The 72,089-nt window shown below is 43.6% G+C and overlaps 2 protein-coding genes across 2 annotated transcripts in view; both read right to left on the bottom strand.

Annotated features, from left to right (window-relative positions):
• Positions 1-5,797, bottom strand: part of LOC308333142 (carbohydrate sulfotransferase 15-like) — a gene marked incomplete at both ends in the record, with an annotated part of 15,516 nt that extends 9,719 nt beyond the window's left edge. Inside the window, 2 exons of the mRNA XM_080789337.1 lie at positions 3,882-4,218; positions 5,495-5,797. Of these exons, the coding sequence (XP_080645463.1) occupies positions 3,882-4,218; positions 5,495-5,797 (640 nt within the window). The remainder of the gene's footprint in view (positions 1-3,881; positions 4,219-5,494) is intronic.
• Positions 5,798-12,144: 6,347 nt separating this feature from the next.
• On the bottom strand, positions 12,145-61,559 carry LOC308332917 (carbohydrate sulfotransferase 15-like). The gene is made up of 8 exons (XM_080789058.1): positions 61,220-61,559; positions 29,779-30,455; positions 27,773-28,112; positions 23,288-23,431; positions 21,013-21,169; positions 16,958-17,114; positions 15,252-15,399; positions 12,145-12,955 (listed from the first exon to the last, which is right to left on the bottom strand). Exons 2-8 carry the CDS (start codon positions 30,250-30,252, stop codon positions 12,753-12,755), a joined length of 1,623 nt encoding a protein of 540 aa, XP_080645184.1. The 5' UTR covers positions 30,253-30,455; positions 61,220-61,559; the 3' UTR covers positions 12,145-12,752.
• Between the last annotated feature and the right edge of the window lie 10,530 nt (positions 61,560-72,089).

Below are 72,089 nucleotides of genomic sequence, written 5' to 3'. Positions count from 1 at the left end.
GGGTGAAAACAAAAGCTGTGCCTGTAGTTATTGGGAATGGTGTTGAGGCGTTGCACTGCTGCGGAAGGCTGTCAGTGAACCAACAAAAAGCGAAGAGAATGTTTGCCTGCTTTGCAGCCTGAACCCTCTGGGTGCGTCTAATAATGAACTGAACTCTATAATCCAATCCAAATAAGCGCGTCTCTGGGAAAGCGGCCTAGGCCAGCACTGCAGCGTCAGAGCATGCGTGCCAAGGTGAGGTTTGGGTGGGTTATTTCTTTCTTTTGTCTCGGGGCTAATTTATTGCATTAGGATTTTACGGCGTACTGTTGCTCTGCAAGAGTCTAGCGGACTTCTATAACAGTGTCTGTGTGTCTGGGGATAATCTCGCAAACCACCGGACCGATCCGCGCCACATTTCTTCTGCAAACTGCCACACAAGTATCTCCACTAATATTTTTCATAATCGATGCTAATGGGGCTCCGATGAGGCTGAAACCTAATCCTAAACTTTGTCTTTGGAGTCATACGTCATTAACCTGACGCTGCCAGATCCAAAAAGCTTGCTACACAAATAGCTGTTTCACAGCTTATTTGGATCTGGGATCGCGGAAGCAAATTCGATGACGGGGCTGTTCCTTTTTTTCAAGATACATGGTAGATGATTGGATGGGAGCGTCTGTCTATCACCGTGTGGGCGTGCAAACACAACCAATCATATCGACGTGTCTATATACCGTCACATCCGCATCCCGCCTTTAGCTCACGCTGATTGGTTCGGTACGAAGCAGATCTGACTCAGGGCTCAACTCCGTCAGAGATCCCAGATGAGTGTTGTGTTGGGGAATATGTTTCCGCAATACCGCCCTCATCTGGCAGCGGCAGGTTAATACGTCATGTGTATAACTATAAATGTATAAGCACGTGACATAGACAACTGATGTAATAGATGACTGACAAGGTGTTAAGTTAACTATGGAGTAGTCCCCTCGTAAAGCAATGCGATTTGCTATCAAGTCGAGTAATCACTCTGTTGCTCTCTAAACAGTCATTATTAAGTAAGTTATTTTTTATGCATGTTTTCGTTGCAGAGGATCGAGTCGAGGGTCTGTTATAGTGAAATATATATTTAAAGAAAGATGATCAGATTGAATGATTGAATGATTGATCTATTCTGAAGAGAATGATTATCTATTGGGTCTAAAAAGTAAAAGCTCATTAGCAAAATATCTTGACACTATATCAAATCAAATCAAATCAAACTTTATTTATAGAGCACATTTTAAAACAACCAAGGTTGACCAAATGAATTGCTGTACATCAGTGGCAAAAACAGAGAACAGGCAGGAGAACACAGAATATAAACGAGAAACACACTAATAAAAATGACAAAAATGTAAGCATGAAAGCATAAAATGGACTCAGGAGGGATTAAAAGCCAGGGAGAAAAGATGAGTTTTAAGGTGAGACTTAAAAACACCAATCCTCGTAAAGCAAAGCTCTTCCAGAGTCTGGGAGCTGCAGCCGCAAAAGAGCGTGCGCCCCTAGTGCTTTTGTTAGTTGTTCGGCCCTCTAGCAGTACCTGATCCGCAGAGCGCAGAGCTCTAGCCGGGGTGTAGGGGTGTAGGGTTCTATAGAGCAAGACGCTTAACCCCTAAGTGCTCCCGATGAGCAGGTTGGTGCCTCGCATGATTTCCTTTGCTCTCCGTGTATGAATACTGTATGTGTGCGAAGGGTGAATGTAATGCACAATCTATGTAAAAGGCCATGGATAAAGGCACTATATACACGCACCATTTAGATTGCAGAATTGTGCGGCAGAAAAGTGAAAACAGGAAATGTGCACTGATTGAATGTGTGCATGAATGAAGAGGCTTGGGAAGACGTGAGGCCTCATTCATGTGTTTCAAGTGGTGTTCACCACAGCATCAACACAGTGTGTCACAAACAATAGTGAAATATGTGCTGCACATGTGCAATAGACACACGCTTAATGAGCCGCACTCACTATGTGCACAACTCTGTGTATCTACGAGATAGGGACCTACGTAGCTTGCACAAAAGGCAGCTAATGATGACGGAAAAAATCATGCAGAGGCGGAAACAAAACCAAGACGATTAGCATTCAAAGTGGGAAATACCCACAGCATTGAACCTTGTTAACACCCAATTAAAGCTGTAAAAGTGAAGCTAAACAACTCTTAGGTAGAACATAATTAGCATTTTTAAGTTGATTCTTCGCCTGCACAGTGCGAGGCAGCAGGCAGTGGCAGTTTAAAACCTTTGGTTTAAAGGGGAATACCAACTCATTTTCAACATTGCACTATTTCATTAATATTAATAATATTAATACATAAAATCATCAAGAGTACACAGACATGATGTCACTGATCTATAGGCGCTAAACAGAAGGGGGGACTTTTTATTATTTCCACACAACTCTAAGGTACGTATATTAATGAAATTGTTCAATGTTGAAAATGAGTAGTATTCGCCTTTAACTGCAGTGGAGTACTACAACACTGCATGCTTATTCTAATCTTACTTCTGTTGCAAACTCATTCAAATCACATTCGCAATCTCACCTCGAAGTAGCAACCGCTCATCCCCATTTCCTATGTCAAAACCCAAATTACTTTTTCGTCCAACCTTTGTTACTAAGTGGCCGTGAGACGTGAGCAAAATCAATGATTTGAAGTCGCTCTTTAGTAGCTGGCTGAGAGAAATCGCAGTTTGACTGAGTGTGAGGTCATTAATCAACCCCTATCCACACACAGCATCTCGGTGCTATAGAAATGTAAATTAGCCAACCATTCACACATAGTGGATATAAGCATCTGTTGGAAGGACGCTAACAAAGGAAGACCATAACTATTCAAGTCAATGATGTTGACAAACAACCTTGCACTTGGCGCTTCGAGGGCTTTTTCAAATTGGCCACAAGCTGCATTGTCGCTGAAACTGTACTTCTCAGACTTTGCTGACTCTATTTTCAACTGCCGTGCACGATTCTGATATTAAATTATCACATATTAATCACATATACAGGGCCCTGGCCTTAACACAGCTTTGCAGATTATGACAAATAGCGCCATATTTATTTTATACGTGCTCATGCCCAGACTGTCTTGTGACACCCGTGTGAACCGAGTGGTGCAACTCCCCTCTCTCTCTCTCCCCCCTCCTCTCTCTCTCTCTCTCTCATTAGCAGGCAACAGTCTGTCAGCACTGTCTCTCTGTTTCTGCATGGCACAACAGCGCCCCTACTGGTACTCATTATATGATGCTCATAGTCACATGAACACATAGGTGAACACATATAGGCCCCCTGGTGGCACCGTGGGTGGCCATAGCCCCCCCACTTGTTATCGGGGAGCCCTCCCATAATTGCTCCTGACGAGCATGGTTTCCTCTGCCAACGATATATGAGTGTGTGTGTGTGTGTGTGTGTGTGTGTGTGTGTGTGTGTGTGAATTCTGTAATGCACAACCACAACACAATCATTGTAAAACGCCTTGAATAAAGGTGCCATATCATCATCATATCATCATCATCATCATCATACTATAATTCAGTCAATGTCTGAGTGTGTGTGTGTGTGTGTGTGTGTGTGTGTGTGTGTGTCTGTGTGTCACTGTGACTGCCGTAGCTCCTCACTGCCTGCACCAATCACTCCCATTCACACAGGCATTGACCATAATAATATGGAGGTCTTAACGAAGCCCTTTTTTCGATTTGACCCCCGCGGCCACAAGGGGATACTGTGTCCGTCTCACAACGGGTAAGGGCTAGTACTGTAAATGCAGCATTTACCATTTATTTACCATTGTGTATATACTATCCCGTATGCCATGGGAGAATGAGCAGAGTCTACAGTGGAAGGAGGAGTGTTCCAAACTCACCAAACCTCTTGCGGGTCCACCAGTTTGGCTCTTTGAAAGTGGACATGACATCCGGGTGCAGCCTCAGCCGGTCGTATAGGTCCGTCGTGCCGCACTTTGGCTGGCCGATGATATAGAAATATGGCAGGCACCGCATGCGGTAGTATTTCCCGCCGCGGTGAAACAAGTGTTCCCGGAAAGTGTTCCTCAGGTATTCGAATACGGTGCGGAATTGCCGCAAGTAGCGCGCGTAGAGGTTTGTCCTGTAAGGGTCCGAAGTGATATTCCCAGTGCACTCCTCGTACCAGCATGGGTTCTTCACGCCAGGCAGGAATTCGCGGGGGATGACAGAAAATAGCTGTAAAAAACAAAACAAAACTGCTCGTTTAAAGATCCTAAAGGCAAGTGACACACGTTCCCAGATAAAGAGAGCTAGAGTATAACAACAACAACAACCTTGAGCTGATCAGTGCTTATGCCAGCTTCAGATACTGTAGGTGATGGAGGATTCCACCAGTTGACCGGACAAAGCGTGCGCGTGCATGCGTGATATCACAGTTAGACAGTAGGCTAACACCATCTGTGTGGGAGTTCAGTGTTATGATTACTGCGGGCAGGAGGACATTGTCTCTGGAGCAACAGACTAATGAACCTGACACATACAATGACTCACACACACAACCTTCATTTCTCTCCCTTCACCGCTCTTATAGCGCGTCTGTCACTCTCCTCTATACATCTCGTTTACGCTGGTGTTATTCTTCCTACAGTAGCTTGGCTCCCACCAGCCCGGAGGTGTGAGACTGAGTCATACACAGGTCTAGAGGTGGCCCTGTTTCCTGACAGCAGGATGTTATGAATTGTGAACATCCCCACATCTCAAAACTCCTGTCTCTATCATGTGAAATGGTGAAAGGTCTGATGTTATGCAACGACTCTCTCGTCACTGATTAGACGCCATCTGCGGGGAGATTTGATATTGATCGCCCCCGAGCCATGTTCCCTTGTTCATTAGCTCACTCAATAAGAAATTAGGTGTGTTGTCAAATAGAGGTGGCAAAAGCACATTATCATTAGGTTTAAGAATTAATTTAAGCAGGCGGTGCAAAGAAGACGAGGCCAAACTGGGGGATGATGACAGTGCGATGACTTTGAGCTCCAAATCCCTTGAGGGATTTGGAGGCCTCCCAAATCGGGTGCTAAGCACACATGCCATCCGGAGTGTTAACACAAGGTTTTTGGAGCCACTTTATCGGCGCAAATTGAAATGGCAACGTGTGAGAGGAGTCTAGATGGAAGATGGTGCGGCCAACCTGTAGGCGAGAATACTGATCTCTCTCGGGCATCTCTGACAATTCCGCTCTGAAGACGTCTTGAGTCTGTTAATTAAAACCCGGGTTGATGTCGTGCCCGGCCACATTTTGCATTCTAATTACATTTTAATGAAATCACGCGAAAACGCCTGCTGAAAAGCCTGGTGTAGCTCGGCCGTGAGATGTAGTGGAGTGGAAGTAAAAGTACTGGAAGTTGGAAATACCCAAGTAAAGTACAAATACCTCACAACTGTGCTTAAGTAAGTAAATGTACATTAGTTACTTTCCACCACTGCTCCTTTGTGGTGCGACTGAACTCACATGGGGTTCGCTGTTGATCAGCGCCTTGAGGTCCGGGAGCTGCCTGCTGCTGCTGAACTCCACCTTGGAGGTGATGGTGTGGACCACCAGCTTGATGCCGGCGTAGTCCTTGGCCGCGGAGAGGTTGAAGGCGGCGGGTCCGTCCAGGCCGCCGAAGTGGAAGGGCGACGGGGTGAGGAGGAGGCCCTTCTTGTCGCCCGTCAGGATGTACGAGGCCATGATGAGGAACGTGACGGCCAGGCCGAACAGGAAGCCGTACAGCTTGAGCTTGCGGAAGCAGCCCAGCGTGCTCCACAGGCTCATGGGCGCCGCGTCGAGCTGGGCCAAAGCCACCTGTCAGCAGGGGCATTGAACTATATTTGTATCAGGTGTGATTGTCAAAATCCAAGACCAACCAGTAAGGGTTGGTCTTTTTTCAGTGTGACATGGTGTTTTATATATGTCCAATAATTAATTAAACCGGATGTGGGAGGGTGAAAATAATTTGCATACTTATTTGCATTAAACCGGGGGCGCAATTGAGGACATGGTGGTACTGCAACTAAAACAGCGATATCAGCGTGGTGATTGAGGCTCAAACCATTAGAAATAAGCTTGAGGGACATATACAATATGATATTAAGTATTATAAACAAATTTTAAATGCATGTAACTTGCGCTTTACGTGTGTCGATTGTTGAATACTAGGTGTATATGGCACAAGGTGAGCTTGGTACTACACAACAAGATGCACATGTGGGGGACACGAAACATATTGTATATCCCTGGCCTATGGTGAAGTGATATCCCAGACTGTGTGCTGGTGAATGTCTGGTGAATACCTCACATTCACAAACACACATCCACTGCCCAGAAGAAGGCTTATGCTACATTGCCCGTGTGCATTAAGGCTATGGGACTGTTGTCTTCCTGCCCTCGCATGAAATGCAGACCAGCCTCTCCTCTGTTGTGAAAATATAAAGAGGCGGCTTGTATTATTAGAAAGCCTACTTTCCTTAGTGGACGCACAAAGATTTTTTTCCACCGGATTTTTTTTAACTTCTGTCCGTCCTTCTTTGTCTGTAAACGTTTCTGCAAGCGACGTGGGAACTGATCTGTAATTACAGTACCACACCTTAATTGACTCTATTTATAGCTACGTTGACAAATGCAAAACTAGTTTAGCTTGTAGAACTTCGTGTCTCCTCATGTCTCCAAGTAACACTGTCCTGAAAGGCCATCTGCAATAACCTAATATGACGTACACTGCACACCCATTCACCTTTGTAGCCAAGTGTCCCTTTCTCGGACTGCAACTGTACTTACTGTATAAGACCCATTTATTGAAATCCCAAACATGGAATATACTTGCATTATGCCACATACAGTATAATGCCATGTCTCAGGACGGCCACCTGCCAGTATACAGTGGATAACTTCCCAGTCTTGCTGGGTAAGTTGGGTAACTATATAGCTACTGTAACTATACGTTTTGATAAATGACTTAAAATGTGTAGCGCAGTGGAATAGAGTAGACACTATGACACGTCAAGAGTCAATTAGTACTGTAGGCTATACATTTGTGTTCTGGTAATATCATTGATCAATTGTTTTGCATGTTGCATAGTGATGTCCCTGGGTGCAGATACGTAGCTGCTGTACTATCATGGTTATTGGTGGTAGCGGCAATACTAATACTTTTAGTCTGGATATATTAAATCCTGTATTGAGGATCACACAAGAATAGCATGCACTTTATTCCTCAAAATCCACAAAATAACACCCAAACCAGACAATTAATTAAAAGGTTTCATAATTTCAGTCTGCTTGAGCAGCTTTAAACAAAATAGCAGACAGTGGCACTGGGACATATCTGAACTCATCTTCTACAGTGCGTGTCAACCACATTCCCCATAGCCGACACTGGCATGGCCCTTCTCAGCTTCAATGATGTTTTTCATACCAATTGTTGCATAGAAGCATCATGGTTTTGTTATGCGTACACACGCAGTCAAGTTGTCTACCGATGTTAACCATCTCAAACCCTCACCCTAACTTAACCTCCCACAGGGGGCAGCACACCTAAACCTAACCTAAGAGTCTGTTTAATTATTTAATTATTTCGTTTTATGAAGGTTTACATTTTATGCCTTACCGTCTATTGTAATTTTCGGTTCCAGCACATTTCTGTCAAACCATGAACATTTCCTTTTATCCATGTACACACACTTGTCACACAAAGAAATGTGATTAACAATTGAATTGTGTTTTTTTACATTGATCAAAAAACAAATAAATATCAGATTTTAGTCTTTGTAATCGTAAAGAGGCTATACAAATCTAAAAATAGTCAGATGCTGTGACACTTTGTGGTACTTGAATAAATGTTTCATACCTATGTTGTAATAATTCTGGCCTTTATTAGATGCATATTCCCACTAGGCTTTGGAAGAAATGCCACTTGACAGTTTTCAAATCAGCCTCATGGTGGCGCTACAACAGGCCAAGCCGCGTCACACACACACACACACACACACACACACGCACACACGCACACACGCGCACACGCGCACACGCGCACGCACCCACACACACACGTTTATATTGCTCCTAAACATTTTGCCAAACATCACACACACACTCCTATCCTCCTGGTGGAGACTTGTGCCCAGAAGGGCACTTTTTCTAGTTTGTCTTATTTTTTAACCTATTCTAATCTAAAAGGTCATGTTATCAGCCAACCATCTTTTTCGACGTACAGTGCAGGATTTAGAAAGAACAACTTAGTCATTAACTCATTAAGTATTTCACACATCTATAGTCATTATACAGCCATTATACAGCCACTAGAAGATAAGAGACATTTTACCTTCATCTGCAGAAGAGATGCTGAAAGAAAATAAGCTGCTTCTTCACACACACACACACACACACACACACACACACACACACACACACACACACACACACACTGAGAACAACTAAATCCAGACTTTCATAAACACCTGCCTGAGAAGAATCCTCCGAATCCACTGGCACAATCAGTACCTGGAACTGTGGCAACAATTAGGCACACACACACACACACACACACACACACACACACACACACACACACAGCTCGTTGACAGGCAGCTTCATATCAGTGACTTAATTATAACGCACATGATTTAGTGTGTCTGTAGCATTCTTGCGATATGACTTCATTCTAGCCTATAGCGATATGCACAGAATGTGTGTTCCACGTCCCTCCCTATACACTGTGCAAACAATATGGCTTCTTAGACTGTACATATTACTCATTTATTAGACTGTATCAGCTTCTCAGTGTTGTTGTGTTGTTGTTTGGTGTGTTTATTGTCGTTAGTTTGGTAGTCAAACTTAATTAGCATGTATTAGCTTTTGTGTTTTAATTTAATTTCAACACTTATTTCTTCCAGCTCAATCGGATGGAGCAGACTCGTCTGTCCTACCAGGTGGAGCAGCCTCATCTATCCTACCAGGTGAGTGCTTGAAACTAGACTCTAAGTACAATATTTGCCTTTGAGTAGTGGAGTAGAAGTATAAAGTATAAACTTGAGAGTGCATGTACTTCTACTAATCTTTACATCACTGATTTCAGTGTGTGTACTCTTCTCATCTGTGAGAGATAGCATTCTAGTACCCCATAATAGTCTAGCCTAGTGTCTTGTGCATGACATTTTTATATTGCCAATAAGCACATCCACCAGTAGATGGCGGTGTTGGTATACAAAACACTGCTACCCATCAGGTATGCTTCAGTGATGTGTAGACTGTTTTGTTGTTTTCACACTTTGTATTAGGCTTATATAGTTATACATTCACTTGTACTTTTATTGGGAGCGCGTAAAAAAAAAAAAAAATTAAAAAAAAAAAAAACCTCAATAAGCAGAACATAGAATAGAATCATTACATGATACTGTAGTGTCCTTCATTTCTATCTTATTTTTGATACCATTGCTGCTAAATGATATAAAACTGGAAACAATTTGAAGAGACAGACAGACAGACAGACGCGCGCACACACACACACACGCACACGCACACACACAGAGAGAGAGTAATAAGAGAGAGATTAAATGAGGTACAACTGTGCAGTCCTTGAGCCAGACTTTTTAGTTTTTAATGAATGTGAGATTGAAGAACAATAGAAGAGGGAAACTAGAAATAGTGCCCCTCGGGGCACAGGTCTCCACCAGGCCAGGTCAGGTTGTAGCCTCCTGATGGCGCTATAATAGGCCAATGTGAAAAGGGTGCCATTTGTTCCTTTGATGGCAATAGAGCGCCTCATCCCCTGGTTCTGCCTGGTTCACGGAAGTAATTTCTCTATGGAGAATAACATGGTATCTTAAAATCGTTTGATATAAGCATTGTGGTCCAAAAATAAGCAAGCTGTCCTTATTGTCAGGGAGGTGTCTCTGTATCGCTTGCGACAGTCAGTCACTCAAGTCATGATACAGTCTGTTTCTAGCGAAAAATGTACTAATTCAGTAGCAGTAACAATAGCGTTTTCTCTCAGTCAGTTGATTCTTCATATCCATATGAGTGTAATGGCCGGAATGACATATGAGTGAAAAGGCCAGGGTGATCGGTTTATTTTTCAAACACAGTTCTTATGAGGCGATCTAAAATCCCCTTATGGGGATTACAATGCAAATAAAAAGTACATGTATGAACCCGTACCGATATTGACGTCAGACTTCGGTGCTCTATTGAATGATTTGAGGCCTTTTTTTCCAAAAATGTGTTTGCAAAAATCCACCTGTTGGTGGTGCTATAACAGGCCAATTTGAGGCATTTTTTTCCCAAAACGGCCAATCCTGCAAACTTTGAAAGCCAATGTTAGCCAATTCGGATGGAATCTGAAATATCAGACAGATCCGTCTTGAGCACATGACTATAGAGATACAGTGTAAGAATTTGCAAGATCTTTGGACAAAATCTGGAGGAGTAATATAAAAGACCGCCTACTGGTGGCGCTATAACAGGCCGTTCTGGAAAATGTCATTGTTGGCATCCAGGGAGTGTTTGTGCAAAGTTTGGCATTGACCGGGTTAACGGTGCTGGAGATTAGCTGGTAACGGACGGACGGACAGACACACACACATGGACGGCCACACACACGGACAGAGTGCAAAACATACTCTCTCCCCATGCCTTCGGCCTGGTGGAGACAACAAAACATACTCTCTCCCCATGCCTTCGGCCTGGTGGAGACAACAAAACATACTCTCTCCCCATGCCTTCGGCCTGGTGGAGACAACAAAACATACTCTCTCCCCATGCCTTCGGCCTGGTGGAGACAACAAAACATACTCTCTCCCCATGCCTTCGGCCTGGTGGAGACAACAAAACATACTCTCTCCCCATGCCTTCGGCCTGGTGGAGACAACAAAACATACTCTCTCCCCATGCCTTCGTCCTGGTGGAGACAACAAAACATACTCTCTCCCCATGCCTTCGTCCTGGTGGAGACAACAAAACATACTCTCTCCCCATGCCTTCGGCCTGGTGGAGACAACAAAACATACTCTCTCCCCATGCCTTCGGCCTGGTGGAGACAACAAAACATACTCTCTCCCCATGCCTTCGGCCTGGTGGAGACAACAAAACATACTCTCTCCCCATGCCTTCGGCCTGGTGGAGACAACAAAACATACTCTCTCCCCATGCCTTCGGCCTGGTGGAGACAACAAAACATACTCTCTCCCCATGCCTTTGGCCTGGTTGAGACAACAAAACATACTCACTCCCCATGCCTTCGGCCTGGTGGAGACAACAAAACATACTCTCTCCCCATGCCTTCGTCCTGGTGGAGACAACAAAACATACTCTCTCCCCATGCCTTCGGCCTGGTGGAGACAACAAAACATACTCTCTCCCCATGCCTTCGGCCTGGTGGAGACAACAAAACATACTCTCTCCCCATGCCTTCGTCCTGGTGGAGACAACAAAACATACTCTCTCCCCATGCCTTCGGCCTGGTGGAGACAACAAAACATACTCTCTCCCCATGCCTTCGGCCTGGTGGAGACAACAAAACATACTCTCTCCCCATGCCTTCGGCCTGGTGGAGACAACAAAACATACTCTCTCCCCATGCCTTCGGCCTGGTGGAGACAACAAAACATACTCTCTCCCCATGCCTTCGTCCTGGTGGAGACAACAAAACATACTCTCTCCCCATGCCTTCGGCCTGGTGGAGACAACAAAACATACTCTCTCCCCATGCCTTCGTCCTGGTGGAGACAACAAAACATACTCTCTCCCCATGCCTTCGTCCTGGTGGAGACAACAAAACATACTCTCTCCCCATGCCTTCGGCCTGGTGGAGACAACAAAACATACTCTCTCCCCATGCCTTCGGCCTGGTGGAGACAACAAAACATACTCTCTCCCCATGCCTTCGGCCTGGTGGAGACAACAAAACATACTCTCTCCCCATGCCTTCGTCCTGGTGGAGACAACAAAACATACTCTCTCCCCATGCCTTCGTCCTGGTGGAGACAACAAAACATACTCTCTCCCCATGCCTTCGTCCTGGTGGAGACAATTATCCACCAAGTGAAGTGGATCACAGTATGACCTCCTCCTTACACATGTTTGAACTGAAACACATCAAACCAAGCCAGACAACACAGGAGTCTTAACGCTTTGAACCCACTGTTTTATTTTATACATCTGGTCACAGAAAAGGATCAATTTCTCACACACACACACACACACTCACGCACGCTCGCGCACACACACTCACACACAAAGAAAATCATTGGAACAAACCCAGTTGTGCTATTTTGTCCGTTGTTCTAGATTCGATTCATCTCCACTTTTTTAATATAACTTAAAAAAATAATTTAAATAACATCGATTTTCATGGGCACTTTATAGAGATGAAACAAAAACAATAAAATAATAATAATGGCCGATTGATGCGTCAGTGGTTTCTTTCCCCCCGACCCCCCTTTCTTCATCGTCTCCTTCATCTTCCTCCTCGTTCTGAGCACAAGACAGTCGTTTATGATTCATACTTAGAGTTGCTGTCAAAGTGTCCTTGAGCAAGACACTGAACCCCTAATTGTTCCTGATGTGCAGGTTGGTGCCTTGCATGGTTTCCTCCGCCATCGGTGTGTGAATGGGTGAATGTAATGCACAATCTATGTGAAGTGCTTTGGATAAAAGCGCTATGCACCATTTACCATTTACCATTTACTTAGTTGTGTGACATGGTGCACATAACCACGTGTATAAACCGTGGCATTTAAATGTGCTTTGAATGGTTCTCCCAGCGGAAGGAGTCGTTGCGCAGGACTTTAGCCAGCTTCTGGTTGAAGGGCGCGTAGAAGTCCCTCAGGATCTCCTTGGTGATGGGCAGCATGGGGCCCAGGTTCTTGTCGGCCAGTCGCCTGGTGTTGGAGGCCGGGCTGTGAGTGATCTCTGCCTCCTTCTGCTCCGTCACTGGCCCTGTAGAACACAAACAAACAAACACAAACAATCAATTATTCCACCTGCTTTGAATGTTATCAACCCATAATAGATTATACTCCTCAAGACCATGCAATGGATCAAGTAGGCTGTACTGGAGCCTACTTTCCTAATCCTGCGACTGGGAAACAAAGAGGTGAATTTACTGCCACCGAAGCGAAAACATCGCGAAACTGCCGCTACACAACAACTTCGCTTTATGTTTACTTCCTTGGCCGGTTAAGACTGAGGTTAGGGTTAGGGATAGAGTTAGGGTTAGATTTAGGGCTAGGGTTAGTAATAGTCGGACAGCCTTGATAAGGAACCTACTGGTTGTTATGGGTTGATGACATTTGAACAAGCTAATTATTCTGCTCCGTCACTGGCCCTGGAGTGTAGAACAACAGACAAACAATTTCATATTCGTTGCTGTCGAACGGAAACATATGTCCAACAACGGTTACTTTTCAGGAAATGGAAAGAATGTATCCAATGTAGTTATTGTTTAGTAACGCTCTTAATACTTTTCATTGGTTCAATACTTATAACATTTTAAAAAGAGGCTGTAAAACAACCAAAAGACACTAGGTTGGTTGCTAAAAAGGACAAAAGGTGCCAACAATGTAAAATAAAAAAGAGTCCAAAGTGATGCTCCCAAATGTAAACTCACAGACACACTTTCACTTAGAAAAAGTGATATTGGCTGTTTTCGCTACTTCTGCGTGACACTCATCTAAATCTGGGTACATTTTGGTGCATAATGACATGGCCGGTAATTGGGACTCCCATGTAGAAAGGTTGTTAAAGCGGCCATCTGGAACCTTTTTTTTAAATGAATAAAACATTAACCAATCTGTTAGTTAGGTAAAGTTAGCTTAAGTTGTGGCAAATCTGCAAAATCACAGAAAGATTTGTTCCAACCCAACTCCCTTGGGAAACTTTGTGACAGCTGCTGAAAATTTGGGTACCATTATCAACCAATATAAGGCAAAACATATTCATTATACTTGAAGTAGCATGTGACAACTAGGGGGTTTTCAAGATTCTGAATCCATTGCAAGCATTAGTTTGGCACATTTGGGTAAGTGGCTATGGCCGAATTTAGCCCAAGGAGTATTTTCGTGCAAAACTCATGCTTTGTGTACTCTCTCAAAGCATTCTTTTGAACACATTAAGTACTTGATTTATATTTGTATTTATTTATATATTTCGTCATACAAAGGTGGGCTATAGCGTGGTGGGAAATAGACCACATAGCCTACTACAAATAATATTAATAATCATTTTCTTTTCTTTTTTACATTTTCACCCATAACGATCATTCCAGAGCTGGTCCATGGATATATAGATCAGAATAAGTGCAACAGCCTGTTCAATAATACACTGCATCAGCATCTGTTCACTTCCAATTCATTTCAGATGATCACACCACTGCTCTGAACACTGAGCTTTAGGGCACTTCAACTACGGAGTGAACGGCTGTCACAGCAGGCAGAGGGCACTGCCAACATACACACACACGCGCGCGTGCACACAAACCCGTGCGCGATCGACCAAAAAGCCCCTTGGGATCAGCCGATCGATTGTAAAGACATGGCTGCCCACCCCTGATGTAATCTCTCTCTCTCTCTCTCTCTCTCTCTCTCTAGACTCTAACTAAAAGCTATTTCCTTCACCAGTTTAGGAGGAACCTTTTCTGCTGAGACAGGCCAAAGTGTGCAGAGGAGGTTAGGGAGAGTGGCTTTTGAGTGCAGACTAAGCGACTTTGCTAAGGTTCACAGGATGGCACATGGGTTAAACACTAAAGACAGCTTAATGGTTTGCCAATAATTGATCTGCTTTGGGAGCTGAAAGATTCAGATCATGCTCCTTGATAGCCTAAGGGGACAGCAGCGAAACAAATCATTACAACTCATTTATTGTATTCCTCTGCTATTGGAGCAGTCGTATATACATAGACAGACTAGGGGCATTATTGCCTACGCCTGTTACTACCTGCCTGGCCTCATATTGATCGGTGCGCCTACAGAATGACTGCTAGTGTAACTGGACTCTTAACCACAGTCTCCTGCATAGGAAGCAAAACTTATACGGCACATACAAAGTAGAATCATTCGTCAAAGGAGATTCATTCGTTCATTCATTAAATTAAGATTATGCAGAATTGAGTTCAGCCATTTGTTTGAGCCCTTGGGAAAAATAGTGTGCAGTTTGTGAAAATGTCCATGTTGCCTTCATTGCATGGTCCAGATAATAACATACTGGTGATTATCGGTTGAATGTTTTGCACACTCACCCAGGTTAAGGAAATTGAAGACTTTGTGCATTGTGTATTTCCTGTTGGAGGCGTGGTCTTCCAGGCGCAGCACCAGAATCTGATCCCTGCTAAAGACCGTCAGCCAGTCCATTATGTACACAATGTACAGGCCAACCTGCAGTCTGACCTGCAGACACAGAATGAGAGAATCAATATGACATACTACATTTATGTCCAGGAAATGTTCTCCCTAGCGCAAAGAAAGACACAAGTACAAATTCAATAGTTCAAAGTTCAAACACCATTTTAACCACTTAAACCCAATAATCGTTGTTGTATGACATTGTGAGCTTGTATATCTGCTATTTTCTCTATTTTTGAAAAATGTGAACATTGTTGCAAACCTATATTGTTCATGTTCACCTATTATGATTTGCACAAAATAGGGACACCAGGTTGGGGGAGAGAGCAGTTTCAATAGCCGTATCATTCATCTCCACACAGTGCAATCGGGAGTGTCAATCTTAATCATAAAGTGTAAAGAGTGGATCTTTCGAGGTCCCGATCCTGGCTGTAAGAAAGCTGAAATAGATCTCAGGCTTTGAGCATGGTGCCCCTGAGCAAGGCAACCCCCGCGTTGGCAGACTTGATTCTAAATTTTCCAATTTCATTCTAAATTAACCATTGATCTCCTGATTGTCTATAAGACTGAGGTATTATGAGAATCTGGGCAGTTGGAATGGCTTTTATAGATTTCTCTATAAGCTGCGTATAGCACATGAGCACCGAGACGCCCGCAGCCTCTGCAGAGAGACTGGAGTGTAATTGACTGTAATTAGGATGAAACACAGCGTGTTGGGCCTTTTCTTTGTAGCCTCTCTCTGCTGTTTTGGCTTAAACTAAAAGCGTTATTCAGAATAATATGATGACCAGAGAGCTAAACGAGCTCTCCCTTTTTGCCGTATAACAATATGGCACAACACTATAAAGGCCAATCATGCATCTCTTTCCCCGCTGTCTATTTGTCTTTGTTCGACCTCGCCTCTCATCTTCCTATTAAAACCTCCACGGAGCGTGCGCGGGCATTAGACGCAGCTCCGCAGACGGGCTGTAATGCATCTCATATGGTCTAATAAGTCAGGGAAGATATTAGTGAATGGACAATTAAGTCAGGAAGGGAGAATGAGCAGCATACTCCCGGAGGGACAATAAACATCCTCGCTGGCAGGCGGAGAGGGCCAGCAGAGAGGAGGACTGACTGGAAGAGGAGGAGGAGGAGGAGATGGTTGTGTGTGTGTGTGTGGGGGGGGGGGGTTGGCACCTTCCTCCCTTCTTCCCTCGCTCAGCCACTTTGCCTAAGGACAACTGTGGAAAGCGTTGGCCTAAGGCCCAGATACTGACTGGTACTGAGTGTGGGACTGTGTCTGCGTGCGACTGAGTGAGAATGACCATGAGAAGCAAGTCTCCATGCCGCTCATGCTTGCATGAGCTTTCTTGCTTTCTTGTGCAAAGAGTGGCTCTGGGGTACTAGTGTGACTGTGATTTTAACAGAGCGGCCAACTCTTTTCATAGAGTACAAGCTTTAGCGTGCGGCCGTGCGCTAACAAAGACAGGGGTTTTCACTCTGTCCTCCTCTTCCATCTGACTCTCTCTCTCTCTCTCTGTCTGTGTGCTTAAGCACTACTTGATGAACGGTGGGCCTATGCAGCTTTGTGAGACAAAAGCAAGAGGGTGGGTGCACTCACTGGCATGGCATTGTTGAGAGTAGTGTTGTACACACAGGAGCGCATGGTGTACTCCGTGAGGCATCCCTCGAACAGCTGCAGAGATTCCGACACCTTCTCGTGGAAATCCTCTGCAGACTTGTTGGCAATGCCGAAGTATAGGTAATCAGAGTAGAGCCTGCAAGACAGCAAAGGGTTCTGTGTTGTTAAAAGCCCACAGTATTAGTTGTTGCACAACGCCATCTAGTCGCAACTGAACTGTGTCAAATCCTACTTAGAGTATCATTCTTTGTGCTTGTTTTCATTTGTGTGGATACGAGGTGGGCGAGGCTTGCCATGTGGTGTAACAGCACGCCAGATAAACTAATTTAAATTACATTTTTGTGTGTGATCTGTGACTGGATTCCAACATCGGAAAATGCTCTGATGTTGTTAAACCTGTCAAGTGTTTCAAGGAGGAGAAAATAAACACTCAGATTAAATCTCAGATGTTATTTCAGATATCACTAATCCTCTCTCAGATCAATATCCTAGTTGGATGTCACTGAGCCAAATCACTAGGATTTTCATGACATTAAGTGGAATTCTTCAGCATCTTCTTCATGTCCCGAATACATTCATTATTTTTTTAAGATTTCTAATTGGACTTTCATTCATTCTTTTTTAAAGATTTCTATTGGGGCTTTCATGCCTTTATTGATAAGACAGTAGACTAACAGGAAATGGGGAGAGAGATGGGGAGTGGCCATAGAAGTTGCTCAGTGGCGTTTCGAAGCACCCGGAAGACTGCCGGAAGTACCATTATAACTCAATGGCGAGCGGAAGAGCAGCCCGGACCTCAAAATTGAGGTCCGGGATGACGCACGTTACGCACATGTCACTGAACGTCAGTCCACCTCCATGAACGTGCTGCAGTTCCACTTTTCGCCAGTAGGTAGTGGCAGGTTCAACGTTGGCTAGCCTTACTGGGGGCTTGGGAGTGACATGTGACATTGGGAGTGACATCACGATTTACAAGCTTGTAAAACAAGCGATGTGAGTTTGTAGATCGACTATTTTCACCATTAAAGTATATTGGGATTATGTGGTTAATTTTTTAGATTATTTAACTTTCTGGTCACAATCGAGGTCAAGGTAAAAAGTAATAATAATAATTGGTCATATTTAAGGGGTAAATGGCATATCTCGACTGTATGATTGTTGACTGTATATTGGTGTAGAATAGATATGCGCTATGATCAGTGCAAACCTTTTAGTTCAGTCAACATAGTATTTGATTCAGAACTGATTGTATGAAATAGATATTGTTGAAATACAAAGAGATTGTAAAAAAAGTGCCTCAGCTGTAAACAAGTCTCAAGTAATAAACACTGCACAGTTAAACTAATTGAGCATACAATTCATTCCTCGTCTAGAATTCTTCTGTTGGGCTTGCTTGCACAGATTGCCATTTGACAAAGGCAATTAAGGAGCGCATGTTCAGACATTCACCGTTGTAACGAATCAAGATTGGGCTGCAAATGAATGCCCGTTTAAGGGAATCCCTTGCTGGCTTTCGGCCACGAACAGAGACGAATGCACACGCACACATGCACTCACAGAGTCTATTGAGGCTTTACTATGGTTCTGAGAATGGCTAATAACAGTTTCAATTGCCTTTCCATCTGCTCACAGGTTGGCACGAAACCATTTATTAAATTGTGCCCATTCTTGTATTTTTGGCAGTTTCCTAACCCTGTTCAACGTGGCCGAAGTGTGCCCGTGGAAGGGCTTAATGATGCTATTCATAGAAAACTATTCATAGAAATAAAAACATCAGCTTCTCAGTGTCACCATATACATTATTTTGTGTAAAGTGTCTATCTGTTTATTTAATTCAAAAGAAAATGTTGTGCACATACAAAAAGTCTGCACAGCAGAAATGTATTCACATTTTCACGAACAAGGCCCAGTTCACCAACGCTGAATTGGGCCTCATTGTCTGATCTTTTGACCAAACTCTAATCAAATGTTGCAGTTAATATTGCCAATGATTGGCAAAGCTGGCCCCAATCCACAACGGAAATAAGTCTTAGGGGCTTTCTTGTATTTGTATCCTCCATCCATGTGATATCTTTGTGTAGGCTACTGTATGTTTGTGGAAGTGCTATTGTGCTCAATCAATCAATCGGGCGCCCCTGGCCTAGTGGTCCAGGTGCATGCCACCTAATATGTGGCATGCACCTGTCAGACGTGCTGTCAGGCTAGACTAGAGCCTATATTGTAGGCTCTAGTCTAGCCTGACAGCGTGCACGTTGTGTGTACGAGTCTAGTTCATGACGTCGACGGCCTTTGCTGCATGTCTCCCCTTCTCTCTCTCGATCTTCACTTGTATCTATCAATATAGGCAGAGTAGCAAAAAAGAATAATAAAAAAAGAATCAATCAATCAAAATTGTATGGGAGAGGTGCCAAGTGAGCATGCTAGATTTGGAAATAACTCGGTTTTGGGTGATTTGGTCAGGAAGACATGATACATACTTAATTTAACGTTATGTGCCCCAATCATGTTTGCTTCAAGCAGAGCAAAGAAAAACAGAAACTGAAAAAAGTCAAGAGAGGCATCAAAACCTTTCAGCCGATTGCTGATTGCTTTTTGCCACATCTCATCGGGATTGTCACACACGCACAGGTCTCTTACCTGGGGCTAATTTTGTTATTCAGAAAACCCAGGTTTAAGAAAAAAGGAAAACTGGCATGGTCTGCCGCCTTTCAGATACACAGGTTGCTTGTGTAGCTGTGTGTAATCCCACTTGTCATTACCTTTCAGTTTTATGCACAATTGAATGTCAACTTGTGTAGCTAATGACCTATAATACACTTTTGTTTTGTTTATTCCTTTCGGCATTTGCTTTAGTTCAGATCAGGTCAGAGAGATAGAGAAAATAAAATGGTCTCAAACACACTCAAGAGATACCTTGCCAATCTGTGATTTGTGTATTTGTTTACTGCGAGATTTGTATTCTTTTTTTTTGTGTTATTGTTCTTGTTTCTTTATTTTAATTTGTATTCTTAGTTTGTATTTGCTTTATTCAGGACCCCAGGAAGACTAGAGGCTTCCTGCATGTGCTCTAACGGGGATCCTTTAATAAACATAAACATAAACGATAGGAAGATAAGAAAGCAACAGTCCAGACTAGATGTGGCCTGGAGTCTATAATAACTCTGGCCCTGCTGCACTCACAGGGAGCATAATGGGTTGTTGTTGTTGTACTAACTGGCTGAGCTACCAGTCCCTGTAGCTTTTTGAAGGGCTGTTCTATTACTGCTGATTCAAGGTCCACTGTCGTGGAAAGCCCCAATAATAACCCTTCACACAACTCCCCACAGTGGAGTCAGTCTCTAATGGCCTCAGATTGTGGTTGTTAGGCCTCAGATTAAGTGGACTATGACCATACAGTAGTCTTAAGGTCCGTTCAGACCGGAGAAGCTGCTCTGCATAGAGATAACATGGGACCACGAAGCTAAAGCAGAAGCTAGCTTCTTTGGTGTGAATGAAGCTTTATGGTCATAGTCTGCAGGTCATCTGGGTGTGGACATGCAGTGAAAGAGATGCAGACTTTTACTTCTATTAGTATTTCTACTTTGAAGTATTGATACTTTTACCCATTAAATACAGGAAACCCTTTTGGTGTTTTTACCCTTCAGGACGGGAACCCCTTTTGGGGTTTTTGTTTTTCAGAAAATAGTTTTTCAGAAAATATTTTTTAGAATCGGCCTCAGTCCTAAAAAGTAAAACATTTCAGTAATTGTACACCACTGGAGAGATGGCATAATTATATAGCCTGGCATGGCCAGGCAATATCACTGCGTACATATTAGTCTGGAACTTCGGTGTGGAAGATACATTTTCGATGGGCGGTTACAAACAGATTCCAATGTCACAGCGAAAAAGTATTGCTTTTGAATAGTTGTCACCCACAACTCTGGGGGTGAGCGAAATGTAATTCAAACTGAGTGCCAGACCTTTTTTTTTTTCCTGTGGCAGATTTGTCTGGTTTCCAAGACATTCTAAGGGATAAGAGCTTTTCCTCTAACCTCTCCACCGGGTCCCTGAGCATGACGATGAACCTGGCGTCAGGCTGCAGGGCGTGCACAAAGTCCTGGATGAGGAACGGGGGCTCCCCCTCGGTCGTGTTGTCATAGAAATAGACCCAGGCGTTGTTGTCCCACATGGTGGAGGCACTGGCTTCTCCTGGGAATGCACATGTGTCGTACACACACACACACACACACACACACACACACACGCACACACACGTGTCAAGGTCTGTGCAGGCAGGGCACATACGTTGGTCCGACGTACTAACAGTCCGACATGCAACAGTCCAACAACATGCGTTGTGTGGCTGGTTAAGACTCACCCGTGGCTCCTGACATGTGTTGCCGGTTAAGTCTTACCCGTGGCTCCTCGCATGCATTGTCGGATAAAACTCACCCGTGGCTTCCATGTGATATTAGGGTTTAGGTTCGGGCACTAATGCCTGCGTCGGACCAAACACATGCACCCTGTGCAGGCATACGTGTTCATAATTATTATGTATTCATTTAACAACGATGCATTCTCGCCCCCCACACTCTGCTTGATTTGGAAAACACGCCATTTTTAGCTCGCCACTGTGAAAGCCTCTGGAATGCAAACAGGAACGTGGGTGGGATACACGCTACGTACTGTAGAATGAAGAGGATAGGCTCCGTGGCAGGGACGACGCTGATCAGAGGTCGTTTGAACACAACTTTTGGGAGGAAGACAAAACAGTAAACGCCCAGAGGCTGTGAGTCAAATTATGGAAGGGGACTGCGGCCGTGTCCATCATGCTTTTATAGCCTGTAATGAGTCAAAGGAGGTCATTTCTCAAACGACTTGAGAGTTGAGAGCAGAACATTTCCAGACAGAGAGAGGAATGCTATCCAAGACTCATTAGGGCTGCGTCTGCCTTCATTATCCTCCCATCTCTGAAGTGGTGCTGTGATGTATTAGGGATGAAAGGCCAACAACAAGCCTTATCGGTCCCCCAGTTCCTTTGAGAAAAGGGGTCGCATACCTTTCTGTGACGACAATGTGTCGAGGAACACAGGATCGCCACTGTTGCCGTTATGTGAAGCCAAACAATATCACACTATCGCGCTCAATATGAATGTCTGCCGTGGGGACCCTGTGGGGCCTGTTTCTGTGATCACGTCTATTTTGCACGCCTCCGTGTCCATTAACAAGGCTCCACGGGGACAGGCTGTAATAGGGCAAAACAAATGGCATGGGCCAGCCAGGCCGGCGTGCCTCTGGCATTTCCCACCAACTCGGTTCTTGGCTGGTCGTTTGAAAGCCAAGGATTCTGGCCAAAGGCCGGCACCTTGCTGGGCTCTCCCAGGGCACGGTGTGAATACTAAGAGGGGCTTTGGCACACTCCCCTCTGCTCACATGGATTATTTATTTAAAGAGGGGAAACAAAAACAAGGCGGTGTGCTAAGCCACGCTCAATGCACCGGCTCCGTCCAACGTGAAAAGGCGACTGTTGCAAGCTCTAAATCACTTTTGTTCTCTTTCTCTCTCTCTTCCTCCCTCCCTCTCTCTCTCGTCTCCAGCCAGGCAATTCTTCAAGATTGTGTTTTTCGGATGAAGGCAAAGGAGACAGATGGAAGGACAGCGGGGGCTGAGAGGAGCAGGATATGAAGATACAGGAAGGAGGTTTGTGAGACTTCTCCGCCCCATCACGGATATTATTGCTGTCCGAAATGCAAAAACAATGCTTCCATTATTCGCTGCAGTGGAGTGGATAAGTGGTTGAGAGTGAGGTCCAGTGTCTATAAGGCTTTTATGAAGCTGTCTTCAGTTCTATTTAGACTACTAATAGGGCTGAGATTAAAGAGATATTATGCACAATGACTCAAAATGTTAGTCACCACGTGGCAGGATACTGGGAAAATGTCAGTTCCTCACCCTCTATATCGTGAGCTTATGGTCCAGTTCTGATGGAGCACGTCAAAACAATTTATCTCACGCCAGCATTAATTAATCCCTCGATAGCGTACTGCCAAGGTTTTATCGGGCGTAACACTTACTTTGAAGAGCCAAATATCCGTAATTGCATGCTACAATGACAAACTGCTATGTGTGGTCTCATACCCGGATGTTGTTGTGTCGGTCGGTGGTGGAAAAGAGTTGGTAATCAAATGGACCCTTATAGATCTTTTACTCTTGTGTAAAATGAAATGGACCCATTCATGTGAAGTTTATTACTTAGTTTTCAGTTTTGATATGAAAAAGGATAAAAACCACTGATTTAGGCCATCCTTACACCACAAGGAGATGTACCTATGATGATGTTACGCTGGCTGGAGGCTCCACTGGAGTTAGCGTTCAGGTGGTCCTGGATTTGGTACGCTGCCAGGTCAAATAAATCCAGGTAGTCTTCCACTGGATAGCGATCGTGGAAGCCTTCGCTAAGACGGATGATACCTACAAGAACATGGAGAGAACACTATGATTCTGTACTGCAATAAGCATGTCTTATGCCTAGTCCAAACTCTAACCCTAGAAATGATCAATTTTAAATACATTTTAGATATATCCGACCATTGAAAATATATGTTTCTGGGTTGGAATGTACATCGAGCTTCATTGATCCCACGAGGGGAATTCAGTATGACACATACATAGGAGTGAACCAGTGTTAATAATGAATTAATTAGGATTAAAGTACAAAAGACAAAGGCGATTTGGGGAGCTGAGAGCCAGCTCTTAGACCGCCCAGGATTTACATGTTGTATGTGCTATTAACAGGTATAATTATACCTGTGTACAGTACGTGTCGTGAACGTGAAAACATTTAGGAATGCAGTGCATAAACCTGGCTAGCAGCATGTAATTTGTTCCCTGTTTTTTGTTTGGTTATTTTAGTTGTTGTTCCACCTAGCCCCGTCTCCTGATTTACTGTCTATCTGCAGAATAATCTCCCTTAAAATGCGTCAATATAAGTTCTAAGTTATAGCTGAAAGCCTCTTGCGCTGCCGAAAGCTGCTCTATTATTCATGAATCCAAATTACTGTTTCAGTTAAAGAGTGAAAACAAAAGCCGTGCCTGTAGTTATTGGGAATAGTGTTGAGGCGTTGCACTGCTGCGGAAGGCTGCCAGTGAAACAACAAAAAGCGAAGAGAATGTTTGCCTGCTTTGCAGCCTGAACCCTCTGGGTGCGTCTAATAATGAACTGAACTCTATAATCCAATCCAAATAAGCGCGTCTCTGGGAAAGCGGCCTAGGCCAGCACTGCAGCGTCAGAGCATGCGTGCCAAGGTGAGGTTTGGGTGGGTTATTTCTTTCTTTTGTCTCGGTGCTAATTTATTGCATCAGGTTTTTACGGCGTACTGTTGCTCTGCAAGAGTCTAGCGGACTTCTATAACAGTGTCTGTGTGTCTGGGGATAATCTCGCAAACCACCGGACCGATCCGCGCCACATTTCTTCTGCAAACTGCCACACAAGTATCTCCACTAATATTTTTCATAATCGATGCTAATGGGGCTCCGATGAGGCTGAAACCTAATCCTAAACTTTGTCTTTGGAGTCATATCTCATGTGTATAACTATAAATGTATAAGCACGTGACATACGTAGACAACTGATGTAATAGATGACTGACATCACAGGCTTGTCACATGAAGTCTGAGATCCCCATTGGAGCCACGCCATACCCACATGGATCCCAAGATCCACACGAGCGACTGTGACACTTTTCAATTAGGCTTCACTTACAACCTGGTCTCCTTCTCTGATGACCGCACACTCCTTTCAACATCACAGACGGGCAGGAAGAGAGGAGCGCATGCATGAGAACCCCCACACATTCACCGTTCCCAGAAAGGGAGCTGGAGAGAGAGGGAGCAGGGCCAAACCATCAAAGGCCCACTGTGTGTACCTGACTTTCTAGCTCAAAAACATCCAGTTTCTGAGTTTATCTCTGAATTAGGCTGGATGACAAATTCCTGCCTGTTGAGGCTGCATGAAAGCCAGCTGTGTGCAGTGTGAGGTAGTGTGTTGGCGCTAGGCTAGGTCCCTCTGATAACTCCACTCTGAAACCAGACAGCAGTTTGATGGAGGCCAATAAAGCGGCTTTGAAACCGTTAATGGTCTTCAAGTAGAAGACATTCCAAAGGAAAGCCAAGAATAACGATTTCTCTTAAATTAAAAAGGTGTTAAGTTAACTATGGAGTAGTCCCCTCGTAAAGCAAAGAGACTTGCTATCAAGTCGAGTAATCACTCTGTTGCTCTCTAAAATGTGCATAACAGTCATTATTAAGTAAGTTATTTTTTATGCATGTTTTCGTTGCAGAGGATCGAGTCGAGGGTCTGTTATAGTGAAATATATACTTAAAAAAAGATGATCAGATTCAATGGTTGATTGATTGATCTATTCTGAAGAGAATGATTATCTATTGGGTCTAAAAAAGTAAAAGGTCAAGGCCATTAGCAAAATATCTTGACACTATAGAGCAAGAGGCTTAACCCCTAATTGCTCCCGATGAGCAGGTTGGTGCCTCGCATGATTTCCTTTGCTCTCCGTGTATGAATACTGTATGTGTGCGAAGGGTGAATGTAAAAGTCTATGTAAAAGGCCATGGATAAAGGCAATATATACACACACCATTTACCATTTTAGATTGCAGAATTTTCATGAGACTTGACGCCATGAGGACATGTGTAACCTTTGAGTCAAGAAGGTTGAAGAACAAGATAATAATTCAGGGCAGTGTCAAAAGTATTCTCATGCAACACCATGGATAGCCATGGACAGAAATGATGACCTTGAGGAGGACACAAACAGTTGTAACAACACAATTTTGAGACTCAACACTGTGCGGCAGCAAAGTGAAAACAGGAAATGTGTAGCCTGGGCACCATTTCATTTCGGTATATGATCCGGGCGGGAGCGGGTGATATCGTTACGTCATGTTGTAGTATTGTTTTGTAGTCGACAGGCAGGAACAACAGGCGGCAACTTCCTTTTCCCTCAAACCGATTTTTCTCAATAAAGGCTACAGGCTACGAGAGCTTTTATTGAGAAAAATCGGTTTTTCGAGCTAGCAGAGGCGGAAACAAAACCAAGACGATTAGCATTCAAAGTGGGAAATACCCACAGCATTGAACCTTGTTAACACCCAATTAAAGCTGTAAAAGTGAAGCTAAACAACTCTTAGGTAGAACATAATTAGCATTTTTAAGTTGATTCTTCGCCTGCACAGTGCGAGGCAGCAGGCAGTGGCAGTTTAAAACCTTTGGTTTAAAGGGGAATACCAAGTCATTTTCAACATTGCACTATTTCATTAATATTTAATTAAAAAAAGTCCCCCCCTTCTGTAGGCTAAACAGAAGGGGGGTCTTATTATTATTTCCACGCAACTCTAAGGTACGTCTATTAATGAAATTGTTCAATGTTGAAAATGGGTAGTATTCGCCTTTAACTGCAGTGGAGCATTACAACATTATACTCCATGCTTATTCTAATCTTACTTCTGTTGCAAACTCATTCAAATCACATTCGCAATCTCACCTCGAAGTAGCAACCGCTCATCCCTATTTCCTATGTCAAAACCCAAATTACTTTTTCGTCCAACCTTTGTTACTAAGTGGCCGTGAGACGTGAGCAAAATCAATGATTTGAAGTCGCTCTTTAGTAGCTGGCTGAGAGAAATCGCAGTTTGACTGAGTGTGAGGTCATTAATCAAGCCCTATCCACACACAGCATCTCGGTGCTATAGAAATGTAAATTATAGCCAACCATTCACACATAGTGGATATAAGCATCTGTTGGAAGGACGCGAACAAAGGAAGACCATAACTATTCAAGTCAATGATGTTGACAAACAACCTTGCACTTGGCGCTTCGAGGGCTTTTTCAAATTGGCCACAAGCTGCATTGTCGCTGAAACCGTACTTCTCAGACTCTATTTTCAACTGCCGTGCGCGATTCTGATATTAAATAATTCATCACATTATACAGGGCCCTGGCCTTAACACAGCTTTGCAGATTATGACAAATAGTGCCATATTTATTTTATACGTGCTCATGCCCAGTCTTGTGGGCTTTCTCACAGGGGTGTCGCTGAAACTTTCCATGCCAAGGACCTGCAAATAGCCACTGGCTGTAGCCCCGATGTTAAGAAATGGATTTACATATGATACATATGACATGCCCGAAATTGGACACAGCTTTGCAGATTATGACAAATGGCGCCATATTTATTTTATACGTGCTCATGCCCAGTCTTGTGGGCTTTCTCACAGGGGTGTCGCTAAAACTTTCCATGCCAAGGACCTGCAAATAGCCACTGTCTGCAGCCAAGAATGGATGGATTTACATATGATACATATAAATTATGCCCGAAATTGGAACGTTTAAAGTGGTTAAACTGGCACAATAATCGTATGAATTGAATTTAAATAAAATAATAATAATCTTTTGTTAGCGTTTTTGTTTAGTTTTTCCGTTTTCAACTTTCCAATAGGCCCCCTGGGTGGCACCGTGGGTGGCCACAGCCCCCCCACTTGTTATCGGGGAGCCCTCCCATAATTGCTCCTGACGGGCATGGTTTCCTCTGCCAACGGTGTATGACTATGAATGCGTGTGTGAATGTGTGAATTCTGTAATGCTCAATCATTGTAAAACGCCTTGAATAAAGGTGCTATATAAATGCAGCATTTACCATTTATTTACCATTATGTATATACTATCCCGGAACACATTTATGTATACCATGGGAGCATGAGCAGAGTCTACAGTGGAAGGAGGAGTGTTCCAAACTCACCAAACCTCTTGCGGGTCCACCAGTGTGGCTCTTTGAACGTGGTGAACCTGACATCCGGGTGCAGCCTCAGCCGGTCGTATAGGTCCGTCGTGCCGCACTTTGGCTGGCCGATGATATAGAAATATGGCAGGCACCGCATGCGGTAGTATTTCCCGCCGCGGTGAAACAAGTGTTCCCGGAAAGTGTTCCTCAGGTATTCGAATACGGTGCGGAATCGCCGCGAGTAGCGCGCGTAGAGGTTTGTCCTGTAAGGGTCCGAAGTGATGTTCCCAGTGCACTCCTCGTACCAGCATGGGTTCTTCGCGCCAGGCAGGAATTTGCGGGGGATGACAGAAAATAGCTGTAAAAGTCAAAACAAAACGTCTCGTTAAAAACTCCACTTGCCACCGAAGCCCATTATAAATAAAATAAAGAATTTGTCATTCTATTGTGCATGTAATGTGCATATCATCACCTGAACACCAGATTAGAGGAATTTTCTAAATCTGGATGAAGTTTAAAAAAAAATATTTTTTGAAAAAAATAGACAGATAGACAGGAGACCAAGTTCAGAGAGAGAGAGAGAGAGTGAGGAAAAAGTAATGCGAGGCAAGACTCATTCAAACCCTGGCACTCGCTGAATAGAGGCATAATGTGCATCTGTGCATTAACTGACTGAGCCACCAGGGGCTAACAGCCTAACACCATCTGCGTGGGAGTTCAGTGTTATGATTACTGCGGGCAGGAGGACATTGTCTCTGGAGCATCAAAAATGAACAGACTAATGAACCTGACACATACAATGACTCACACACAACCTTCATTTCTCTCCCTTCACCGCTCTTATCTCTTAGTCTGTCACTCTCCTCTATACATCTCGTTTACGCTGGTGTTATTCTTCCTACAGTAGCTTGGCTCCCACCAGCCCGGAGGTGTGAGACTGAGTCATACACATAGGTCTAGAGGTGGCCCTGTTTCCTGACAGCTGTAGGCAGCTCCCATTTCACAATTCATAACATCCCCACATCTCAAAACTCCTGTCTCTATCATGTGAAATGCCACAAGGTCCGATGTTATGCAACGACTCTCTCGTCACTGATTACTTTAGACCGAGCACATTTAAGGACAAGTACTGCGCCATCTGCGGGGAGATTTGATATTGATCGCCCCCGAGCCATGTTCCCTTGTTCATTAGCTCACTCAATAAGCAATGAGGTGTGTTGCCAAATAGAGGTGGCAAAAGCACATTATCATTAGGTTTAAGAATTAATTTAAGCAGGCGGTGCAAAGAAGACGAGGCCAAACTGGGGGATGATGACAGTGCGATGACTTTGAGCTTGAAATCCCTTGAGGGATTTGGAGGCCTCCCAAATCGGGTGCTAAGCACACATGCCATCCGGAGTGTTAACACAAGGTTTTTGGAGCCACTTTATCGGCGCAAATTGAAATGGCAACGTGTGAGAGGAGTCTAGATGGAAGATGGTGCGGCCAACCTGTAGGCGAGAATACTGATCTCTCTCGGGCATCTCTGACAATTCCGCTCTGAAGACGTCTTGAGTCTGTTAATTAAAACGCGGGTTGATATCGCGCCCGGCCACATTTTGCATTCTAATTACATTTTAAAGATAACCTTTATGAAATCACCCCACTGTGTCCCTTCTGAAACAAATTTCCAGCATGCACACTCCAAAAGCCCCACCCCCACAGTTTTCACATACATGTAGTGGAGTAAAAGTAGAATATTTGCCTCCGACGGCCGAGCTACAACAGGCTTTTCAGCGAGCGTTTTCGCGTATACGACTATACGCACACTCACTTACAGGTCCAGTAGTCCTATTTTAAGTGCACGTACTGTATGCAGGGCTCGCGTGTGTGCGTAAACGCGGCCGTGAGATGTAGTGGAAAGTACTGGAAGTTGGAAATACCTAAGTAAAGTACAAATAGCTCACAACTGTGCTTAAGTACTGTAAGTAAATGTGCATTAGTTACTTTCCACCACTGCTGCTTTGTGTCTCAACTGAACTCACATGGGGTTCGCTGTTGATCAGCGCCTTGAGGTCCGGGAGCTGCCTGCTGCTGCTGAACTCCACCTTGGAGGTGATGGCGTGGACCACCAGCTTGATGCCGGCGTAGTCCTTGGCCGCGGAGAGGTTGAAGGCGGCGGGTCCGTCCAGGCCGCCGAAGTGGAAGGGCGACGGGGTGAGGAGGAGGCCCTTCTTGTCGCCCGTCAGGATGTACGAGGCCATGATGAGGAACGTGACGGCCAGGCCGAACAGGAAGCCGTACAGCTTGAGCTTGCGGAAGCAGCCCAGCGCGCTCCACGAGCGATGGTGATGATGCCTCGTCGCCGCCGGCGGCAGCACCACCCGCTTCAGCTCCAGCACGGCGAACAGGCTCATGGGCGCCGCGTCGTCCACCTGCAGCAGCAGCGGCCTCTTGCGGTAGTCCTCCAGTACCGGGGAGCCCAGCAGGCTGTATTTGTAGTCCATCTGCTGCGTCATGGCGGGCGTGTCAGCGGGGGGGGCCCCCCCGGGGGGTTGGGGTTGGGGTGGGGGCCGGGGCGGCGGGGGAGCTCAGGCGATGGGAGGTGATGCGGACAGGCGACCCGTGACACAGGAGCGTGTTGGTTGGCAGAGCGGCCCGGAGCCGTCGTCCATACTGGGTGGTTGTGTCGGAGCAGCCCACTTCATCCACTGGTGGTTCCCTGGAGATAAAGTGAGAAGAATGATTGGTTAGAGCTAAACTAAAAGAAAACTCTCTGAAAGCTTCAGTCAGTTGCAGTTCAGAGTCGTCGGGTTCTCAAAGAATGCCATATGCTACCACCTTCAGACAGTACAGCGAGGAATAAAACATGAAGGGAAATTTAAATTATGGAAAAGCCTTTCAATAAAAGTACATTTTTATGAAGTCATTCAAAAGAAGACACTGAACTTTTGAAAGTTAGAGATGCCACCCAGGTCCCCAGAGTTTTAATTGATGCAATGAGAGTGGATCTTTTGGGGGGTATGATCAGAATGTTAGTCACATCCTCTTTAAGTGCTGACTTGCATTTATGAGTCAAATATGCTCAGGAACTCGGTTGCAAATGCAAACAGTAGCAAAACACCGAGAGGGGCGATTAGATTCCCCCGCATTTCAGCTTAGTCGTACAATTCTCTACCCAGAGAGTGTCCGTGTTGCGGAGTGAAATCACATGCGTCAGTTGCGGAAAATCCTTATATTCCAGGATTTGAATCAATCATCATAATACAATGGAATCATTTTAGCTTAACCCATTCTGACCGGGAACCCGTTTTGGTGTTAGCATCATGTTATGCTTTACCTATTGAAAAATAGCAGATCTACAAGCTCATATCGCGCCACCGAGTGGCGCGATACGAGCTTGTAGGTCTGCTATTTTTGAAAAATCGAAGAACGACTAACATTTTTTAGAATCTGATCTCAGGTCAGAATGGGTTCATCAGACCAGTGTGTGTCCAGTGGAAACCTCGTGTGAATCTGATCTCAGGTCAGAATGGGTTAAGATAAGCCTAAACATCAACGGCTACATATCCTTCATGCATCACACATAATTTAAACAGTGGCCTATTAGTGACACAGTAGCAACAATCAAACACTTAATTCATTAATTTGATAATTATTTTTTTCTGCTTATAGTCCGACTTTATCATTAAATGATTGACTTAGCAGCCTATAATAACATTTAAAAGCTGTGTTTTTTTTCACTGTCAACCTGGCAGGTGATATGGTACAGTAAATCTATCCAATCAAATGCCCCAAAAGACTGCCCACCGCAATTCCGGGGTTTGACCAAAGTTGAGCGATAAGCACGGTTAAACTAAATTCCCAGTACGTTTGACATATCTCTCTCTCTCTCTCTCTCTCACTCTTGCTGTTTTAATCCATGTTTACGGGACACGGACACACACCATGCCCCCACCACACCCATGTGGCAGAACATTCACAATGTGGGGCGAGCGATAAGGGGAAAGTGATGCACACACTAAGCCCTGACACAACCAGGCTACAACGGCAGCCCACACCTCCGGGGGACAGACGGGGATATGTTGAGATACCTGGTCTAGACCGAGGAGGGATTATATTATCAGAAAATGGTAGTATAGTCCTTGCCGTAAAGTCACGTGGATCAACTGTCCCCCTATAGATAAACGGACCACCAGTGGTTAGACGTCTGCTTCATCCATGGGGGATGTCTTTGTACCTGGATCTCGGCCGACAGCAGCATGCCAGTGAATGCATTTACAACGACACAATGACAGGTAGCACCAGCGCGACTTATAGATGGGGTCATGGGCGTCCTTCTTGGAGACGAGGCGAACAAGGCTGTAAACAGATCTGCATGCATACATAATAAGCTATAGTGTATGCTGTACGCAGCAATAAGGCGGAGATTGAGGGTGAGATATATCGTATAACGTGGAAGCCGGCCCTCCAGCACACCCCTCTTAAGATAAAGACGGCAGGCAAGGGATTGAGTCATTGTTCCTTCTCATGACTGCTGATAGGCGGCCGTGCATGCACCCCCCCTCCTTTCCTGATAACATGATGGCTGGAGAGCGCCTGCCGGTAATGTAATTTACCTCCTGCTGGGCCCTCATTGGCTTCCACAGCAACGCTTCCCATTCTCTCCTGGTGACGGTCACGGAGATAATGAGCCCCACTCGGGGAGACCGATTTTCAAACCCCCCCACCAAAAATAAATAAAGAATAAAGTTTGTCTGCCTGGAACTTCACAAGGTATGGAGAAAAAAAGAAAAGAAAATAGGGGCAAGTGACGGAATAAAGGCTTCGCCGCATGAACCTGTCATGCTGGATTGAAATCAGCAGTCGGATAGGATTAGGTTTTTCTATTTCTGTCTTACAATGATTCCTCATCTCGGCGTGCTTTTTAAATTTATTTATTATTATTTCGATCAACTCCTGTGAATGACGGCAACGCAACGCATTAAGATGGATAAATAAATATATATATTTTTACAGCGTTCATACTTGACACATAGTCAGGTTAGGTTTGACGGCACGTGTCATGGTGTGTCCAATATTGAACAGCTTTTGTTACTCGAATGTAGATGACAACTGCAAAAAGGCTTTGCTTGTTGTTGAAGTTTAATGGTATGGATGCAGCTTGCAATGGCAGCGGTAAATGTCATGGAAACGTTGGTATGTAATCAAGAGAGATCCACCGTGAAATCCTTTCATTTATATTTGTGAATCTGTGAGTGAACAAATGTATGGGTCCATTTGTTTACCTTTTATTTTACATTTGTACACTCTCTGAGGAGTTGGCAGCACTTTTAGGAGTACACATTGGTGGTAGTATAGTAGGCATGATGAGATGAGTGAGGTATCCCCGCCCAGTCCTCGTTCCATCAACGCTTATTGACCGCCTGTGTCCTTCATCAAGGATGATGTCAATGGCACACGTGAGCCTGAGGCTGTTTTAGAGGAAGATAAGGGGGGAAAGGGAGATAAGTGAGTAGGTGGGCAGTGCTGGGACGAGGCGGGGAGAGAGGGAGAGAGAGGCAGAGGCAAAGAAGCCCAAGGGGCGCACCAAGACACAGACAAAGGGGGAGAGAGAGAGTGTGTGATATGGAGAGAGAGCAAGATATGTCGGCCTTCAGGGGATCCAGCTAGTAACAGCAGCAAGGAGGGACTGGCACCTTGACAGATTTGGTCTATTCATAAAGCAATTTATATGTATCCCTCATCCATCAGCCCATGATGAAATAACTCAATTCCAACCAAAATTTGGCCTGGAGGAAACGTCAGGGAAAACGACATCAAACCTCCCCTACACCATATTGCACGCACCATTACTGGAGGTTGTTCCCGATGCATCTTGGACATGGATTAACACATCACCCCGACACACAATTACCACTCGCCCAGGGGAGTCCGTTCACAACTGGAAGTCAGGCTCATCAGAAAACCACAACCTCACAGACGGTCCCATAATGAAAGGCACAAACCAACATCAACGGAGTGGGCAGGCATGCTCGCTGTGAGGCCTCCCTCCCCGTGTGTCGCAAAAGGATTGCCACATGGCCTTAATAATTCATTAGAGAGAGCCCTCTCCGTGTAGTCATTCACAGCGGCTGATTGGGGAATAAGGCAATCAGGCAGCGTTGTGTCAAGTCTGCCCTTCGCTCTGCAGCTGTTAGCTGTCCATCTTGCTTCAGGAGAAGATGGGCTCGGATCCAAACCCAATCATTGGGAGATAATTATCACTCGAGCGTCCCTTTTCTCCACTTAACAATTTTCTTTGTGTCTGTCGTTGCCATTATACAGTCTTGTTGCTGTTTGTGCAAGAAATCTGCGGTGACTTCCACTGCTGTAATCTTTTCTTTATCTCGCCATTTAGCCGTCTGCCAAAGCGAAGCATGAAAAATCGGGAGTGTATTCCAGCTCTCTCCCACACTGGCAGTGCTGTGAAAATAAAAAGAAACCTGACACTGACTGTGAAGACCAAGATAAATGCGTCTTTACAGTGCCGTTCTATCATAGCCAGAAGAAAAGTATATCCTCGTATACTGCGGTTGCTTTGTCACGTGGAGAATGTCAAAAGCAATTTCTTCTGGACAACAAAACAATGGCAAAATGCTTCTCATTTTCATTTTTCTCATTCTCATTTTTCTAAACCATTCTTCACGCTGGAAGGTATGGTGGGTCCGTTGGCGGATGTCAAGTCGACGGAACACATTCACTTTCCATGGAGAGCAGAAGATGTGGCCGCACAGTGCATCATGGATACAGCACAGCCAAGCGAGTTGACACAACAACTGGAATATATAGGCATCTATGAATTTACATAATTACGACTCAAGACCTCAACTTTATGCAAATGAGGTCGATCCATCACAACATGGTGAGCTCGTGAAACTCGGGTCAAAAAAGTGTCACACTATAAGGCAGGCAGTGCTGATGGAATATAACCCATTCTGACCGGGAACCCATTTTGGTGTTAGCATCATGTTATGCTTTAGCTATTGAAAAATAGCAGATCTACAAGCTCATAGCGCGCCACCGAGTGGCGCGCTATGAGCTTGTAGGTCTGCTATTTTTGAAAAAAATCGAAAGAACGACTGACATTTTTAGAATCTGATCTCAGGTCAGAATGGGTTCATCAGACCAGTGTGTGTCCAGTGGAAACCTCGTATGAATCTGATCTCAGGTCAGAATGGGTTAAGTTGTATGTACAGTACGTCCATCCTATTGGAGGGAAAGGGGCAGCAAAAGAGTAGTCCATCATAACCACGTCTTATCCTGTAGGATTCTTATCTGGGTTCACGCGGAGAAAACCGGTAGAGTTTAGAGAACAATCAACATGTGAGTTATGGCACCTTATCACGGTACAGTACTTACAGTACAGTCTCCATCCAGTAGGTCTCATGACCATGTAAACGGAGGGCATCCTCTCTTAGTTATTCAGCAATCCAAGATGTACTGTTTATGGTTGCATGAACCATAAAACGTCACTCTTTCTTGTCAGAAAGCACACTGCACAGTATCACAGGAAACTGTTTTAAAGTCCTCATACCCTTTCCATGAGTTGCTGTTGTCTACGGCCTTTTTTTGGGGGGGGGGGGGGGGGGCATTAAGAATTTATTTCTGTTGGGCACAATGTTGACCCATTTACAGAGGGAATCTAAATAGAAAATTATGCTGAGAAACCACTTTGCATATATGTCTTTCGTCACCAGAGGAGGTCCTTTAATGCCGGCGAGTGCTATATATTTTTATTATTCAATGTGTGACAACTTAAACTTCACTTATCTACAGGAGCAACAGGCAGATTAGAGGTTGTGTGCCAGCCGCCAGACCGCGAGAGACGTGCTGGAATGTGATAGGATAGTTTTGGACCGGGCCAAGTCGAAGCTCTAAGCAATATTAACCAAGAACGGAAAAGGAAAAATGTTCATGTCCTCAAAGACACTGATGAAAAGATGTGGGGTATAATCATATGGCTATCAGGCTTTTCTCAAAGCTGCACACATTACAAGAGCAGCGCACGTTACTCATTATGAGACACTTTTGATCATGAAGCAATTTAATATGATCAATGAGGCCCAATGAGCTGATAGGGAACAGTTGTTTAATACACGGACTGGGATTTGAAACTTTAACTTGAATTTAATGTGAGCAATGACCTAGAACTCCAGGAGGTTTGTGAAACCACAGTGGAAACATGACACAATACCAGCTAGGCAAGCTCGGCCCTCTGTGCCATTCACGTCCCTTTTCCATTTGCAGCATAAAGGAAATTAAGAAGAAGGGTATGAAGCGATATGGAGAGCACTGAAACACTGTTCAAGTGGCTTGGGAGATATTGAAAATAGAGTAGCACGTTCTGCGCACGGCCGTGGTGAGCAGCTCTGCCCATGAGGACTCCTGACCTACTCTGTTCTGTAACCATCACAGGAAGCCTGCTGTAACCCAGCCAGCCCTCTCTCAAGTGGAACAAACTCGCCTTTGTTCAAAGACAGTGCTGTCCACGTTAGCACAACTGAGCCATTCCACCTTTAGGGACACTTTTAGTCGTCTCTTGAAAACAAACAAAACAAATAGGAAGAATAGAGTGTGCGACTGTATGACACCGACCAGACAGTAAGCAGAATCTCTGCAGACTTTCCAGTTTCCAGTTATGGCTTCATTATCTATGAGAAGAGTGATGAGGGGTGCAGTACTTAGTTTAGACAGTTTTTGGTTTAGACTAGTCATTGGTTAGACCAGTCATTAGTCCTACAACTACAACCTATCTCAAACCCTCACCCTAAACCTAACTTCCCACGGGGCAGCACACCTAAACCTAACCCATGTCTAACCATGCAATGACTAGTCTAAACTAAGTATGCACCCCGTGATGAGTGGACCGGACTGTCCGATGCTCTGCCGGAAGCGTTATAAACTGTTCCAATCTGCACTGCAGTCCCTGCTTATGCTCTCGCTCCCCTGACCTATTGACCTTTTCCAGTGAAGGGGAAGTGGATCCTGGTTTAGTTCCACCACAAACAGGAAGTGCTAGTGTGCGTTATTTGCCGACGGTGCCACAGGTATGACAGCTCATAACAGTGCCTGCAGGCGTCAGGGTTCCATTTGTAAAGACAACAGAGGAGCTTAAGCTTAACAACTTTAAACTATAATATACTATAGTACTATACCTTGTCGAAGTTGTCGTACAGCACTTATGTGTAAATGGCCGATCTGCATGCTTGCTTGTAAACGTTATTTTCGCTGTTTCAAGAATACAGTATATATTATTAATTTATATGAATTCATAACAATGAAACTTTTAGTGACGGGAAATGCACAGATTTAATTAATCCTGACCAAAAGGGATAAGACATATCCCCACCACTGCCACCGCAGCCATAAAAATGAATGACGAGAGAGGAAGCGATATGTATAACAGAGGCACGCACGCCGGCCCCACCCCCAGGCAAATAAAACCACTGCCAGCCTGAGATATATATATAAAAAAAAGAAATCAGAAAATGTGTTTTCCACAAGGCCACTCGTGGTAATTAAAGATCAGCTTGAGGCCACTGCGAGGGCGGAACAGCCACGAGACACATGCTAAAACACTGACTGGCTGAGCGAGCAAGGTGATAAGGAGCCTCGCCAAGAAACCGACGTTGCTGTTCCTCGGGCACACAGCTGCCTCCTCCGATTTTGACGTGCGTCTTTTTTAAATTGCCTTGGCGAGTGTCTTAACCCATTTTGTGCGGGAACCCCTTTTGGTGTATGTATGTTATGCTTTAGCTATTGGAAAATAGCAGATCTACAAGCTCATATAGTGCGCCACCGAGTGACACGCTAAAAAAAAATAATCGAAGAACGACTGACATGGAAACATAGCTTTTCCAGAAAACTGTCATTTTCAAACAGACATTTTTAGAATCTGATCTCAGGTCAAAATGGCTTAAAGGGCCGAGACGTCCCTCCACAGTGTGGAGCAACATCAGGTCCACATAATTAAAATAAACTATAGATTTAATGAATAATTGTCATTGGTAGGAGTAAATACATCCCAGAGGGAGGGCCGCACGGAGCCAGTGAGGCATGAAATGAATCTTTGAAATGGCACGCGCATAGCATCCGGAAATGGTATGGAGGCCTATTGCAGTCAATGGGCTGTCTCTCCAAAGTACAACAAATCTGGCACGAGATGACCCTCCAAATGATGACCGATGTCAGATTTTTGGGTCCACTCCAAATCCGATGTGGCTATAGACCAAAGATTACTGAAGTTTGGACAATATTTTGTTAAAACGAAAAAGGGAAATCTTGAAATACTTTTGATCAGCTACAATAATTCCTGATTACCGATGTCATCAATACATGAAATAATGGCCCATTATATCAGCCAAACTGATTTTAAGCAGTCGAGCTCTACTTCAAATATGTCACTCCTTTCTCTGCCACGCCCCCCTCCTCACCCCCCCACCCCCACCTCCCTCACCGGGAGACTCTGTCAAGACCAAATCCAATAATGTAAATCATATCCATGTAACACAAGCATGGATCAATATTCATTGTGGCTCAGAGAACACTCATTCTTCATATTACCCGGGGAGAGGTCGTCCATCATGTTCTCCGCTGGATCACAGCCACCGCTGACCAGGGGATCAGAATCTAATCTTGCAGGAAGTTGGACGCACGTCCCTGGGGAACAGGTGAAGCCCATGCCTTGAACCCACTGAGGACCGCGGCCAAGTGTGAGTTATATCTCCACAGGGGCCTTGGAACGCTCTCACCTCCACTGCAGTGCGTTACAGACATGACCTCCGACACGGACTCTGCAAACCACTTAACCCGGTGGTTATAAGCCTGACGTCGAGAAAAAAAAAAAAGTCTTCTAAATCCTGAAATAATCCTTTTCTGAAATACCTACTGTATGTTTCTAGGCCTATATCACTCAATATTTCATGTCAAGGACTCCAGATATTATATGTAATTGGCCACCGACCGAACCCCATCTCAAAATATGTTGTTCCAGGGGCACCCCCAGAAGCAAAGATTTGAGTTAAAATCGGTCGCTCTGAAAGAATATTCCAAGGTTTGCGTCACATTTTCACGATTTTTCAAAAATAGCAGACCTACATGCTCGTAGCGTGGTACTCGCTGCCGCCCTATGAGCTTGTAGATCTTCTATTTTTCAATAGTTAAAGTTTTAAATAGTGCTTAAAACACCAAAAGGGGTTATCGCCCAAAATGGGTTAAACCCCATAAATGTCATTGAAAGGGTTCCCCCACGGGTCTGTACTTGGTCCCCTTATTTTGTTCCCCCTCAACATCAAATCTCTTTGCAGTGTCCTAACAGTACACTATAGTCATCTCATTTCTAAATTTGAGCAAGAATCGTGCAGCACTAGTTGGCCGTCCAATTCATTTTAGTTACTCCTATGTTTTTGCTACAAGAGAGAGACTTTAAGAGAGTATTAAGGCAAGCACTTTGATGTCTGTTTAAAGCCACCGTAGTCTTGGCTCCAGGTGCCACATTTTGAATGTAGTAATGTTCAGTAACTATTACAGACTAAAGACAAGAAATATTTTCATGGAAAAAATGAGAATCGTGTGAGAATCGTGATCTCAATTCTTTCCCACTTGCAATGCCATCACGGCTAGGACGGTATTTGTTAGGCCAATGGTGTGACTTCATCATTCAGGGTCAAACCGGTGCAGAAACAGCTGGGATTTGAATTATTGATTTTTTTCGTAATGGGAGGGCAAACAGCCCAGGGTGTTTTGAATTGTGTGTTCAGTAGTACTCAGTAGTAAGTACTCACATTCCTCCATTTATAAAAGTAAAAGTATCTACTGCAATATAGAAATACCCAAAATGTAGGCTACTTGAGTGAAATTACCCAAAGTATCAATTTCAAAATGCACTTACTGTAAAGTACCAAAAGTAAAAGTACTCATTATGCAGAATGTCCCATTTCAAAAAAATCTTTTGAAAATAGCAGACGCGACACATTGTGAGCTTGTAGATCGACCATTTCCAAATGGCCGAAATATAGGGCTGAAGTGGTTAATGTATTGTTTTGTGATAATAATCAAAATAACAAAATAAGTAGACGCTACAAATAAATGTAGTGGAGTAAAAGTACAATCCGAGATGTAGTAGAAGTACTGTGAATTGAGCCTGGGCTGGTAATCCAGTCTGGCAGTGTGGCCGCGGGCGGGTTCGACTCCGTATCCCGACGGCCTTTACTGCATGTCATCCCCCCCCATCTCTCACCCCATTTCCTGTCAGCCTACTGTCTATCCCTCTATAAAAAATCACACCCGTGTGAACTGAGTGGTGCAACTCCCCTCTCCCCCTGCCTCTTTCTCTCTCTCTCTCTCTCTCTCTCGCTCTCTCTCTGTAATTTGCAGGCAACAGTGCAACACTATCTCTCTCTCTCTGTTTCTGGCACAACAGCGCCACTTTTGCCCCTACTGGTATTCGAAACATATTATAGTCACATAGGTTAGGACTGACATTGCTGTTCCTTGGAGTGGTTGCACCACTAGAAAATATAAAATAAAGGCGAAATAAAAAATAAATGTACTTTAAATTGGAAATATGGTAATAACTACCTCAAAATGTAACTTACGGTAAGTACAGTACTTGAGTAGATGTACTTTAGTTACTTTCCACCACTTTGGTTTGTCTAGGGTCATGTTGAATGACAAACAGACTTTCTTTTTGAAGAAGCACTTCAGGTTTGAGGGGCATATGCAAAGCAGTGCTGTGTTTGCACAACAGCTATAGCTTTATACAATGAATAATACATTACAGTGAACTTAGATGCAATGTGTTGCGCCTTATCTTTATTCTTTTATTTTTTCCGCTTTAGAATACAACTCTAAAGACCTCATCTCATGTATGTCACTATATTTTTTCATTGCTCTTTGATCAGGTTTTCTTTTATTCAGATGATAAGTGTGTCCTTTGAACAGGCACGCTGTCAAACGCCTTTTCTTTTTTCTTCTTTTCATCAACTAGCCAATTCCCCCCAACCTGTCACTGCCAACCCCTACCGTTTTGGTCTCATGGGAAGGTGTAGACAAGCGATGCTCGGTGGGCCTGGAGAAAATTACAAGTGGGCCCCCTAATACATTTGGCAAAACACTATGATTTTAATAATGTAACATTATGCAGGACAAATTATGTTATTTTTTCTTTAAAACCTCGCAAAATGTCATTGTGATAAAACAGAACCTAAGAGTATTCTACAGTACATTAGTTGTATTCGATTACATTTCAGAGGCAAAGTTACTCTCACAAGTTACTGTTTATATTTATTACAAAACATACATTAACCAGCCACACTAGCATGTCTGAGAGGTCATTTTGACCGTTTTTTTTGTTGAGATTTTGAAGTTTATTATCTTTGCCCATGAAGCTTTCAGAAGGTTCCCCTTCCATGACCACCATCATCCATCAACATTCTATCATCTCAGAATTGTTTGACATCTGAAACATTTTCTAAATATGAACAGGCCTATAACCGTTATGGGTTGTTTTTTTTGTGGTATTTTACTTAAGTAACAAAATCCGAGTACTTCTTCCACCACCACTGGCTAGGAGGAGTCAACAGAGAATGTCTTGGTCTCACGGCTTCCCACCCGCACACAGCCCATCGTGTTTGTTGGAGTGTCCGTCCCGGCCAAGCCCGAGGCACCGCATGGGAATTGAACCCCAATGCATAATAGTCTCCATGGTGACCGACCGACCTGTTGTGTTGTGTCTCTCTCATCGAATCGTCTGTCAGCGCCGGTCAATTATGGTCTATCTCGCGTTAATTTAAATCCCCTATTTGTTGGTTTATGTGTCTGTCTGGCTGAAAATCAGATGTGGTTTGAAAGCTAAGTGGCCCAAAAAAAATGAGTGTGGGAGGCGAGGATAAATGCGGCGATGGAAAGGAACCACAGAAAAGAGAAACACTTTGAAATCCCAAGAAATCCCAACATATCTGTGTCCCACGCCGACAGAAAGACGAGGTGTTTTTAATGTGGCTGGAGGATTGCAGTAGCTGACTGACATTTTACATCAGGCGACTCCTTTCACGAGGGGAAAAAAATTAATTGTCTCTGCCAACTCATTGCACAGGTGCTCCATTTATTTATTCTCATAAATAAATGGAAGTGTAGGGTGGATACAGTTGCCTATGGCTGCCTCATCGAACAGTAACACATTACAATTTAGGCATTTACTGTAGCAGTAGGGGTGTTTGTGATATGAAATGTAAGCCTACCCTAATAGTAAACATCATGTCTTCAGTCATTTTCAAGTTACTGTAGTATAGTCACTTCAGTTGGTTGGAGTAGATTGTGATGAAATCCTATGTATTGAATCATTTTGAATAGAGAATCGTTTTGAATCTGGGAAAAAAAATGCTTTTGAATAAATAAATAAACCTTTTTGGATTGAGAATCGAGTTGAATCGAATCGTGACCCCAAGAATCGGAATCCGAATCGAATCGTGGGACACCAAAAGATTCACAGCCCTATTTAGCAGACACAATGTATGATGACAGTCACATTTTTGTGCGCCCCTTTGTTACTACTACTACCACTTTGTTTGTAGTTTCTCAATCCTACAACAGACAGTCATTTTAAAAAGATGAATGAAATCAAAACACAGTGTCTTGAAGGAAGTGTCTGAACCTTGAGAGTATATCAGTACTCCATATTGTCACCTTGATGTCATATGGATGGGTTATGTCTATATCACTCTCATTGAGCATTTATGGGTCTGTACCTCTGAGATTCGAGGAGTTAAATTAGCAATGGTCTTTACAGTGTAGAAATGGGGCGCTTAAGCCCCACGGCCCGCAGCTTGCAGGGCCCGGTACGAGACTATGTCAAATAGGTACAGCTGTTGAAACCATATTCACAGGCCACTGATTTCAATGTAACACAGCACAGGAACCCCCGCAAGTGTTTTTGGTCGTCCAACAGTTTCTATAGACCACTGAGGAGACTCAAAAATAGCAAATCCAACGTCGGGGAGAAGCCTGGAGCAGCGGCGTTTTAGTGTTCGTTCAGTTCGTTCACTGGGCGCGCGGACGCAAAACTTCTCGTCCTTGATTGTGTTATATGCGCGAGCATGGGGGCCTTTTCATTAGGCGTAGCGCCAGGGCCCTCGGAGGGGTTGAGTATAAAAGAGATGCGCACAGCGATGATAATGGGCAGTAGTGGCTCAGGAGGTAGAGCGGAGCAAACGGTTCCCTGTCTGATGATCCCTGACTCTCCCACGGGTTAGTGTGGAAGTGTCCTTGAGCAAGACACTTAACCTATAACTGCTCCCAATGAGCAGGTTGGCGCCCGGCATGGTTTCCTCCTCGCTGTCAGTGTGTGAATGTAATGCTCCTTGACGACGGCTGACCTTTTCATCACCGTGCACAAACACCATGTTAGAAGCACCTGTTTCTCATTTCTATACGCAGTACAAGGCCCCTGGAATGCATTTTTCTTAAGTTTGACAGAATCGGAAGCTGAATCTGTGGTTGGGGTTAATCTTCTATCCCGATAATTATGTACTGTTAATCTTCTATTAACAGTAAGCGGCAGACATACCTGGGGGGGGGGGGGAAACACATTGGCAATAATCCAATAGGAATGTTTACTGTTAACCAGTGGAATGTGTCTGAACTCTGAACCAGTGGTGCAAGTACTTGCATGTTTTACTTAAGTAAAAGTATCAATGTGGCAATGTATAAATACTCTGTTACAAGTAAAAGTCCAGAATTCAAAATATAATTGAGTATAAAAGTATTGCCATCAAAATGTACTTAAAGTGCCAAAAGTAGAAAGTACTCTTTATTATGTCTCATTTCATGTTTTCAAATGTATTCATTTTTTTCTCACTCACAATGTGTTGCACCGTGACGCATTGTGAGGTTGTAGATTGGCTATTATCTAATGGCCGAAAGTATATAGGGCTGCAGTGGTTAGTGTATGTTGTTTTGTAATGCTGATGGAAATCTACAAAGTAACTAAAGTTTTCAAATAATTGTAGTGGAGTAAAAAGTAAAATGTTCGTCTCTGAGATGTAGTGGAGTAGAAGTAAAAGTACTGGAAATTGGAACAAATACCTCAAAATTGTACTTAAGTATTAAGTAAATGTAATTAGTTACTTTACACCTTACACCTGGTCTGAACTCACATCTTAACATACCTGGCGCCAGGCCCAAACTAGCTCACAGAAAAAGTCCATATTTTGGGATAAACAGGGATAGCGTGGAGAAGAAAGGGATGGAAACATACACGAGAACATATAAAAAGTAGGAAGAATGCTTTGGTTTTCACTTGTTTGTGTTATATGGAGGCTGTTTTAAGAGCAAGTGTTGTTTTAAGACTATTGCCAGCCACTATTGCCAGCCACTTGAAACAAATAGCTATTTCCAGAATGAGAGGATATATTTCCCCTTACATATCCTTTTCCCACCGGTGTCTCTCTCTCACACATTTTTTCTTTTCACTCATCTGTAAACATCCACTCTGTACTTTGAGGTCACAACACATTTCCAACTTGGTGAACCGCTTAAATTAACTTAAGCCCCAAACAAACAAAAAAAGTGACTTTTACGACACATCTGCAGCTATGTTTTTGTAAACATCTAGAACGGAGCCATGATGGAATGATCCATCCAAGTTCAACAGCTCATTACAGCCACCAAATGTAAACAGTCTGCATTAGATCTGTAATGATACATAATATTGTGCGTGCAAACTGAACCTTGACTGCTAATCATCCAAAGGAAAGTGTTTATATTGATGACTTCACTGGAACTGAAATGAAATGAATGTCTTTCATTATTTATCTATATCGTTTCTTGCTTGTCACATCGTTTTTTGTGATAGTCAATATGCCCCACTTCTTCACAGCAAATATCTGGCACAGTAACTTCATTTTTACACAAAAAAAATACTCTAAAGTCTCCATAGCAGCTTGTGAATCATTCATTATCTCCTCTTGAAAATGAACTTGAATTTATATTATTAAATATAATTCTTTGCTCTCTCTCATGCCTCAGCTGTTATAATCACAAGTTACGACCGCACTGTGGCACTATAATAGAATGCACCCGCAGCCATCATAACATAATATCCGCTGTCACAGTGCTTCTGAATTTTTAACAAGTTGCGAAATATCAGAGTGCATGTATTACGAGTTTGCAATTTGCGCTGCAACGTGTTGTGTGTCTGTGCTGGGCTGCACCCCGGTCACAAAGAGGCCCTCTGAGATGGCTGGAGCGTGCCATCATATCCTCCTGTAATTTATTGTTCTCACCAGACAGCCACAAACATCAGCTGGCAGTGAGTTCAGCACACCAGAGAGAGAGAGAGAGAGAATAGTGCATGGCATGCACTGTTGCAGTGCCTGAGTGATCTGTTAAAGGTCAGCAAATCTGATTTCCTTGAGAGATGGAACGAGGGAGTAAGCCGAGTTCATTTGTTACAGTAAATGAGGCTTTACTTTCACAAAGTAGTCCATTAGTAGAATAAATGTGTTTTTCAGTAGAGTGTTCAGAAGCCCCCCCTCCCAACCCCTTATCCCCCGATTAAATAAGCGTGTTTACACACCAGAGCGACTCTCAGTCTAGAAATGACTCACTTGAGTATGCTTGCAGACCCCTGACCAAAACAAACCACCCCTGCAGTTCTGACTGATTAACTCCGCACAAGTCACAGATTTCCCCCTTGGAACTTTCCCCCTTGGAATTCCCTGCAGGCCCAATTTGGAAGTTGTTGAAGCTCATAAACTTGGATTCCCCCAACTCATCTGCATCTTTGTTCATTGAATTATACCGGAGGGAAGTCATCCAAAGGCTCTATAGTCAGTGACAAGAGCACCTCGCCATGTGTCAGAGAGACCTTACGGTCCGCTATGCTTCTATAGAAGGCTATAATTACAACCCCCCCTCACACACGCACAGGCACAGACACACACACGCACACACGCACATGCGCGCACACACACACACACACACACACACACACACACACACACACACACACACACACACACACACAGTCACACACACACACACACACACACACACACACACACACACACACACACATCCTGATGTCCTCCAGGAGAAACAATGTAGGTTTCCCTCTACAGTTGACTTTAGACTCTAGAGTTCAAAGTCAGAACCTCTTTTCCTGTGTTTACACAGCGTCTGCTGCCAGGGGTGCAGGGATGCAGACGTGGTATGTGCAGCGTTAGTATAGCTGGCCTGTGACTGGCAAGAGAACGAGAATGTATTATGATCAAACTGGTTCAGTCACTGTGTAAACTGTCACATCTCAGAGATATGGGCCCGCGTTGCAAACAGATTGAAGGGGACGCCATCGTGGCGCACCCCAGAGGACTCATGACAATGAATTGCCTTGCCAATTCTCCGCTTATGAGAGAGACAGTATTTGATCTGCCTCCTATTGCATTAGTCTTACATAATGAAGGGTTGTACAACAAATACGTAGGCTTCACAGGATGGCAGGTTATGGCTCAAATTTAAGTTAAGAGCATTATGAGGTCTCTCATTACTTTCGGAAGATTAATTACAAGGTTACCTCAATTTGTTTTGTGTTGTTGAGTGGGCGCGTCATTTGATTTTCGCTTGCCAATATGTTCCACCTCGATCTCTACCAGAAGGATCGCTTACGCTGTCATTTACGGGTATTTGGCCATAAATCTCACTAATACTTGCATCCTTTTCAGTAGCTTGTAGCAGAGCAGAGGCAATTTCATCACAACTCTATCTGCTTGGCCAAGCCATGACAAATTGCGGGTGAGGGAGAAATGTTATGACTACGCCTCCTCATCCATCTTGCCCAGTGTAAGAGCCTCGGTGTCTGACTATTGCCCTTTACTGGTCCAGCAAGGTTCACACAGGCATGGGCTGGCGGCACAGATATGGAATTCCAGGCACACACACATTGGCAACGTCATCCCACAAAATGATAGCTGCTGTAATGACACTAACATTCACACAAATTCCTTTGCACTCTCCAAGTGACCTCGGCTAGTCTGCACTAGTGTTGCCAGGAAGTCTGCGAGATATAAACAGCCCTATAGGGAAGTCTCACACTTCAACAAGACATTTCAAGCCTGTCTGGTAAACGGAACTCAATATTAACCCCTGACCCCGGCGAGACGTATAGCTGCTTGACAAGTGTACGGCAGGCTTTTGTTTATCACTCTCTGGGTTTCTGGTTTGAAGACTGGCGCGCACTCGGCTGGCGCTGTGTTTTCTCACAGTTCTACGCATGTGCTAACAAAATGTCCCATCTGCGCTGAGATTCCCAAGTAGCTGGCGTTTACTGATGCCACTGTGTCAGCAATATTCTGCTGTGAATGTGCAACTTTGACTGAGTAGCCACGACAGCCATAGCTTTTTGGTGATGAACAAGAACCTGTATTGCTGTATCGCATCATGAGAATTATATGAATTATATGCATCATACTGTATACTGTAGGCTGGAGGCAAACACATCCCCTTTAGAGATACGGTTAACCACATGGACCTTGGTGTCCCTGTTCTGGTATGAACATTCTAAATATCTTCACCCAAAATGGAACGGATTCGGCTCAACTAAGTATAGGGTTCTGTTTTTAGTGTGAAGATAAATTATGTCAGATGTGTTAGTGTTACCAACAGACACTATTGAAATGTCCAGACAGTGTGCAGGACCTCTTTCTTTGATATCTCTTGATATCAAAGATATCCCTTTGCCTTCAGAACATGATGGAACATATCCCCAGTATAGGCCGCTTGCGCTGGTCTACTTCACAAGACTGTGTCCGCGTGTGTGCGTGCGCGGGACATTGTCAACGGGGCCCTCCAGGATCCCACAATGGTCACAGCAGTTGTTTGCTTTTTAAGCAAACAACAGCACCCCCATGAGCGTCGTAATATCTCAGAGGGCCGTTTGTACATAGATAGTACTATACATGCAGTCACACTTATCCATGTGCAACATGCAAATTATTACATACAGTTTTAACTGTACTGTACATGCGCACATATGCACACACGGACATGCACTCACACACTAAACTTCACACTCTCAGCATTTGGTTGCCTCGTCTTATGTTTGATTATTATGTTCAACTTACTCTTTTTTTTAATTTTAGTTCAGAACCTTTAATAAGCCCTATAGGGTTGGTTTCCTGCACTTGTTTCTTTGTGTTTTTAAATTGTTACCGTATGTGCTATTTGGATTGCGAATCAATAAAACAAAACAAAAACAAACTCTCCCCATAGCCCTGGGTACCATTGACTGTACCTTTAATGTAATTTATACATCCCATTGTAAGGGGATTTCATTTTTGGTTCGGTGTCTATTTTCCAATAATGAGATTTTAACGCCCCATACTTTTATTTGTTTATTTTTTTAAGTACCACTTTTACTTTAAACTTTTTGTTAAATGAAAGCAATGTTTTTTTTAAGAACAAATGGAGTCTACCAAACGTGCCTCAAGCTTGGAACAGCTGGTCCGGTGCATCACAGTGGAGCAGCACAGACATTTTAAACCTTTTATTAGGTGCTAGTATACAAAAAACGACTAACGTTTCCACCTATGCGGTCGCTGATGAAGACCGCATAGGTGTGAGAGGGGATGCCTAGTATATGCTTGATCAAACATAGGGCAGAAAAGTTTAAGGTTGAAGGATGGCACTGATTGGTCCAGCGGTTTGTGAGATTGGGTACGGACAAGCAAGCACACACACACGCACGCATGACTGTTGGTTGTCTTATGTTGTCTTTAGTAGACATGGGGCTTGACAGGTTTGCCATGAGTCAGTAATATATAGTATATAATAGAACCATGAAATTCCATCAACTGAAAGAAGCTGCAGCAAAGCATTTTAGAAGCCATTGGGCAATTGCGATCATGTACAAATCACTTGTTTTATGTTCCGTGTTGACACTGACGGAAGGCCGACCACGTCTCCATGTGGATACTATAACCATGTGCAATTATCAAATAGATTATATAACTGAAATAACTGATTACTACTGTATCGATAATAACTGATTAACTGTATCGATAATATGCAACTCGGACTGAGTCTCGACCGGCGTGCTCAGGTGCGCCTCGCAGGGCTTAAAGCTTCTGCTGGCCTTGTTTCCAAAGCCAGCATCTTTATTGAGTCATCATGATCCGCAGGTCAGCATTCCTTCGGAGTCATGGGGCACAAAAGGCATCATTATCGTGATGCCTGGAAGGGCCCGGCCCTTCTAGCCATTATAATGATGCCGGGAACATCAGGCTTAGACTGAACCCACTGTGGGTTCTGCCCACTGTCACAGATTCACGAAAAGGTTTTAATGGTAAGGTTTTAACCCATTCTGACCTGAGATCAGATTCATACGAGGTTTCCACTGGACACACACTGGTCTTGATTAACCCATTCTGACAGGAGATCAGATTCGATTTTTCAAAAATAGCAGACCTACAAGCTCATAGCGCGCCACTCGGTGGCGTGCTATGAGCTTGTAGATCTGCTATTTTTCAATAGCTAAAGCATAACATGATGCTGACACCAAAATGTGTTCCCGTTCAGAATGGGTTAAAGGACAACTTCACCTTCAACCTATATTCATATACAGTAATTGGTCCTCACTAATGATCATGATAAAATGTATCAATTTTTTTCTACTCAGTCTGTGTCATCGATTGGGAATCCAAGCTAATAGAAACTGCAGGCTTTCTATTCCTGAAAAGTTGCAATGCGAAAATGGAAACAATCGTTCTCACGATAATACAAATTTAAATATATATATATATCTTAAATCTTGTTTAAAAAATAAATCTGCCTAACAATGATGTCACTGGTGGACGGGTTTCTGAACTGCCCACAGTCCTCCTATATGAGACACAGACCGAGTAGAATAAAATGGTGGAAATTAATCATAAACATTAGTGAGGACCAATTATATGAAGATAGTTTGAAAAGTGGTGAAGTGGTCCTTTAAGGATACAAAGTAAAAGGTGTTCATGTTTAAGGACAGAAACGTTGTTTGCTTAATACAGTTTTTTGCAAGTCGTAGAGCACTGTGCACCTTTTTATTTCTGACGAAGTTTTTTTCTTAGCTTTTGAAATGTTCTTTGAACTGTTTCGCCTACGTCCAAAACAGGGACACCAGGTTGAAAGTGGTTAATCATCAAATCCAATCAAATCAAAGTTTATTTATTTATTTACCACATTTGCAGCGACCGAGGTCATAATAGTCGAGCCTCATACCGACTGCCCAGAGCAGCAACTTTTCCCTTCCACACCAGCTGTACCAATCCCGCTGCTGTGAATCAAACTTATGGGCCCATCAATTGCGCTGCCAATGAACTTTTGCATTACCGCCCTCAAACTAGAGCTCTCTTATTTGGGGGTTTTTTTAGACACTGATTTACCGTATTGGTACAGTCACTATAGTAGAGAAACAACACATCCACATATAGCAGGAACAGATTAAAAAGAAACTGCCTGTGATGCTCAGAGAAGAGCAAGAAGTCATGCGTGCATGCTTAGTTTGTGTATGTGTGGGTGTGTGCGTGCGTGCGTTTGTGCGTGCGTGCGCACATGGAAGGTTCTGCCGTATGTTCGTGGTTCAGCTATAGAACAGTGAGGTGAAAAATGTGGGTGGTATTGAAAGGTTTCACAGTTCCTTCATTGGAAAAAGTGTAGCCGGGAGGTAATTGGAAAATGAACACATCCCTCCCTAGTGATGTACAAGTCACGGGGGCCCCCACAGCTCCGTGTTGAGGCCCATTAGAGTGACATCTGGAAGACAGATACTTCAGTAAGAAGCTCCGCTCCACAACCACTAATACTGGGTCTTTCTGCAAGCCTAAGGGATTCCATGGCACTGCATGAAAGTGGAAGCCCGTGTGTGTGTGTATATATATAGATGCTAAAAAAATCATGTGTGGAAAAGGAGAAACTCCAATACTTTTCACAGATATACTGTATGTATAGGCTGTTTTCATATAATTTCCTTGTTGACTAGTATTTTCTTTGAGATGAGTTGTGGACAATGGAATAATTCAGTGGGTTGTCAATGCGCGAGACCTAATTGTGGCTTGTAATTTGTTGCTCCAAAACACAAGCACTGAAAAGAAAATGTTACAGGCCTAACTAGATACTAAATTATGCTCATTTATGTTAATGTATGTGTATGCTGCTATTTTAACTGCATCACACCATTGCCAGTTTTGGACAGTATATATATTTCACTATCAGGAATATTTAAATATCTGACCTGTTTTACTTGTTCTTACTTTCGCTCTCTCTTCTTCCCTTTCCTGAAAAGCTTGTGTGGAAGAAAATAATTCTCCCACTTTTCTTTCCACCTGTAAACCTGTGATGATGATGATGTCTCTATGTCTCTCTTTGTGTCTCCATAGAGAACCACTGCTGGTCATCAAACCACAAAACGACAAAACCAAACACATATCCATGAATTCAAGTCTCCATGGGGTGAGTAATCAATTGGGGAATTTTGGTGGTGAACTATCACACCATGAGTCAGTGGCTTGTGAATAGCATATTGCTGACCACAGAAATAATTCTTCCATTTGGGATATTTCATAGGAAAGCCACAACTTAAGAAGCGGTAGCGTCCAAGGCATCCCATCCATCAAAGTGCTATTCTCATTTGATGAAATCATTCTTTATAGCACAACTCAATACAGATGGCGAGGCATATAAAAGTCTGTTGATTTCTTCATGCGTCATTAATGCAAGCAATGACCCACCGCTTGGCAGTGGTCGGGCAGAAACTCTGGGCTGCCAGATGCACCTCCTTACTCAGCAGTTCTAACCCAAACCCTCAGCTTGATGGTCACCTTACATGCACAATCTCATGTTCTTAACAAGAAAAAAGCACATACGGTCCATTTATGCTTCAAAAATCACATTTAAGCGTGGAGAGATTCATAAAAAAAACTCCCCTGGATTTCTTTTTGCTTTTTGAAGGACTTGACCAGAGTAACCACTTAAGCCCTGGCCTACAGTATACTTTGTCTTATGACAAATGGCAAAATGTGTTCACCTACAGTAACCCTGAGTTACTGTAAAATCGAAGTGTCCTTGAGCAAGACACATAGCCCATCCTAACTGCTCCTGATGAGCTGTGGTTGGTGCCTCGCATGGTTTCCTCTGCCATCGGATATGTGGATGTAATGATGCACACTGTAAAGTGCTTTGGATAAAGGCGCTTATTATAAATGCACCATTTACCATCTTATTTACCATTTCATGCCCACAAAGGGGTTGAAAGTGGTTACCTGCTCGGACTGAGATTAAGGAACGCCATCACACTTGCCCTTGTGTTAATATACTTATAGATAGTGGAGTAAAACACATTGGATAAAGACTTCCACTCATCAATGCCATTCTCAAGAAGAGCAGATTAATGGCTGTCGGCGTGTTAGCTTAATCACGGAGAATCCCATCAATCACATTGAGCAATAGCCTCGTTTTGGCCCCTTTCAGACAGACATCACCTCCTGGAGGCGTTCGGCCCTCTCGCACATCCACATAAATCCATCCCGGCCATCTACATACTCTCATCAGGAATACATAACACAACTTCGCTGGGGCACCCATCAATCAACCAGCCTCTCTCTCATGCACAATTATTATTTTGCTGGCAGTCACAGTCCAACTCCTACTCGGCCAATTGCTGCCAAAGTGAACAACATTTGCGATTTAGCTCACCGTAAGGCATGTCGCACACTGAAAGTAGCCTATCTACAAGCTCACATTGTGAGCTTATATCTCCTATTTCCGGGGTGCAGCTCCATCATACGACGTAGAGCGTAGGTTTAGGCATTGTACTCCCAAGCTATAGAGCCCGCTGTCACATAGACATGGAACTGGAAGCCCACAAAGCAACTTACGTTCAAACCGCAGTCCGCGACAACGAGGTACCGGTGACAGGCCAGACACTATAAGCAGTGTGTTTAAGGCCTGATGTATTTTGATAGGCCACTGAATAGCCAGGGACATTTCCTCTGGATTGCGATGCAGGATAAAAGGGAACGCTATGCGACAGCCAGTAATCTCTGTCTTTTGCGTTTGATGTTGCAAACGCCATCAGCATTCTGATGAGTTAATGTCTCCGGAAAACGCACTCAGGGGGGTTTTCTTGCTTTATTGTACAAGCAATGAACTACATAGATATTCGATGAGAAAATAACCATTAGGACGGCAAACACCCGACTTGGTTGAGGCCAAGACTGAATTGCTTGGAGAGAGAGTCTGTTTACAACAGATGGCATATGCACTCAAAAACACACGAGCAACTACTTTTTGGCAGGAATATCATTATAAACCGCAAACTCAAGCCGTTATGGTGGCAAAAGACTGGAAAGGTCACAAATCTGACATTTGAGATGGCGTTGATCAAAAGAATAAACAGGAAAAAAATGGAAGATGGTACAATTATGTTTCGGCCATAAATTGATGCCACAGATAGTCTGTCCAACAGTTGCTCATACTTTTTTATTGTGCACCTTCTTGCTCCCTAGTGCAACAGGGGGTCCTCACTCCTCAGAGATACTGCAGGGAGGCTGTAAAATCGTTGTGTGATTAAGGGGACTTACGGGATGTATTGTATTGAGGGTTTAAGTGGTTAAACACACATTTAACATGAATCCAATATGTAGTGGGGGTCCATGCTTCATCTCTCTCCCAGAAAGGGTCCTTGGCCTGATCAATGCTGAAGGCCCATATGCCCTGGAAGGCCCATATGCCCATGGCCCTTACTGACTTTGGTGACCCCTTGGCCTTTCCTCTAGAGCCACCATTTGGCCAAAGATCCAACTGCATGCACACACACTGGATGTATCTCCAAATTAATTCCCTTCGGACCCAGAACCCATTATCAGCACCTCATGCCGAGTCGATCCCTTTGTTTCTTTTTCTAAAAAAGTTATCCCAAGATTTTGTAACCCATTTTTCACCCCTGTGTCAATTATCTAATGTGATCCTGGGCTCTACACACCCTCCACCAACCTAGACAAGGGGAGAGCAACGGACTTGAACTCATGCTTCCTTCATGCCTGAGTGTCCAAGTTGCTCCTTTACACCTGACAGGGGGGGAGTTTCCCTGGTTGGACGTAGCGCGTGGTGGGAACACTTTATTCCAACCAGTTCCTTTCCCCTCCATCAGGCACCTGGCTGGCCAGGGGGAGGTAGTTTAGAGACCAGGATTACTGCATGTTTTTTGTGAGGGTACCTACCCTAGGGGACACGGGGAGAACATGCAAACTCCACACAGAAAGGCCTTTTCGCCAACCCCGCCGAGTCCCTTTGTTATATCCTTTCTGTCTGCGAGCATTGGTGTAGGTGGACAAGTTGAGTGTCACAGTGTGCTCTCTAGACTGTGTGTGTGTGTGTGTGTGTGTGTGTGTGTGTGTGTGTGTGTGTGTGTGTGTGTGTGTGTGTGTGTGTGTGTGTGTGTGTGTGTGTGTGTGTGTGTGTGTGTGTGTGTGTGTGTGTGTGTGTGTGTGTGTGTGTGTGTGTGTGTGTGTGTGTGTGTGTGTGTGTGTGTGTGTGTGTGTGTGTGTGTGTGTGTGTGTGTGTGTGCGTGCGTGCGTGTGTGCGTGCGTGCGTGCGTGCGTGTGCGTGCGCATACAAGACCCCCTGTAGTACACGAGTCAGATGCTTCATTTGAGAAACAGAGAGAGACCTTTCAGAAAGAGGAAAACAGAAATAAAAGGTTGGTGTGAGGTCAGAGCCAGGCCAGGATGTGAGGGACTTTTGGGAGCCGTGGTCAGAGGTAGTGAGAAGAGACACCCTGCAGCTGTACTGGGGGAGCCCCCCTGGGATCAAAGTCTGCTGCCCAACTTATTAGACACAGTGTATGCTGCTGTGCACATTAAAAATCATCTGTGTTTGTTTAACTATGAGAAGTACAACAAATATTTGTGGTTTTGACTTCCAGCGCGAGTACAGAACACCAGGGGGAACCTTGACCTTCCCTAAGGCTGAGTCTATAACACGACGATGCAAATCCCTTTTAAGACATGTTTGTTTCTTACGGGTCATACAGAGCTGTTCTCTTTTCTTAACCACGTGAACCCTAGCCATATCCCACGTTCTGGGAATATAGGCAAGCATTCTGCTTACAATCGCAGATCTGCAAGTTTTGTGACATGCTTTGGGCTTGTAGATTATAGCTATTTTCAGTGAAGGGATTTTGGTGTAGAGGAAAATAAGGAGGAGACCAAGACCCCTGGGGTACCCCAGTTAATGAGGGTTAAAAATTGTTAAAGATTGCAGTCCAGATATGTTGAAGTTGTGTGAATTTCTGCCTCTGTGGCGGCGGTATTTATATGCAAATATCATGACCAATGGCATTACAAGACTAAACAATGGAAATCAATGATGATGTTTAGGTGAAAAAATAACAGATTTTTTTTATTTATGAATTAAGTAATTAATTAAAATGACGAAAAGCTACGCTGGGCCTTGCAGGGTTAAGTGGTCAAAGGAAAAACAATTCAGGCCGCATTCTTTCTTTATTATGAGAAGAAACAATTTGCATCATTGCTGAATCCATGTGGGACCTAAACGGAGGATCACGGGGATGCAGAACAAACCACTTTGAAAGTCTTGATATGGACCCAAGTGTCCTGACAAATAAAGGACGTCCCACTGCCCAGAATACGCAAAGCTTATTCTTTGTAAATGACATAAAAGGCAATCCCCTAACGACGTGGGACCATGAGAGCCGTCCAATAATAGCGGATAATTCCTAGATGGAATTAGGCTTCCCACAAAGCCCCATGCAACACTTTCATGAGAGCAGAATCCACGCCACAGAAAAGGGAAAGCTGTGTGTTTCATCTCATCGCAAAGTCCCATTAATCCAATCTGTGTAAGCAGCACGTTACGGCGGCGAGATGTGAGGATCCATGTGACGGGTGTCAACGGTTAACCCATTCTGGGCGGGAACCCCTCTTGGTGTTTATAGCATTATGTCATGCTTTAGCTATTGAAAAATATCAGATCTACAAGCTCATCGCTACGAGCTTGTAGGTCTACTATTTTTGAAAAGTCGTAAAGATGTGGTGCAAATCTTTGAATATATATTTCCGAGCAAACATTTTTAACTAAAATATTGGCTTCTGGGGGGGTCCCTGGAACTACATATTTTGAGATGGGGGTCCGTGGCCCAATAGAGATAATTCTGGGGGTCCTTGACATGAAAAGGGTTGAGCACCACTGACATAGTTTTTCAGAAAAATGTTCGGATTTAGAAGCCTTTTTTGAATCGACCTCAGTCCACAATGGGTTAATGACCTAAGGCCATGAAACTGAAAAGACCCCAATGGCCCATTGCATGTAATCTCATGTGCTGCTTACAGTACATTCTTTCCGTTTTCCATTATGAGACACCCATAAAAGAGGCCGTTTGAAATCAATTCTCCTGGGGTAGTGAAAGTAAAAGTCAATGCCTGTTCTGGAGAAAGGGACATCTTCCCACCCCGACACGGATTTCAATAAAGTCCTCCCCTCCCCATACCCTGATGTGTACTGTATGACGATATCTGAGTCCATTTGTCTCTGCTGTAAAGTCCTGAGTGTCCATTTATCTCTGATGGAACCAAATGGACCCGTAATTGTCCACTCGGTTCCATTTGTACACTCTCAAAGTAAAATGAACACTCAGAATTTTATTTTGTAGTTAGTAGGTCATTACTGAGCACTCATGCCCTATCAAAGAAACCTCACAATTATGGAAGCCTTGGCACTGATGGAGAAGTCATCTCCAATGCTATAATTGCCACTGTGATGGCTTGAACATGCATTACATACAAGGGGGGGAAAAACATCATCTTGTTTGTTTCATAATTTAACTGTCACTCACAACATACAAATGTTATTCATTCACTGGTGGTCCATCTTCTTTTCTGTCTGCACCATAGACACATTATAAACCGCTGTTGGTATATCCAAGGCAAGGCAAGGGCAATGGGTGTGATTCATTACTCTAAAAGTTTAAGATCCCTGAAATGAATACTTCATCAGCGCGCCTATAAAAAGAACAAAGTGGGGCTTAAATCAAGAGCGACGACAAACCAAAACGCTGCGTGTGGCCTTATCGCTGACAATGCGATCTTATTAAAGCGCTTGATTCCCTTCATATAGCCTTTCACAATGCGGGAGAGACGAAATAAACGAGAGACAGACACTGAAAAGAGAGACTATACTCGCACACTCCCCGCATACACACACTACACCCAGTGGTGGCATTTATATCATTGTAATCATCCAGCCCACTCGCATGCATAATAATATATTTCACAGACCAAAAAAAAAAAGAATCCCCCTCTGTACTTATCACGCCCCCACAATCACGCCCGTCTCTCTAACCCCCCCTCCCTGTCCAACCCTTCTCGCCGCTATATGGACCACTTAGGCAGACTGTTTCTAACTAGTGGGGCTGCTTGAGCAAACAGCTCAATAGAGCTATCCACAGAGAGACACGACAAACACAAGTGCAAACGAAACGGCAGTGGTCTGTCTGTACTGTATGAGTAACATTTTGAGGTACTTTTACTTTACTGGAGTATTTCCAATTTCCAATACTTTTATTTCTACTCCACTATAGGCTATACATCTCCGTTCTAAATATTGTACTTTTACTCCACTACATTTATTTGGAAACTTTGTAGATTTTGATTATTTCTTTTTTTATTACAAAACATATATTAACCACTTCATTTCGACCATTTCAAAATAGGCGATCTACGAGCTCTACAAGCTTTTCTAAATATTTGTATACCATTTGAAAACGTGTGAAAATGGACATTTTGATACTGATACTTTTGTAGTTTTTTGAATTCCGGACTTTTACTTGTAACAGAGTATATACTTCTACATAATTGCAGTAGCCTAATTGATACTTTTCCTTAAGTACAACATTTGAGTACTCTTTCCCCCCACAGTCACAGAGACACGACAAACAGAATGTAACCAGGTGTCTAGATCTTTCATGATAGACCTGAACATTATGTCTGCATCATCGTGGGGGGAATACGAACCTTCAAAATGTCACCTCTCTACATTAGGATAAGTCCACAGTCCACAGTCTAAACCCGTAGACTCTACAGGGTGTGCTCCTGCAAACTGACTGCATTTTGACATTTTCTTTGAGCTTTAGCCGGGATTTAATGCTGCTATTTTTTTATCCCTATAATCGGTTTAATGATACGACTGTATATACGGGATTAATTGGTTGGAAGAAGGGATATTCAACTTGAGAGAATAAGGCTGGCAGAATGACGCGAAGAGCAATGAGCAAAGTGATGCTCCCTCCCTGTATAGGCATGTGTCAAGCGCTGCACACCATGCAAACACTGTGACCCAGTGGTTCCCAAAGTGGGCTCTGGGGACCCCCAGGGGTCCTTGAGGGAGTTCCAGGGGGTCCCCGAGCTAAATGAAAGTTTGGAACTAAATGGACCCTTATGGGTCTGTAACTCAGTGTACAAAAGTGTACATTTGTAGTTAAATTAAGTTTGATTTTACAATATGTTTTGGGGTGGTGTCCCAGAAATAAAAATGCCATTAATTGGGGGTCCGTAATGCATGTCAAACTGGGAGTCCTTGAAATTAAACGGGTTGAGAATCACTGTTAGAGCCGTAAAACTCCTCTCTTATGGGGGTCCCTGGCATATCTTTTCAAATGGGGGTCCGCGGGCTAATTAGTGTCAATTTGGGGGTCCTTGACATGAAAAAGTTTGGGAACGTTTCGATCCCTTAGGATCTTCTTCACTGAAGAAGATCCATAAGGGATCGAAACGTTGAGTCAAATAAACCAGCGGAGCTGAGTTTTCATACCAGTGTTGCGGACTCTATTCTTTCCTCTTGTACTGCCTTTTGTCCAGCACCTGGGCTAGAGTGGAGGTGCATGCTCTATTTCCTTTGTTAACCACTGCTGTAACACACACACATATGGCCCGTGGGTCAGGACTCGGGAGCCTATATCTCCTGTTTCTGTATAGCATGAGGTGGCTTGATGTACAATTACATCCCCTGGACATGACGCTATATATTGCAGGGACTTAGAGGCCCAATCCAACCCTTGATGCCATGCAGTGCCAACGGACCGGGTAGTACCATATGACCCGGTCAGGGAATCGAACCCCGGCCTGACCTCTCCCAATCTCTGCAGGGCGGACACTCTATAACCACAAAGACCACTGAGCTGGTCGCACTCTCATGCACGCACGTACGCATGCAAACACATGTCATACGATTTATTAAGTGGTTCCCAAAGTATTGGGGTCCTTGAGGGAGTTCCAGGGGGTCCCCAGCTAAATGATAGTCTGTAACCAAATGGACCCTTATGGGTCAGTAACTCTGAGCGTTCACAAATGGAACCAAATTGACCCGTATAACATTGATTTTACAAAATAAAGTGGACGTCCCAGAAATTGCAATGTAGAAATGCGAACACTGTTAGAGCCGTAAAAATCTTCTCTTATATGGGGGTCCCTGGCATATCTCTTCAAATGGGGGTCCGTGGGCTAATTAGTGTCAATGTGGGGGTCCTTTGACATGAAAAAGTGCATGAGAGCAAAATGTGTCCTTTTAACCCATTTTGGTGTTGGCATCATGTTATGCTTTAGCTATTGAAAAATAGCAGATCTACAAGCTCATAGCGCGCCAGCGAGTGGCGCGCTACGAGCTTGTAGGTCTGCTATTTTTGAAAAATCGAAGAACGACTGACATTTTTAGAATCTGATCTCAGGTCAGAATGGGTTAATCAGACCAGTGTGTGTCCAGTGGAAACCTCGTATGAATCTGATCTCAGGTCAGAATGGGTTAAAGAACCACACCCACTGCCACAAATGTCTTTGAAAATAGAAGATCTACAAGCTCATACAATTGCATTGCGATGCTTTAGTAGTGTGCTTTTAGATCTGTGTAGTGTGAGCTTGAAGATCCCCCCCCCCACACACACACACACACACACACACACACACACAAACACACACACACACACACACACACACACACACACACACACACACACACACACACACACACACACACATAACTTTAGCAATAGGAACCTTGCACACAGACAGACATGCACATGCAGCACCTTAATGCACAAGTGTGCTTGCAGCATAAAAACTGCATGCAGGCTTTTATTGCTTCTATAGCCTATACATAATTATGTCTGAGGATCATCCAGAACAAAATAATTGTAGCCTACTATACTCAAACAATATGTAACAAGAAAATGCTGAAGCTTAAGACAATATGCACTTACATGATGCAATTTCATCCTATATCCTAAATCCCTGATATATAGTCTCATGATCCATGCACCCAGCCTTGTGTGTGTGTGTGTGTGTGTGTGTGTGTGTGTGTGTGTGTGCGTTTTTGTACGTGCGTGCGGGGTGGGCGCGCCGCGCGCACCTTGAGTGGGCCACCTCCCCAAATCACCATTCACTAATTCTGCTTTATAGAACAGCCTGGGCAGGGAATCCCATTATCCCAGGGATATCAAATCATCAAATGAAAGTAGTATAAAGATTTGATGCGACGCAATTATTCCTTCGCCAATTATCTGCTTGCTTGCGCTTCTGTATGAAAATAATATTCTATCCTAAAAGAAACACGCCTTTGCACGCTGTTTTTGGCACGCGGCACTGTCGTACGACGAAGCATAAACGGGGCTTCCAGGTAGGACAAAGAGAGAGCAGAGAGGACCACTCAGCTCCCTTCCTACAGCTTTTGTTTAGAGAGGAAAAAAGGAGTATTTGGTGTTCTTGCAGACTTTTAACAATGTATTCCCTTGGAAACAAGCCATTATTTCTAATGTTGTGATTGTGAACAGGAGGGGGGGAAAAAATCTCGAAATCCGTTACACGTGTGATTTTGGTTGACAGACAGCTAGGGCAAGTGCTGATCATTGGCGATATAACGCTGCATCATATGTTGCACAATAACCGCGTTTCCCCTTTACTTTTCACTTCCATCGCGGCACATTTTTTCTCCCACTTAAATTCTGAGCAAACTGTGTGAACTCTTGAGTTACGGAAGAATACATAGTAGCCATTCATTCATTCATACACGCGAGCTGCGAGTCGAGCGACCGGCGGGTGCCTCCTGCCCTCCTCTCCCCTGAAAGGAGTCCGTTATGTTTGACGGTCTCCAATTTTTCTCCAGGATATTACACATTAGAAATATCACTCAAAGTTCCCCAGGCTCTGCTCAAATTAGCGCTACTTTAATTATCCCTATAGACTAAGAGACAATGTTAGATCGTAGTTGTTATAATACAACTTGAATGACAGTTAAAGGTGGAAACAGCGGACAAGAATGTTCGCCTTTAATCTATAGAGTCCAATTAAGGCAATAACCAAAATTGTAATGGGCTTAAATGTGCAAAAAAATAATACAATAGTACATTACCATGAGCGTCTTCTTGAAGTCGGCGGCTCTACGCGACCATCCGTGGTGTGTATTAAAACAACTTATATTAGCCGGCTCATATAATCCCATATCGTTCTCCAATAACGAGATAAACGCGGTGGCATTTGTGAGTCCCTATAGTTGACTATTTTTATGTTTTATTTTTTCCCTGTTAGCGACAACAACTGTGCTTCAAGTTAAAAGTGTCGCCTGGATGCGCGAGTCAGTGTGGTGACAGCTCGAGGTGCTCTCTCTCTCTTTCTCTCTCTCTCTCTCTCTCTCTCCTGTCTATGAGGAATCACTGTGGTTATTTCTCCATCTCTCTCTATGTCTCTCTCTCTCAATCTCTCTCTCTCTCTCTCCTCCGTCCTCCCTCTCTCTCTCTCTCTCTCTCTCTCTCTCTCTCTCTCTCTCTCTCTCTCTCTCTCTCTCTCTCTCTCTCTCTCTCTCTCTCTCTCCCCCCCCTCAGGGTTCAGGGATATTTTCCAAGTTGTAGACGCTAGACGGGGTGAGGTTGCAGGGGGGTCAGTGGGGGAGGGGGCCAGTAGGACAGCTGCTCATGGACACTCTGTTCTGATCATATGGGGGGGAATGAATGACAGATAGACTCCCATTTAAGGGAAACTAAACACACAAAACACACAAACAAATAAATAAATACACAAATAAATAAATAATATATAGCCAAATTTGTGGTTGTCTTTCAATAAAGTAAATTGTCTGCAGCTCGGACCATAATATCTGAGACTCTGAGAGGGTGCGGCTAGGCTTGCATGCTTCCTAGCTCCTACAAAAAACAGAATAACAGTGGTTAAAAAAAGGGAGCAGAATCTTGCATTCGAGAACAGGCGATACAACCCCCCCCCCCTCCCACACACACACACACACACACACACGCACTCACACACACACACACACACACACACACACACACACACACACACAGCTGCTGTTGTAACCCCAAGAGTCAGAGATTGTTAAGACCTGCAGAGAATCACAGAATGATTCATTCTGGCTGCAGACACACTCAGTCAGACAATTCACCCATAATGAATGTGAGCGTGACCACACGTGTAACCATGTGTGTCCACGCGGCTCCCTCCATCATCGCTCTAAATGTGAAGTCATTTATGAAATATAGGCTGTTCAGGGTATTTTGCCCTCCAGTAATTTGTTAGTAACCCCCAGAGGTTGGTGACACATACTGTCACCAATGCAGGGCCCAAATCACAGTGGTGGAAAAAGTAGGCTACACTCAATTGTTTTACTTAAGTAAAAGTATCAATACTGCAATGTACAATGTACAAAAATATTGGTATCAAAGTGTACTTAAAGTACGAAAGTAAAAGTACCCATTATGCAGTACAGTACGTATGTCCCATTTACACAAGTTTTCAAATGTATAAAAATCTTTAGAAATTTGCAGATCTACCAAGCTCACAATGCAAGTTGCATCGCAAGCTTCTAGATTGGCTATTTTGTGGCCGAAATGTTATATAGGCTGAAGTGGTTAATGTATTTAATTCATTTCACAAAATCTACAAAGTAACTAGTAAGCTAAATAAAGTACAATAATAGAGTACAATATTTGCCTCTGAAATGTAGTGGAGTAGAGGTAAAAGTATTGGAAATACTCCAGTAAAGTAAAAGTACCTCAAATTGTAGTTAAGTACAGGAAAGAAGGCCCAACTAAGTACATTTACTTAAGTTACTTAGGTAAATGTACTTAGTTACTTTCCACCACTGCTGGAGTATGACCGCTAACATTGAACACTGTTGCCATCATCGTCATCATCCGCTCAATAGCCACAAGCAGAGTATATCTTTGCTCTCCCTCAACTTCTCCTATATCCAATATACCAGATCCGTTGGTAAAAAACTTGCCCAGCGACAGTGCTTGCTTGCTTACACTGGAGATTTATCGTTATCTCTGTATAGATCTTTCTACCTGCCTGCCTGTACATTATCAAAGGTGTGTGCGTGTGCACGTGCGTGTGTGTTCGACGGAAACGGAAAGGCGATGTTAATGAAGATGATGACGATGACGATGACGACTGTGTGATCTGAGTGAGCCTGCCGGTTGGTCTCCAGAGTAAATTAGGCTGATATGACTCACACACAGCCTCCAGCCCTATGCTCATTTTTTTGCCGCCTGACATGCCTCACAGGGATAGCCTATTGAACTCTCGTTCCCTAGTTAGAGCATGATGTTGACAAATACTGAGGGGAGGGGGAAAAGCAAAGCAAATTGGGAGAAAGAAAATCACTTTATATATATACCGCCCCGGCTGCTAAAGAAAATCACCTTTTGAGTGTGGTTGATTTAGCTTCACAAATACCCCTCAAAACACATTTAATTCAAAGTGTGGGTGTGATGCAATTTTCCTGCTATATTGTATTAATTAAATCAGGTAATGCACACGATAAAACGATCGGTTCCTCTGCAGTTACGTGGTTCAGGTGTTGTATAACACCACTGCCATACAATTCAATTCAATTCAAAGGGCTTTATTGGCATGAGAAAACATACGTTTACATTGCCAAAGCAGAAAGAACAATACAACAATACAGCAATACAATCAAAACAAAAAGGATGTACGTTTGAAGGTCAGAATCTTCAATAGATCAAATTCTATGTACCAAGGTCACTCAATGCAGGTATAGTGCAGGAATATACACAATGATTAGTCTTTAGGGTGGTTGTGTTCCATTTGATATCCTTCTCCTATCACAGCAACTCACAAATCTTGTGCTGTGTTTGCACATTGTTATACACGCATAGTCGCATACTCACTATGCATTGCATATTTCCTTTGGGAAACCTAGCCAATGACCTAATCAAACCCTCTGAGCACCAGCTGTGCGGCTGCGCCCCGCTTGATTTACTGCTGTTTCCAACATGACAGCCATGTAAACACACACACACACACACACACACACACACACACACACACACACACACACACACACACACACACACACACACACACACACACACACACACACACACACTACTAGTGACACTCGATTTGATCAACTCACTTCCTTGTTTTCCGACAGTGCTCCAGCCCTGCAGCTGCAACTGCAGGGCAGACGCAGCCAGCGCAAACTTATGGAATACTTTTTTTGTTAGGTATAGCCATGTATTAAGCGAGATAATATCTGGCTAGGTGGTCATTGTCAGGAGATCACCTTCAGGGTGATTAAACTCCCTGTCTGTGAATTATCTCCCGACAATGACCACCTAGCCAGATATTATCCCTTACTTAACATTTAGCCTTTAAGATTAGCTTATAATAGGCCTGGGCCGTGGCTCAGCCGTCGGGACTCACGATCCGGACGGCCTTTACTGCATGTCACCCCCCCCCATCTCTCTCCCCATTTCCTGTCAGCCTACTGTCTGTCCCTCCATAAAAAATATAAAAAAGGCGAAAGCCACAAAAGAAAAAAAAAGATGAGCTTATAATAAGGAGTAGTGGCAGTGCAGATGAACCTCCTTCCTTCTCAACTCTGTCTAGACGATTGAGACTTTACAAGGTGGAGTTGGGGCCGGGGGTGGAGGTGGGTTGCTATAGTTGAAAAGAAAATGACAGGTCAGAGGCAGTGCTATTTAAAGGCCTGATTGCCTGATTGACTGACTGCAGACTGGCTGGAAGTGCCCACGTACACTTCAAGCTGTGAATGAAAGGCTGCTAATTTGTGAAGCATCCACTGCAATAAAGATGACAGTGTGAGAGAGAGAGATCTTCATTATTGAACTTACGCTAGAGCTACATTTGACAAAGATGTTATATCACCTTTTAAGATGGGTGCGATATAGCACCTATTATGAGTGTTATTAGCACCAGTTATGTTTAGTGTGCGGCCATGCATACAGCATGTTAATGTAGCCTATATGTAGCCTCCATTTGCGAGACGACACACGGCAAAATGCAAGAGATCTAAATTTAACTGGTTCATAATCACAACTGATTCTGCTGCAGGCTGAGTTCACGTCTGTGGAATCTAAATGTGTGACAAAGTGTATATACATGCATGGTAAAGGCCCCTAGCCTCTAGAACGCTATTTTGTCACATGTCTGTTGCTGTTTTGTACTGTTTTTACAAATTGCCCTCCTGGGACAGTAATAAAGAACTTGAACTTGAACCGCATGTACGCCCTTTGGCCTATAGGATAGAATCATAAACTAACCATAGCAGAGATTCACTCTCACTCTCTCTCTCTCGCACGCGCACACACACACACACACACACACACACACACACACACACACACACACACACACACACACACACACACACACACACACACACACAGAAAACTCTGCCTTTAAGTTTCCCATCGATCCAGCAGTTATTTTTATTAACAAGCAGCATGAGCTCCTGTCAGCTACTCAGCTCTGCCATATTAGACAATTTCGCTGCTTTTTGGTGTTGCGCAAAAATGGAGATCGTTTAAATGATTCATGAGGACTTGGCAGGGAAATTGGATGACCCAGTCACGGTTATATATGACATTAGAGAAAACAAAAAATGTGAATTAATGCTTCTCAGCAAAAGAGGATGGGAAAGCTGTAAGATTAAATCTCAACATTTGTCATTTTCCTGTAGGAGAAGTTAAGAGAATAAGGCTTGCATAACAGTGTTGTTTTCGTCGACTAAAACACTATTTATCTTAAATATACTGACAATTTCGTCCACAAATAAATACTAGACTAAAACTGGGACTAGTGGACAAGAGATCCAGTATAAGTCATTTTACACTTTGTTGCATGCTGAAAATAGCAGACCTACAAGCTCACAACGCGTTGCAGCGCGACGCGTTGTGAACTTGTAGATCTGCTATTGTAGTGTATTGTAGTGTAAATGTAAAAAAAAAAGTCATTACGATGGCATCAAGGCCCGCCAAATTGACTAAATCAACTGTAGATTTAGTTGACTAAAATCCTATGATATTTAGTTGACTACAACTAGACTAACACTAAAGACATTCCAGGTGACTAAAATGTGACTAAAAACTAAATTAAAACTATTCAAGAGACTATGCCAAAAACAGCACTGTTGCATAATGCATTAATGCTTCACTCTTTCCAGTCATGTTTAGTCGTCGAATGTGGACGTCAAAAACGTATCTGGTCATCTCAGTCAGGGGCTCTTTCCAAGTAAGTGTATTATTGACTTAATTCATTCCTTATTTGTGTCAAGAACAACACCGGTTTCATTATCGTACATAGGCCTACTGAATAATTCCAGGCTAATATCAAGTCTTAATAAAAAATTAAGAGCCATATTATACCCAAAATAATAACGTCTTTCATTATTCATCCAACCGTTTGCAGTGTTCTGCTTCTGACACCACATTGCAGGAGGATTGTGAAATATTGGTCGTCCAATTAGAATGCATTTTTGATGATAAAGGCATTAAATTTGCACGTTCCTTTTAAAAAGTACAAGTTACAGCAATAAAACTTTAATGAATGTGTTATGGGATATGGTTGTCCATGGTGCCGTCATGTGCATGGAACAAACAAAAGCGCAAGTAAATGCAAAAGACAGCATTTATTAGTGTACACTACAATCTGTTCTCTTGCTCTACTATTTTTGGGACATTAGTATCCTACCCTGAATGTCTTTTGCATTTTGTGACAGCTCCCCTTTTCCGTTTGTTTGTATTTGTTGCCCATGGGTGCAAGGCTTTGACTTTGTTTTCTGCACTGTTCAGAATGTGCAGGTGTTTGATATTAGCGGATCAGTGAAGCTCCATGTGATTAAACAACAAAGTGTCTTAGAAGTACTGTAGCTACCTATATCTGTGCCATTATGTCAGGGTTTGTGCCTGATCTTAGATCTTATTAACAATAATGTAGAAGTGACACAAGGTTAAAAGTGAGGGGCGCTCTTGTCATCGGACATTATCATGACGTCACATTTGCTCAGACACATATGACGTAAATTATCCATTCATTGTCAATGGGAATTTAATGTTTGTGTAAGACGAAAATATACACTTGTAGCTGAATATAGGAGGGGCAAGCACCCCTCAAAAAATGGGGAAAAAAGTGTAGGATATACTCACTGTAATGGCCAGTCGGACGTCTAAATATTGTACAAGCTATTGGATGGAAGAACCATAAGGAGACATATCCTACCTATAATAGCTATAGAAAAGTGCTGCCTCAGCAGCTCGAGTGCAGTTCAACTTTGAAGAAGTTGAAGAAGTGGCTTATAGTTTCCCATTTTCTTTATGATGCCTCTTGGTGCTTTAGGGGCTCCCCTCTTGTCGTCTTTTCTCTTCCTTTTCCTTCAAATCAATAGACGAGGGGGAAAAAATGAAATCATTGCTGTGTTGCCACATGTCGCTGAATCGATAAGTCGCGCGGTGCATTGACCGCACTTCTAAACCTGGCTCAAAGGATAGTTGTGGGGGAACAGAGGAATTATAAATGACGGTGTGAACCTACGCGTTTGATTTACGAACTGCATGCTTGCACGTGAAGATATAGGGTCTGCTTCTAACACGGAGGATTTTTGCAGTGTGTGCTGGAGAAGACTGTCTCTGGAGAGTGACAATGGAGTAGAATTCAACATCTGCAGGCTGGACCCCATACATCAGTTTACCAGGCTGGGTCAACACCTATTTCCTCAGGAGACCAGTACACATGCAAACACTCGTACGCATGCACTCGCGCACACACACGCACACATACAGTACTGTACACATACATTGTACATGCACACAAGTACGCATGCACAGATGCCCTGTAGCAAAAGTGCACTGCAACATTCTGAGTGTCAATTTAAAAACAATTATCCAATGTCTGGTTTAAATGGACTTGATTGGATACATTTTATTTATACTCCCCGGGTTAAATTCAGACTCAGGATTTTCAGATTCAGATTAAACTTAATTTTCACTTCACATTTTAACAGCTGTACTGTACAAGCCCTCCTCCCTTGCCTGTGTGTGTCTGTGTCTGTGTCTGTGTGTTAGGCTGTGCAACAGTGACACTTGGTGGTGTACAAACGCTATAACGCTATTTCCGTGCTCGGACACAGCCAGGGACACAGGGACAGACCCAGCCACACACACTTAGCTATGTCTATAGGACTGGTTGCACCATTCAAAAATACTTTCAGTTAACATCCCTTTAGTTTTTATCTTGCTTAATCACTGTCAACACGTTAATTTAAATGCAAGCGCCGTCTTAAAAACAATTATGATTCAAGGAAGCATGGCCTACTTTTCACTTCGCTCGGCTGAGTGGCAGATAATTCCCATAACCATAAGTGACTATAGAGGAAAAGGCCAGATGAGTGGGTTGGGTTTGTGGGACTTTAGCCAAACACATTGTTTTCACACTGACAACAGTTCAGCTTCTGCAATGTTCTGCCCCGCATGGTCCCCGGGAATAATATGAGTTGATGGGATTATCCCACAGACACTATGCAGCTGACATAGCGTAGGCCATATCCCTTAGCTGTTCCCTTGGAAACAATGATTTACAGCTATAAATGGCTATACCTTCCGTATACACAGTCTCATATACTGTACGTTGTGCTGTGGCGACGGCGTACAGTACATACGTATACTGCATATCAGGGCATTCCACAGTCCTCAGGGGGTTGAATGATGATGTTGTGGGCTACAGTCGTCGTGTGGTTTAAACAGATGTCGGCTTCAGGAAGCTACGCGTCAACGTTTTCTCAGGAAAGCATTGGCTTCCATACAGTATGTAGATAAATGCTATAAAAATGGAAAGTAATCAATTCTTTACTGACAGACGATTCTTCCTCAGTCGCTCGGCTGTTCTTTTCTTTCCTTTTTTTTTAAGACGCAGCGTATATATGCCAGGGAAAATCCCTCGTTGGTACAGTATAGGCCCAGAGATTTTAATGAGCCAAAGGAAATCAAATCACAACAAAACATGAAATAAAAGATGGCTGGCGGTAAATAAAATAACGTATGCGGTTTGACTCCGTTATTCATACATTCTGATGGAAATTAATGAGGTTGTCAAGTGGCAATAACTATTTGAGAGACGTCGTAATTAGTTAATTACAGGAGCAGGGTAATGGAAACCTGTCATTCAGAGAGTTACTTTATTTTCATTTGTGCCATTTAATTCAGCATCACAGCTTTCTTTTACACGTCCGAGGCAAGAGAAGAGTAACCCTGTGCTGTTTATCCAGTGCCGCAAACCCCGTTTGAGGGAGTTTATTTTTGTGATGTTTGTGTTCGAGGAGACAGAGAGCACATAGAAGCTTTTTTAAGCGTTGCCTGGTGAACAACTCCAAACTCACCATCTTTATTGGTGCCTTATTGGTGTTACTGAATTTTGTGAGCTGCCATCTGCATCTCGGCAGCTCTGGAGACTTTCTTGTAAAAACACAAACAAAGGATTAAATATGCCAATAGTCTTTACTCTTGATATACAATTTAGTGGCAACTCAGTGGAAATTCTCCATTTTCCAGATGGCTCCTCAGTCCTCACAGGCTGTTTATCCCACATCTTGAGGATAGCTGATAGCTGCTGTATACCACCTCATTTTGAGGTGACACCAGGCACTGTGGATGATGGCTGCACACTCACCATGTATATTCATGTGGTGGATGATGGATGGATTTATTCCATTAAGCAAATGGAGGTCTCACAAGGCTAGCAACTCTGACAGCTGCTAACAGGCTGACAACGGCAAACCAAATCTCCAAACGAAAATGTATTTATTGGACATCCACCTGAGATATACGATTCAAAACAAGGCCCAATAATGGCGTGGCTTCGCCGTTGCAATTGAAAATACTTTCAGATTAGCTAAATTCATTATCACTCACTCACTGCTTACATCTTAAAAAGGCAGTCTTACTGTTGTGGGTGAATTGCTTTGTCTTCATCATTTTACATTGGCTACAGACAGTAACTGATGCCTCCTTCAGACACGCCTCGCGGGGCTCAAGGCAGCTTCTGTCGCACGCTTGCTTTGTTTTCAAAGCCAACATCTATATTGAGTCATCATGGTCCACAGGTCCGCATTACTTTGGTGTTAAGATGCACAGAAGCTGGCGTCAGTTATGATGCTGAGGGAACCTATATAGTACACAGCCCAAACTAAGCCCACTGTGGTTATTGCCCACAGATACTGTACAACAAAGGTTGTGAAATTTGGTATGATCTATATTAATTAGCCTATAAATCCAGCATACAAATAGTGAGAGGAGCACTTCTTACTCTCAGATGCTACTGTATATTACTAGATTGCATTTTAATTGGCGTGAAGCCCAATAAAATGCACAAATCACAGCCTATAATAATGTTGGATATGGGCGGCGCAATCGTCTCACGCTTGGCGTAAGGAAGGCCCACTGTTTCAGACTCTGAAAACCCCCATCCCTGCTGTATTTAATTTGAATGTTATCGGACTTGTCTCGTTAAGGACACGCAGCAACACATCAAGACAGTTTTTCACACAATTTATTTTTCACTCACACGCTGGCTCTCGAGTCTCGAGAACCAGCGTAATAACAAATGCATTGGAAATAGACTTCATAATCCTGCCCAATCTGCATGCAAAACATTTCTGGAATTCCAAACTGGAAACTCTGGAAGGCGAAAACCTTTAATGATAAATATTGTGTCGCCATCAAAGTTTGAAATGTGTACACCTTCAAGGTTCAGTCTTTGTAGTGGGCACCCTCAGCCAACGACCTGAGCGCAGCAGTTCAAACTCAGACCGAAGTGGGTGATCCGAGACCTCGGAGGAGGCTCTCTTAAGCATCTGCCTCTTGTATACAGTTCTATGAGTTGGAACTGAGACATTGGCCTCAGTCAGACCTTCTGTAGTGGGAGAATTGCTTTCCCTCACCCTTTCACACTGAACTGTCTACTAGTGATATATATATATATTTTTATAATATATATATATATATCTTGAGTTGAACAATGCCTACACTGTACACATTACCAGAGGTGTGCTAAGGTGAGCTTCATGTGCTATCGGGGCTGCGCTGTGATTGGCGTAGCAGTGTCAGCTCAGTGTTAGCAGTGTTGAGCTGTGCGTGATTGACTGTCAGTCTGCCACAGCAGCAGCATCATTTGAGCTGTTAAGGCATTCTGACCTGAGATCAGATTCTATAAATGTCTTCCACATCTTGACAGTTTTCTGAAAAAGCTATGTTTCTATGTCAGTCGTTCTTCGATTTTTCAAAAATAGCAGACCTACAGTTCAAGCTACGAGCTTGTACATCTGCAAGACCTGCTCTGCCCCTTTGGCTACACACTGTAAAAAACACATTGATTTTACATTCATTTCATCAGACTAACGCTCCATGTTATTGAAAACACCTGCTTCTGGTGTACTGATTGTCCTTTTGAATTAGTTATTTCATGCACAGACTTCATGGATTTCATGGACTTCCAGGTCTCCTTGGTGCTAAATTACATTACCTGGCTAAAATATTAACATAATGTAAGTAAGTAAATTAAATAATCAAAAATGAAGGTCATTCATCATTAGGACAAAATCGACATAGTCTGATCAAATCACAATCAAGTTGTGAGTGTGAATTCTGCGGTCCAGCTGTGTACTAAAAGATGCATGGCATGCAACTTGTATTTCATTCGGCACTGTTCACATTCAGTCCCCTATGATCAGGATTACTGAGTATCCACCACATATTGCCTCATCCTCATATGAAACGCTCTGACACTGAGCACCGGGTTTTGGTATGGTGTCCATACCTGTGAAAACGTTGACGTGTTTTTATACAGGGCGCATACGGTGATCCGACGTACGAACAGTCCAAACATGCAACAGTCCGAAACATGCATGGCTGGTTAAGACTCACCCGTGGCTCCTGACATGCGTTGCCAGT

Source organism: Protomyctophum bolini (genome assembly GCF_963924005.1).
Source record: "Protomyctophum bolini genome assembly, chromosome: 18".
NCBI lineage: Eukaryota > Metazoa > Chordata > Actinopteri > Myctophiformes > Myctophidae > Protomyctophum > Protomyctophum bolini.
Note: the sequence above shows the minus strand (reverse complement) of the source record. Positions and strands in the feature narration are given on the sequence as shown.

Coding starts and splice junctions, on each gene's coding strand:
- LOC308332917 (XM_080789058.1), bottom strand. CDS start 30,252: ATGACGCAGCAGATGGACTACAAATACAGCCTGCTGGGCTCCCCGGTA. Junction 17,115..21,012: donor CTCAGGGACCCGGTGGAGAG/GTTAGAGGAAAA, acceptor GCTGTCTTGCAG/GCTCTACTCTGATTACCTAT. Junction 12,956..15,251: donor CTTCAATTTCCTTAACCTGG/GTGAGTGTGCAA, acceptor TGTGTTCTACAG/GGCCAGTGACGGAGCAGAAG.